Below are 72,089 nucleotides of genomic sequence, written 5' to 3' on the forward strand. Positions count from 1 at the left end.
GTCTTTCATGTACCTTTCATGAATCATTTTTCTTTCAATGCACTGATATTGGGCCCATGTTGATTCTCTTCTTTCTCTCTCCTAAGTTTTTATTCTAGTCCAAAATTTGACAAAATCATCATGAGAAGAATAACATATTCCACATATTATTTCTTCAGACCCTGTAAATAATTTTCGTAGTGTTTGCTCTTTACATATAAGTGTTTTAACACATTCATGTAGGACAGAATATACCTATATATTAAACAGAATGACCTATTAGTCATTGGAACTCATTAATTTGGAGTTTGAATTGATTAAGCCGTAAAGAAATACTTGATAATTAGGAATCCACCTTTAAATGTGTTTTAAGTATATTTAAAGCCTCTGTAAAAGTTTTGTCTCTTGAGCATGAAACATTTAAGACTTCCTTTCTTTTTCCATTTTTACCAAGAATTTCTAAGATATCATGAGCAATTCAGATTTGTAATCCACATTTTTCAGACTGTGATATCAAAAATTTAGCACCTTGATCCAATGTCACTGTTCAGAATGCAATCTGATTTTCAGTCATTCGGCATTTCACTTCCGAAAATGTCTTTAATTTGTCTGTCTCTCAGCCAGCTAATTTCCCCCTGATTCAGTAGGAAGCAGACTGAAACTAACAGTGGTTTCGTGTAGCCTACTGAACAGCCAGCAGAGACTAGTTACATCTTTGCACCATGAACAACCTAGGCCAGACATTTTATGTGTAACTTAGCAGTGAAAGGCTCCATATTTCATTAGTAATCTCCAGCACCATTCAATGTTCCCTGTGCCTTTAGCAAAATGCAAGAAATTACAAGGATGACATGCAGTGCAGGAGAGAGGAACACTATAAAAGGCAATATTTAGAAAGTGAGAAGTGGCAGTGCTAAGTATTTGTATAAAAACTCTCGAACACGAGAGGAATAGAAGCATTCATTATTTTTTTCAAATGCATTGGTGTGTTGAACATTCTAATTGAAACTTGTGGAGCGGAAAGCTGATCTTGCACTAAGGTTTGTGGATACAATTATGGAAATCCTTTGAGCATGATTAAATTATACAGTGTCTGGATATGGAAGTCATTTTGATACTTATGTCTGCAGTAGAGTCAGTGGCAATGCATGAGGTGGCACCTTCCTGATTAATCTGTTTAGGAAGGATGGAATGTGTAGAAGTTTGTTAAGTAGCACGTTTTTCCACTGGTAAATACTACCCATGAAAGAGTAACTTCTGCATGGTCTATTGGACAAATTTGAACATGTATGATGTGAGGCAACCCTTGAAAGATTGCTCAGAAGCAATGATCAATATAAAACGCGTAAAGCAACAGAAGAAATGGCATGTTTTCATATTAATCGGAATTTGAAGAGTTTTTAGTCAATCATTCATTGCTAATTCCAGATCTTTTAGTGCCTTTTGTGCATACAGCTTTTGGATCCTGGTACAGTTATTTGTTTGAGATACTGTAATTTATTCACAAATATGTAGGTTGATTTTGTTCTTGTTGTTCATCCCAAAGAGGTTGTCGATTTCTTTTGGTAGGTAACGAATGTTTTAATTTATTATCTGTTGTGAACACCTGGGCAAGTGTCCAAAGGTCCAGAAATTGTTGTTAATAAACAGAACTTCAGTATAGAGGAAGAATGTTTTTTGCATAGAAAAAATGAAAGTTGTAACCAACATAATGGCTCCTAAAATATATCACAAATCTTCAGACTAAATTCTATTTTCCCATAGCACAAATACATTCTAACTGCCTCCTCACTAGTAGAGACATGATTTTTTAAGGCCATTATCAATTTGACGATCTCCATAACTTAGGGCTAGATTTTACCCAAAAAGTGCTGCAGTCACCCTGACAACTTTCAGTTTGTTGCAAAGTCATTTGCTTCTCATTTTGAAAAGGAATCACCCATGGTTTAAAGACTCTGAATGAAGGAGTATATTCTATATCTATTAGTAAACAGTTCAAATGGTTAAGTATGCTCCTGCTGAAAAATTGCATCTCATTTCCAGTTTGAAGTTTTGGCTCTCAGCCACTGGGTCTTGTTATTGTAGATGAAAGAGCCCTCTGATATTAGGCACTGCTCCCTGCGTAGGTGGAATGTTCCCCATGTTGTCCATATTAATCTGATTCATTGCTGTTACTGCCTTATCTTTCATCAGTTTTCCTAACTGTCAATTTTCAAAATATGTGCTAGTTTCAATATGCTGGCTGTTTTTGTAGCTGAGATGCCATGAAGTAGCTGGAGAGGACTTGAAAGAGATCTTCATCTGGATGAATTATTACTGATGGAAAAATATATATCTACATCTTTGAAGGATGTCTTATACTTTGGACTAGAATTTTCTGGCAACTTCCACCACAAAGGACTCATGTTTGCTTTAATAAATGACTGAAGTACCTAGAAATTTATTCCTCTATGCCTGGCTCCTAAAAGAGAAACTGAAACTCCTGAGGTAGGCACCTTGGCTCAAGTTTTTCTGGCCTAATTTCCAACAACGTCCACATGATTTCTACTAGCTACATGCCCTGGCAGTGTAAAGCCAGCCAAGAGGAAACCCAAGGCGGAAGGATTTACATGGAATTTAGGAAATTTCCCAGTGCCTGCGAAGCATTAGCCACTTCAGAGTACTTCATGCAGTATAGCAGATAGCCCTGAGAACTGACTATAAAACTGCTTAATATAGGAGTGTGTCTGAAATTCCTCCCCTCCTTTGCAGCTTAGACATAGGGCTCAGAGCTGATGGAAAATGGAAACATGTATTCAATATCCAGCATCCAGAACCTTCTGCTGGAAAGAAGTCTACAGAAACTCTTTCCAAGAACTCAGAAAAGATTGCAAAAGAAACCCTATTTCCTCTTTTCTCTAAAATGTTCCAGTGGTTTCATGCATTTGTCTAGAAGTGAGAAAAGAAGAGGCCAGTCTCATCAAATTCACATGTGCCACCTTGTTGCGAATCCTGAGTTAGGATCTTGCTGGCTATGCCAATTTGTTGCGAATGGGTGATTTAGATCACTTAAAGAATCACTGACAAAGGTTAGCAAAAGTGATTTTAATATGATGTTGTAAAAGTGTGACTTAACAAAGTTCAATGGCAAGGTTCACTCTATTAATTACTGCATGGAGGAATCATACAAAGGAAAATTGAGTTACACTCGAGTTAGAATTATTCACAGAGAGACCATGGACACAAAAGGATAAGAAGAACCCTTCTGTGGAGTTGCGAGGTTCAGAGTAGAGCCCCTTGCTTTCTAAACTCCTGATGGAGCTTGGGTGTGGCTAGGTCCAATCTTAGTCTCAGACTTGGACAACGGTTTATGTCTAAGGGATTGTACACTCAAAATTTATATAATATTTCATTAGCATCAATTCAGCATGCAATCAAAGTTACAAAGACAAAGTCAAAGTTACCATACTACAAGGTTATGCGCGCTATCAGTCACTTAGCAAAGATCTGTTATTGATAAAAGGTCTCTCTGCCTCAAGGAGCAACCTTGAGAGATGTCCCAGCTCAAGGGGAGATCACCACCATGCAGCCACACTGCTTAGCAGGGAGAGCTCAGAGAAGGCTCACTTAGGCTGTCATATTTATAGGATAAAGTGGTTGGCTGGTAGTCAAATTGCATGCAATAGAAAAGGTATGCAGGAGACTCCTTGTACCCACAACTTTCTTTGTTCCTTGATAAATGAGTCTTGGAAAAGCCACTTGTTATTCATGTGTTATTCGCATGATTGGTGTTCCAAGCTTGTATGCATCTATGCTCACTGTGTTGCTCTGCTCCTTTGTGGGTTTCTAGAGAACAGATTGAAACTAGAGGAGTTCATGGCCTGGCTATGGCTCGGGCCTTTACCTCCTCCGGAGCCTGCACCAAACCACCGCCAGTCTGTTCAAGGGGTCAAGCACATCCATCATACACCTCCAGAAGGCTCTGTAAGCACCAGGAGGTAAGCACAGGGATGGGGTTCTTTTTGTCAAAGGTCTGCAACAGCATTCAAGAATATCTCTCACAGACCTCTCAGACTCCAGTTCATCTCTTTTTCCTAAAAATCCATCAAATTTTTGTGTACTGGGAAATTGCACAGTCACATTTACTTCCCTTTTCTTTGCTTTTTTTTTTTTTTTTTTGTTGACTATCTGGGCCATGACAAGTATTTATTTTTTCAAAATGTAAGACTTTGTTGGCTTATGCAGAAGGAGAGTTTCCTAACAACTGATAAATCAAAATAAAAGGCAAAATTACTGTCATACTTGTATTCAAACTGGTCAAATACATGCTGTCTTTATTTTTGTGATACACCTTTCTGTTTTTGGAAAAGCTTGTTTTAGAGCATAACGGAGAGAAGAGTGAAAAGAGTGGAGTGGCAGAAGCTGTGCCTCCAAGATGTTTGGAAAGGGGAGAAAGATTTGGGTGGTTGGTTACCCTGAAATTTTTCAAGGAGGTTTTTGCTCAGATGAAACAGCAAATAAAACCTCAATTTGAATGCACTGCTGCTTGGTTGAACTTAGATTGCCTATTGGAAAATAGGCCTCCCCAGAGACTGCAGTGTGATTTCGTTCCTTATGTTGGAATGTAGGAAAATTGTTATTTACACTTGAAAGATGATATTGAAGAATCAAATAGTGTCTCATTAGCTCCACCCAGTTAAACTTTTTCCCAGATTCTTTCCCTACCCTTATCCCTGTCACTGACCATACTGCATATCCTTCTAACTGAGAGAGGATTAAGATGGGGAATGTGGCTCAGATAACACACCTGTACCTCATCTAGAGCTGGTGGATGACAGGACTCTTCAGGGAAGACTAAAGTCTGGATTTGCACCTCCATAGTGACTTCAGGGTAATGCAGGGAGGAAAAAAACCCAAACCCACAAGATTTGAATGCCCTCCAATATTTGATGATTTGATGATTTTATACACATCTCTGTTTACAGACTTTGAAGCTGCTCACTGAGGTAGTGAGAAACAGAAAACTTTACAAGCTAAATAATTGAAAGAGTTAAGAGTGAAAGAAGAGACCCTCTTTGACTGGCAGGATGCTAAGGCCCATAAAAAATTAAAACACAGTCCTCTAAGTAATCGTGAAAACACGCGACAATGACCAGAGAACTAAGTTCCTCTTTAGGAATCAAAATAAGTAGCAACATTATCAGAACAACACAGCATTCAGAGTCTGGCCTCGGACATCATGTTAATTGACAGCCCTTTCTGAGGATTTTTGAGAATTTGGCTCTAGCTGCAGTTGCTTCATACTTCCAAATTTGGCTCTGAAGGCCAGCAAGAGGCATTTAACAGAACCAAATATTGGATCCAATTTTCTGAATGAATATCGATAGGATCATCCTTCTTCCCAGACTGAGACATTTTACTAATAAAGGACACACTGAAGACATCCTTGGACAACTTGGTTCAGAGTCTGCATCTATTATCCTGTTGTCACAAAGAAGGGAAGAAAAATATCAGAGTAAAATAAAAGAAAAATATCAAACCTGCTTGCTAAAATAAACAGATAGAAAAGGCAAATTATTAGTGAACACTTGTTTTCCAGCAAAGCGATTGGGGGAAATAGATGGAATATGAACAAGTAAATATGCTCAGCATTCCTGAAGGAGAAATGAATAGAGATCCTATTATATTATTGCTTATGCACAGCTTGGAAACTTCACTATAAAAACTGCAGGGAATAGAAATACACTGCATGCATGCAGAACGTCCTTGGACTGTTTATGACACTACATGCATGAAATACCCTGAGGTTCCTGTAAAATACTTATAATTTGCCAGATCAAGCTGTTTGACTTAGCTGTGATTTCTGTAACATTTCCTTCCATTAGAAAAAGTGCTATACTGTTGGTATAGGCTGGAGTGCTAGAGCAGCACATCCTAATCTTTTTCAGATTACTGATATGTTCACAGACCACTGTTACAGTTCCCAGGTACCTGGAAATTTTGCCCGTCTCAGAACTTTTCCTGTAACAGCTTGGATTAGACAAGGATCCATAATCACTAGTTTTGAAACATTTATCTAGATGGTGGAAAACTATTAACATTCTGTGCAAACAAAAGACAGTGCAGCCAAGAACTGCTTTGTAAGTTCCCTATCTAGGAGACTTGATGCATTTAAATTTTAAAAGTTATGCTTAGATACTTGCATCTCCCCCTTGTTCCAGCTAGTAATTCTGAGAAAGATAAAAAACAAATAATATTTAAGTCAAATACCAAATCTCATTCATGCTATGACACGATATAATTCAAAGGACATGATATGTCTATGATCCAACAAAGAGTTTAATGTATTTTTGGTGCCATCCCAAAGCTGCATCCCAGATTGACACTCAAAACAGGAAGCAATGAAAATCAGTCACCCTTTCTGAGAAGGCTGAGGCTGGTTACTTGTACAGGGAGCATGATGCATACAGTCAGTAAACTTTCTTATTCAACCCTAAAAGATATTCTTTGACTGTGAAGTAAGACAACAATTTTTTATTAAAAAAATGGTGTAAAAGGATGTGTCTATGTCTTCCCTCAAGTACTTCTTTCTAGATCCCGATTCAAATATAGGAAATAAAAGAGTACCTGTGGGTGAGGTAGTAGCTCTATTTAAACCTTAAACATCAAAAATATTGAAAGCTGGTGTATTATCCTTAGCCAATCCTTATTCTAAGCTGCAGGTGATTCTGCCTGACATGTGGATCAATTCTTTAGGTAGAGCAGGGAACATACACCAAAATTTCAGCTTCATTTGCTATTCCATTTCCATGGCTATCTGTCTCATGTCACAGCTTTTAAATGCATTCATTTACCTGGGTTCTGACATGACAGAAGTTCAGGGGGATCTCTGGTAGTTGCAGGGCAGAATATGACACTGAGTAAACTCACAGGCTTTCACTAAACAAAAAGCAAGTTTTTTCTTGGTTTTGTTTTTGGTTTTGCTTTACAGGATTTTCAATCTCAACTACTTCAATCAGGGAAAATTGTTTAAAAGGACCAAGTAGGAAAGGCAAAACAATGACAAAATTTGAACTCTTTGACAGAAGACAGGGAAGTTTTTGATTAGGGGATAGACAATTTGAGAATAATTTCCTTTCCTGAGGCTACACCTACAATCGAAGGAGGATACTAACTCTTGCAAAACCGTGAGTACAGAAAACACAGGCGCTCTTGGTGAATGGACTAGGAGGGAAGAAATTCCTCAGGGCATATCAGTAAAAGCTTCAAGGACATAAAGTCTACAGCAAGCAGGGCATCCAGAGAAGCTCAGTCTCAAGGACAAATCGTACCAGCACTGGAGCTGGAAGGGAGTATTGGAGAGACCTACTGCAGTGTGTGCCCCTGCCTCTTCTGTTAAACCATGCCTTACTGCACTGCTTTGGCAAGTCATATTTTCTTTTGCAGGACTGATTTCTCTGACACCATTACTCCTTGTGGAGCAGACTTTGGCACATGCAGAGCCCACTGAACCTTCTGCAAGTCTCAGTGGCCATGAAGCAGCCTGAAGGCATAGTCAGGGAAGGGCTGGGTTGGAGGGTTTCACCTTAGAGTGGCCAGGCCATGAGGTTTTTACCTTTAAGGATGTGTTCAAGGGATTCAACAGATTAACTGCCCATAGAAGCAGAGCTCATGGGGAATTTTACTCCAAAGGAAGTCAGTGATCAGGGTTCTTCTCTCTTTTTCCTGGGATATTAAATGTTCTCTCAGAGTAAACAATATATTTGATGAATTTCCGCTGACTGATACTTAGCTCTGGGAAAGGACAGGCTCATTTTGCCCAAATTGCTTCTGGATTAGGATGTTGCATACCCCATTGCTGGGGACATGGCCTACTGCAGAAAACATTAAAATTTAATGATATTGGTGGCTGCAATATTATTTGTGAAATAAAATTGCCTTATTAAGATATTTAGCCTTCTTGGATCTTTAGAGAATCATTAAACAAAGTAATTCCCTGTTACCTCAGTGAAAAGGAACTAATGAAAAAGCAAAGTTATCAGAAAGGTCTAAAAGCAAATGATTATGAGTTAATAATGTTTCAGGAATTAAAATGTACAACCCTGCTAACAATCAGAAGAAATAGCTATGCAGGATCAAACTATCATGCAGAGACTCCCGCAATGATTTATTCATTAAAGATGAGGAAAATTATTTTACATTACTCCAAAGACTAACCTCACAGTGAAAAATAAATTGGCATTTATAGTACTTCATCTCTAGCAAGGAACAGGAAAGATATCTGTGACTTGCAAACAAAAGATTTATTTTTATTAAAAATAAAAAAAGAGAGTAGTTCAATTTACTTTCCTGAATGCTCTTTCCTAACATTTTCATACGATTATCCAGCTGTGTGATAGCAAAATGATAATCTAATCATTTAGAATCATCTAAAATGCTCTAATAGAAAACTTTGTAATTATTTCAGTGTTTTGAATGGTCATTCTCAGCTGCATGCAAATTTTCCTTTCCTATTTGACAGAAAGGTACTAGTAGATAACTTTGGGTTTAAACCTTCATTTTTGGCAGTGCCTGGTAGTCTCAGATAACTGATACAGCTGAAGGTAAAAGTATGTCCATTTTTCCTCTAGAAGCTCTTGGAAATTCTTGGAAGAATCACTTCACAGTCTGATGTCTGAGGTCCCTTCACACCAGAATTATCCTATGATCTCATGATCCTTGGATACTGTAGAACACCTAAAACAACACTAAATACTGACCTTCTGGAACCTATATTGAGATTTTGAACTTCTCTGACTATAGGTGGAGCTTATACACCCAGATCACATGTAGGCATTTATAATTTGACATCTGAATTTGGATCCTAATCAGGAAATGATAAACCCCACTTCTCACATGACAGTTATGTATATGTAAAGAAAGGCAGGATTCATTGGACGGTGTGTACTTTTTCTACCTACTTCACAGTGTGTTTATGCATGTGAACTCATGTCTATGAGTGTGGGAAGGAGTATGCAGAGATACTAGAAAATACTATGCCTGGTTTTTTTCTGTCTTTTGAAAAAAATATTCTTTAATTGTCTTCTGTGCAATCAGTTTTCTGCTATTTGAGTTTCGAGTAGATTAGAACATGGTACTTGTAATTTTTTTTAAAAATCAGAGAGTGTGTAAACTGCTTTGGTTAAAACAACATCAAGGAGTGCTTTGTAGTGAGGATTTAAGGCGCTCAAGTTCTGAATCTTATTGAAGAAAAGATGTAAAAATGCTGAATATTGTAATTCCCGTGTAATTTACTCTAATTATTAAGGAAAGGAGGAAAAATCTCTCCTTCTAAAGAGATTTCCTTCAAAAAAGCTGTGATTGTTCTTCATATCAAGTTTTTAATTTGGAAAATAAAGAAGAGAGGTGATTTTAGAAGCTTTCATTTTGAATCAGTTCTCTAGTATGGACAGAAAAGAATCAGAGTGCTTTTCAGGCAGTTAGTCTGACTCAAACCCAAGAGCTCTGAATGACAGTGCTGATGTTGGACTCTACTAGTGCCCTTCCAGAGCTGAACTGCAACTTAAGGCAAATTCAGAAATTACACGGTCTGTGCAGCCATGTCTTTCTTTTCTTTTGGTTGATCAATTCTGTGACTGGGTTACTGAGCTGCAATTAATATAACTAAATAACTAATATAACTAAAATAGTAAAAATTTCTGTAGTTAAAATTCTGCCAACTCTGAGGGATATAAAGGAAGCACGAGAAGAGAAATATGCCTTAGAAGCTGCCTTTACAACACTCCTGTAAGGCAGCCAAAACTTTTCCCTGTTGTGCAGATAAAAACCAAAAGTGCATAGGTTCTCTCTTCTGCCAACATATGAGCAAGTCATCTAGGGCTTCACTCAGGTGCTTAAATGCAGGCATGTAGTATCATTTGGCATGCCCTCATGAATGCCTTTTGTTTCTAGCTGCCACTCCAGAAAAGCAAAACATTCCTCTAGTTTCTGTGTCATGTGTCAGTCCTACACAAATGTCTTGGATCCTCCAGTGTACCTAGCATGTCACTAGACACACCTGTGTAGGCAACTGAATTGAACATTTAATCATAGAATCATAGAATGCTTTGGGATGGAAGGGACCTTTAAAGGTCATCTAGTCCATCCCCCCTGCAACTGGCAGGGACATCTTCAACTAGATCACGTTGCTCAGAGCCCCATCCAGCCTGGCCTTGAATGTTTCCAAGGATGGGGCATCTAGCACCTCTCTGGGCAACCCATTCCAGTGTTTCACTACCCTCATTGTAAAAAATTTCTTCCTTATATCTAGTCTGAATCTACCCTCTTGTAGTTTAAAGCCATTACCCCTTGTCCTATTGCAACAGGCCCTGCTAAAAAGTCTGTCCCCATCTTATAAGCCCCCTTTAAGTACTGAAAGGCTGCAATAAGGTCTCCCCGCAGCCTTTTCTGCTCCAGGCTGAACAACCCCACCTCTTTCAGCCTTTCCTCATAAGAGAGCTGTTCCATCCCTCTGAACATTTTTGTGGCCCTCCTCTGGACCCACTCCAACAGGTCCATGTCCTTCCTGTGCTGAGGACCCCAGAGCTGGATGCAGGGCTCCAGGTGGGGTCTCACCAGAGCAGAGTAGAGGGGCAGAATCACCTCCCTTGACCTGCTGGCCACACTAATCTCCGCTTATACTCAAAAGAAAGTAGTAGATAACTCCAGGGTGCAGTTCATGACCTTGTGTGGACATTTAAACTGTTCTGATGTATTACAGAGGTACCAGTTTCTCTCATCATTATAATGGGAGTTTTCATTTCCCATGTTCAAAGTTCCTGTGTTCCCATATGCACGAGGTTTTTCCATCCCCAGAGTCCTGACCCCTGTTACAACTGCATTTTGACTCCATTTGGGGATCAGACCTGGGCATGTACCACATCTTCTTTTTTAAGGATCTTGAGGCACCCACACTAGATGAAAGCTTCTGTGTTTTCTGAAGGGTCTCATATTGCTGACCATAGGGAGAATACTGAGATCCTGACATTGAATGAACCTGCTATAAAGCACAGACATTTGCCCATAACTGCGTGCATCTGTGGTAGCTGCAGGAATTAAACCCAAATATTTTCAATTCTCTGCCTTTATTACATATTCCCATAAATAATGTTTGTTGTCAGTTTTGAAACTTTTGAGCTTATCAAGATCAAAATCTCTCTCTCCTTCGTTACCAGCTGTTTCTAAATTAACTCAATGTTCCTTTGGAATGAAATACATGAAATAGTTTTATTGATTATTTTCTTAATAGAGAAGGTTTCAATGATAGAATATCGCATCAAATATTCCTAACACTGACTAGGAAGTGAAAAAAAAGTTACTAATGGAGAACATGCTCTTTATTGTCAAGAGAGTGGAGTATCATCTTAAGTAGATTAATTTTAATCTTTAAATTCTGTGAACTGCAAGACAGCTAATTTAGAATTTGATATGGATGAAATTATGAGAGGTTTTGAAAGAAACAACCAGTAATTTTCATTTTAATGTTCACTGGTGAAACTAAAAATGACATACCCTAATTTAGTTTCATCAAAAACAAATGTTGTTTTGATCCATGACAGAGTTATATTTATAGACTTTTAAAAAATGGGGAATGAACGAATGTTTAAAAATATCCTTTTGAATTAAAAATACCATTTTGAAAATAGTGTCCACATCCCAATCAGATATGGGTTTTATGGTTTACTGCATGATGTTTTTACAGCAGAGTTGTCACTGCTACCTACATAAAAGCTTCTCAGGCACATTAATAGTGTTTCCTCTGGGGCTAACTCACTTTAATAGGTGTGTAAACTGTCACATAGCTACATAGATTTATGCACTGTGGAAGAAAAATAACTCTTACTAATGCATATCACTCTCCTCTTTCATGCTCTGGACAAGAGTGTGGCTGTACGATTCACTGATCAAGTATTACGGTGTTGCCTAATGTAAAGCAATGCAAAGGACTGGGGGATATTTCCGCTTGAAGTTCTGCAGGAACACGTACTAACGGCAGCTTCAGGACTGGCACTGCAATAACAAAGCGAAGCCTTAGCAATGCAGCCAATCAATTCAGCGCAGATGTTCAGATATCATTCACCATAATTAATTCTTCACCAGAGACCTACTTTAAAGTGGAGTCATTCCAGAGTTCATTTGAGAGCTTTTGGGAGTTTATGCCTTGCATCCAGTCTACGAATTTTGTGGAAGATGGTTGCTTGGGAAGAAAATTAATGGAAACATCAATATTAAAATTCAACTCCATTTATATAGATGTATACCAGCAGGAGAACATGAAATCACCTTGGTCTTAACATTAAAGCTAATCCAGCAGGAAAAATGATTGTGGAAAAGATATGATAGATGTAAAGCAGAATGTCTACAGCTGGTAGGATAGACAGCTACAATGACTGAATACAGAGCAGTCAGTCCCTTACGCAGTTTCATATGTTTTGAGAATTATCACCCACCAGGATATTTAGATTGAGGAAATCTTCGGTTAAATCTTGATCAGCTTCAATATCCACCAAATGTTATTCCAAGATCTGCATATTGAATATGACACATGCATTTTTCATGGGGAATAAAAAACCCAACCAAACAAAACACCCCACCACAATTAACTTCTCTGCTGTTAATTGCTGCTTTTGAAAAATACACAAAAATTTTCCTTTTTGTCAAGCATAGAGGAAACAGCAACCTTTGCAAGCCACTGCCCAACAAACCAAGGAAGGAATTGGGAGCAAAAAGAAGAGCTCTATAGGCACCCTTAGAACTGTGATGTTTCTAGAGTGTAATTTTTTATAGAGGTTGTTATGATTGTCATTATAGAAAAACATGTATTGCACACTTATGCGTATCTTTTTATTTTGCTATTGTGCATAGTAAATACTATAAGCAGTAGTTACCTACCATAATAATAGTAATTACTATGCAGCTTTGATACTGTGGAGATGGTCAAGAATATTTGTCAATATCAAGGCTGTCCTACTCTTCTCACTGTAAACATAGCAGTGTGTTTCTGTCCAAACACTGCAGAAAGAGACAATCTTTGTCCAGCTGCACTCCCATGGGATTCAGCGATTTAGGTCAGATCCCAAACAAACACGATGCACAAAAATGCGAGAATGCTGATGAATCCTAAAGCCTTTACAGACTGGAGTTATAATGAGATATCGGTCCAAAAGCTAGAGACAAAGAAGATAAATTTTATTATTTAGTTAGTATTAAAATGCATTTTAGTGTAATATATATAAGCCTGTGGGGATACATATATACATATGTATATATATGAATCCACATGTGCGTGCACCCACATCCACAGACAAGCAAAAATGCATGCATGTGTAGACACTGATAAAACATCTTGCATTGCAGACATTTTGAATTTTCCATTTAAGAATACTAAGCCTGAATGAAAAATGGCAGAATAAATTCTTGTTTCTGAGTGTACCGCAGTAACCGTTATCTTTTCACTGTAGGCCTCCCCTGTCAAATTGTTTTGACACAGATAGGATTACTGCAAACTTGGTTAAGAAAGTAAAGTAGTCTTTTATTCCTACCCCAAGTGTTAGTGTCTTCATATATGAAATGGCAGTGCTAATTCTGTAGGTAAATATGTGTTTGTTGGCTACACTGTAGCTTCAAAAGATCAGCATCCTGACAGAAGAGCCAGTAAAGCCTTGATGCTAATCTTTATTTCTATAGACAGATGCTAAGTATAAACACACTCTACCAGCTATGCAGCTCTAATCTAAAGCTGTTTATTGCCACACCAAAATAAGAAGCGGACTAGAAAGAGTTTGAAAGCAAACCTAAACTTCACAGGATAGGTCAATGATTGGTGTCATTTTCTTGGTCTGTTGCTTATTTGTATGAATAGATAGCACATGATATTTTGAAAAAAAAAAAAAAAGGAAGAATCTTTAAAAATGCATAGAAGTAGTTGAAAGAGGAATATTCAGGCATTGCAGGGTCATACATGGTAAAAGAGATGGGATAAGCAGATCATATTTTGTCAGCAAACGGAATGTCAAGACTGTCAGTAGAGCAGTAGGAAGGGTCCAGTATAATTCTGCTTTCAAAGACTAAATAACGCTACTGCATGGGCTGGCTCAGGTGGAAGTATCCCAGGATGACTTCTGTGAGACTGAGCTACAATTTAAAATACTTTTTTGGAGAAGATTTCAAAACTTTTTTAGAAGTTTTAATACTTCTCTAAGCTGCTACTTTGTCTCACTGACAGCATTTGATGACACTCAGCAGCTTCATGTTCCCATGGCAAAAGCTTCAGTGTTGTAGCACGTATGTTACAGGAAGGATCCCTTAACAACCGGGTGACCACACTTCTGTTGTACTGACTCTAAATTCTGTATCTGATCTAATATAAGTGTAAAATAACTGTAGCTGAATATAAATGGAATATTAATCAATCTTTCATAGCTTTATTAAAGACATGTCAGGTTGTCTTAAGTTCTTTGGAAAAATTTTGAAGCCATTTGAAAGAAGAAAAAATATGTTTCCTTTCCTTCTCCTGTTGCATAGTTGTCCAGTTATGCAGACTGGACCTTTTCCTATTCAGGCATGAGATCTGGATAGGCTAAATAGCTGCGCAGTCACCAACTGTATGAAATTTAACAAGAGCAAGTGTTGGATTCTTCACCTGGGATGTGGTAATCCTTGTTATACACACAAACTGGGGGACAAGAGGCTGGAGAGCAGCCCCGTGGAAAGAGAACTGGGGGTTTGGGCAGACGGCAAGTTGAATATGAGTCAACAGTGTGCCCTGGCAGCCAAAAGGGCCAACCACATCCTGGGGTGCATCCAGCACAGCATAGCTAGCCAGTCGAGGGAGGTGATTGTCCCACTCTACACTGCACTGGTATGACCCCACCTCGAGTACTCTGTGCAGTTTTGGGTGCCTCAATATAAGAAGGACATCAAACTATTGGAGTGTGTCCAGAGGAGGGTGACCAAGATGGTGAAAGGCCTCGAGGGAAAGACTTACAAGGAGTGGCTGAGGTCACCTGGTTTGTTCAGCTTGGAGAAAAGAAGGCTGAGGGGTACCCTCATTACAGTCTACACCTTCCTCAAGGGAGGCAGTGGAGGGGGAGGTGCTGATCTCCTCTCTCTGGTGACCAGCGACAGGACACAAGGAAATGGAATGAAGGTGCATCAGAGGAAGTTGAGATTGGACATTAGGAAAAGGTTCTTCACTGAGAGGGTGGTTGGTCACTGGAACAGGCTGCCCAGGGAAGTGGTCATAGCACCAAGTCTGTCAGAGTTCAAGGAGCGTCAGGATGGTTCTCTTAATCACATGGTTTAGTTTTAAGTAGCCCTGCAAGGAGCAAGGAGTTGGACTCGATGATCTTTATGGGTCCCTTCCAACTTGAGATATTCTGTGATTCTAAATCAGATGCTACAATCACTACATTCTTGTTGGGAGGTTTCACTACTACTCTGCCAAGGTTTGTTCTTGCTTATGCACCCAGCATGGTTGTGTTCAGCATCTGCTGGGGAGGAAGGCAAAGTTTCTTTCAACTTCAGTGGTAAAAGGCCTTTGGGGTATCGAGACAGATTCAGTTTCAGAACCTACTGGGCTGTTTCAATACTTGGCTCCCTAAATATTCACAAGATAAACACGTGCATGCATGCTAAGTTCCCCATAGAACACAATCTTGGTCTCGGAGAACATGTTTCACATTTTCTTCCTTACTATTTATGTTCTGCTCTGAAAGTAAATGAACACTAAATTGAATCAGCAATTCAGGCTTGCTACATTTCATTGATCTATGACAGATCAGAGCTTGATGCTGAGCTAATGTGGCCCCAGGCATCAACCTTTACCACTAATATGATTTTAAAATTCACTACTCAAGTCTATTTATTATGAATGTAATCTGTTTTAGGAAAGCACCTAAGTCTCTGCTAATGATTCATTCAGATGCATGCAGTGTCCTCATTTAAAATGTCCAGGTCAACCCAGATTTCTCTGATTATTTTGATAGTGCACATTGTTCTGTCTTACTGGTTTGCTACCAGTCTCACCCTGCTTCAGATATATTTTGCCTGACTCCCACTGATGATAGACTGGGCTGATTTATTTCCTTATGCAACACTCTTTGTATTCTATAGTTATTTTTTGCCACAGTAACACTTTATTATCTTCCTCTCCCAGCAACTCACTCTCTCAGCCACAAGTAAAAATTAGGGAAGTTTTCTGAAATTTCTTATGATCTGTCTAGTCAAAATTTTATCTGGGATTCTAGATCTCAGATGACACCCCTTTCTTAGCTCAAAAAGAATTATCTCTGTTCCTTGGTGCTCCTCCAATGATTGTCATCCATCAATACTAATAGAGAAGAGTGTGGATTCAGCCTCCTGATGTCAGCAGATAGAGTTCAAAAACATTTACATTTGTCATCTGGCTTGTCACCTTTGATAAGTCCCTTTCTTCACTCCCTCTCCTTTTCTTATTTGATCTACTGCATCCCTTTCAATTTCTCCTTACCTTCCTTGCATGTGTTTATTCCTCCCAAGCACAGAGCAGGAGAATGGATGTTTCTGGCTATTTATTAAACTGAAAAATAAAACTCTGTGTTCAACTGGAATAATAACACTTTGTTTTTTCATCTTAAAGGGCTAACACCACCCCCCCCCCCCCGCCCCAAAATCTCCAAGACAGTTTTGGTCTTGTCACTAATTGTTGATAAATTGCACATGATATCTCTTGACTTGGGGTTATCTATTTTTTTTAAATTGCTTTTTTTTCCCTAAAAAGTAGGTAATTTTTCAAATCAAACCCCAGAACTCTGAAACGTAAAAGAATATTTCCTTTTAAAATTACTATATAATATATTTCAATATTTTGTAATGGAACACTTTGTTGAATCATATTGGTCATACTTGGGCTGAAACTGCCTCTCAGTATAACTTGAATTCATGAAACTGAATTTTTCAGTGAATTTACTGTCCACAGAAAATTTGTGGCCAACTCTACATACAAATAATGAGTAACTATATACTGTTATTAGCATTATTGTTGTATGCTTTGGCTTAGATTTCATATATTCTTGTTAAAATAATTTCAAAATATGTTCTGATTTCTGTAAATGCCCATAGTGCTTCTGATGAACAGTACATTATATGCAATCAACTTTGAAATTTGAGGGCTTTGGGTTTAATAGGGATATCCAAATTAATTCCATGTTAGATTTATCTATATATCTCATGGAAATTATCTTCAGTCTCTTGCAATTTCTTATCCAAAGGTTATAAAATAAAGAAGTAGATAATCTTGCAAACTTTCTGCCATCTTGAATAGTAGAAATACTTCCAGCCTGCTTGCTCTCTTGAGGGTTTGTTACATGACAGATTTCAGGCTCAGCTCAAATTCATCCTTGAATATATACGCTATTCACCATTTGGATGTACACCTAGGTTTTATTTATCTGTCTGAGGTATGGTTCTGGTAGGGCAGTTCATTGTTTCAGAGGAGTTAAAAAAGCACCTGAAAAGTCATGTGCATCACAGCTGTGCATTTCTTCTGGTTGCCAAGGAAACTGCCCTAGGATTCTTGGCAACAGACTTCATCCCAATCGGTAATGGAAACACCACAGGTATTAGCCAGTCAGTCACCTCCCACTGGGTGCTATTTTCAGAACAAGTCAATAGATCAGATTCTCCTCTTCAAGCAGCTCTGAAGCAATGTGAGGGTTTGTCATATGCCTTTGTCTCCATGGGGCTCGGCTCTCCAGGCTGTGCACACGGGCAGTTTCTCCAGGCAGTGAGCCATATTATAGCTGAGGCTGGTAAGAATGCTTGCTGTTAAACACTGCTCTCGAGGTAAAGAAAAGCCTTCAAAACACTGTATTAAAGCTGTCTCTACTTTCTTAAAATCTGGAGTGAGGACTAAAAATTGTCAGGGGGAAGAGGGTGGCCTTTGTTTCAGATTGATGTTGTTTCTCTTAATGTACAAATGCTGTAGAAAAATGTTTACATTTACAGCTTTAAAGAAATAATCATGTTTTGCATATTTGTAGTGGGTACCTATATTCAGTCATTAAATGTCCTGAGAATGTTGATGGAGATCTCCAGTCCTGGGACAGGCAGAACACTATGGTTGCAGTTCTGGGCTCTTCTGCAAGTGCTATGTGTAGGCACCCAGACTGAGAGCTAGGGAGTGCCCCTGTTACCAGCTTGTTTCCAAACTGTGTTGGTCCAGGGAGCATCTGGAAGAGTAAAAAGCTTTATTTTCATGAAGAGGAAAGTATAGCTATATGTGTGATTGGGGGTGTTCATAGGAAATTGGACCTGATGATATTAAGGGTCTTTTCCAACCTAAATGATTCTATGTTTCTATGATTCTACGAAATGATAGAGCAAGTTGGAAGAAGGTTACTTGAATGATAAGGGCACAAAATAGGACAAGATGAGGGGAAAGACTGATAGGAGGAGGAGAGGGAAGACTGTGTTGCGTGCCTGAAACAGGTAGGTAAAATGGGGGTTAGAATCCTGTGGGGTGGGGATGAAAGAAAGCTAAGAGATGTAACACTGGGGGGAAATGGTTGTGGAAGGATGAAAAATCAAGGACAGAGAATTTACGGTGAAGAATAGTTGGACCAGGACTGAAGTAAGGGGAAAGGACTCAAGGCAGGGGGAATTGGAATAAAAAGAGAAAGGGAAATATGTCTGGGATGGGAATATTAAAGTTGAGAGTCCAGTGGTGTGATATTAGGACTAGCTGGACAGAAAAATTGCAAATGGAATGACCACATTTGAACAGTGGAGATCCATGAAAAGAAAAGTTTCAAATAATGATCCACATAATCGTGTGGACATTGGGAGTGGATCCTTTGGGAGGAAACCCAAGACTTCATGTGAGGAAAAGAGAGACAGAAGGAAGCTGAGCTAGTCAGGGAAAATTGAGATAAGGTGTGAGAATTGGGACATAACAGAATTGAAGGATGATGATTGGATAACAAGACTAGAGAAAATGCATAAAAATACCTGAGTCATCTGAATAACTGATAGAAATGGGGATGCAACTAATGTTTTACTGGCTAACTTTAACATGTAGGTGTCTATATCTGAACTAGTTGCTTATTCTCCCCTTATAACAATGGAGAGTTAGTCAGTAAGTCATTCACTTGACCAGCCCCAGGTACCTATGTTAGGGTGAGATTATTGACCTCCTAACTCTAGTGACCGTGACAATTACCATTAACATTGTCTATTAAGGGGTCTTGGGCGACTTGTGTAGATGTAGACACCCAGACATAGGCACAGGAGTCCTATCACAAGAACCTTTGATTCATAGTCCAGGACCAAATGTTTTCCTTCTGGGAAACTATAGGAGAGTGTCCTGGGTCTCTGTTCATACCACCAAAGCCCACTGGAAAGGAAATTTTGAGGTTAGCAGTTCTTCTCCAAGAAGAATTAAGAGCAAAACCGAGTTTTGCCATAAAGTTTCTGGAGACAATTTAAATATCTTGGGTTTTTTCCTCTCACTGATGAGCGGTTTCTCTTGCAGATAATTATTCAGTGAAAATTTCTCACAGTCCATGGAAGAACATGTTCATGGTAGACTGGAAAACTTATGGTATGGATTTGAATTGTACAGCTACTTGTGCAGTAGCTGGCATGATTAATTTAATCACAAGCCAAAACAATGAGATTCTGAAAAGCCAGTATAGCCTCATGCTGATTTCAATGGGAATATAGCCTGGTGCCTATGTGCATTGACTTTGGACTTAGATGTTTACACAAGACTAATCAATGTGGAGCTGTGCAGAAAAGGGAAGAATGCAAATTATAGAATAAAGTTGGGACATCTGGTGAACTGCTGCAATCAAGTGACAAGAGCCTGAGGAAAGAAAATGGAAACTCTGACATGGCTAGCAGCAATACCAAGGAAAAGCAGGTTAGCAACTGGGAAATGAGAAATAACTATGATATTGGTACTATGAGCTTTTTCCTGTGGGATGAATGGTTGAGAATGCACCACTTCAGTATCAATTTGCAGTTTAAAATACTCATGTGTTACGCAAGAAGGACCTATCTATATATTAGGTCGCTTGAATATCTTAGTTCTCTAATTCACTCACCAAAGGCTTTTCTCTAGGGAGGAGTTCAATCAAAGGTCTGCTTAGGTTGTGGTGCTGGTCAGCATTCCTCCTCCCTGGGGACTATGCCAGAGAGGAGGAACTCAGTCTGAGAGCTGGGAGAATCATCTCTCAGCTTCTTCCAATGCTGCCTTCCTGGGAAAGCCTGGGCAGGAGCCAAATGCTCCCAAGCCTGTGTACCTGGAAGATCTCAGGGAGGCTACTGCAAGTGCCAAGGTTTCTTTGTGGCTCCAAAGGAATCCATTTGTAAACAAGCCCTCTTCCCTCTTCCAGTAGCCTAGGAGAAGCTCTCTGTAGACATATCCAGTGTAGCATCCAGTGATACTCACATCATGCATTCTTTGGTCCTCCTACTGTACATTTTGCCTTGCACTCTGGAAAAGCAGAAAAGTGTGGTAGCGGTGGGGTACTTAGATCAAAGGTGATTATAGAAGGAAACAAAGTTAACGAGAGAACTGTGATTAGTTATGGTACTACTTGCAAATCGCTGCAAGCAGCTCCACAACCTGGTCAGTTCAATGTTTGGAGGAAATCAATTTCTGGAAGGAAGAGTGAGACAAATAATCATGTTCACGTGAAAGACAGTCATCAAAAGATTAACAACTATACACTGAATAAGAATAAATAATACGAAATTAAACCTAATTTCCTTGATTATAGAATAAGAGGACATGTGGAAAATATCCTACATCCCATACCTCAATTTCAAGAGTAAGCACCTTGATAGTCTTCTGCAGTAATTCATAAAAATAGAGGGAAAAAAAATGGAAGAGAGTAATTTAGTGCACAGTAGATGCAAACTTGTTTGGAAAATTATATATTTTAATGGTTCAGTGTTGAAACTGAAGGATGAATTTAATGGTGTTCCCGAAGGACTTGAATTGAGTCTGTTGCTATTCAGTATTGTCATTAATGAGCTGTTATGAGCTTTGTAATTCTGCAGGTGGCATTGAGTTGAGATGGCCTGAAGAAATGGAGAACAGGAATCCGAATGATGCTGTGAAACTGGGAGTGAGAATTGAAAAAAATGCTGAATTCTGCGTGACTGGGATACAGATACAGTTCTCAGGCAAAAACGGTCTGCTGTCCTAATATAAGATAGTGAAGAAATGTTTGGGTTGCAGGTCTGTAGAAAAAGACTAAGAAGTTTTTGTTGCTCACAGGTGACCATGAAACATAATGACAGGCTGTGGTAGAAAAAACAAATTCCAGCCAAATCAGTATAAGCAAGAGTGAGCCACATAACACAATCCATCTCTCCATTCAGAACTGGGGAGACCTCAGCTGGAGAGCTGGGTCCAGTTTTCTTGAGCAGCCACAAGCACACTGAACCAACAACCAAACTGGAATGAGGAAAATGTGGTTCCAACTCAAACTTAAGGTACCACAAGCACATTGAACAAGGTGAAAAGGATGAAAGGGAAGAGAAAAAACCAAATTGTGCAAAGAGAAATGCACCATGGGGCAGAAGAACTGGACATTCTTACTGTTGAAATTTAAGAGAAGCATCACACAAAAACCTAATGGGCCTTTTGGATTGAAAAGTTAAAATTAGGTGGGACTTTCTGCTTAAGAAGGATAGAATTGTCATAAGAAGAGAGAAGATGTTTCTTTCTATTAAAACCAGTATTCCTTGTTTTGGAGTTCTTAGAAATTCAATACCACATGATCTTGAATGCTGGTAGATCTGTTTCCTAACTGACAAAACCCAGGAGGAGACGTGTTTCAAAGACACTAAGCCAAATTCCTCTGTAAGAAAGTGACTAAACTGCAGGAAACTTCAGTGTGGGAGACACACAGAGGATTCTTCATACATACCTCTGAAGAAAAATTATATTGAAGCCTTTTAATTTTTTTTTTGTCACTACTCACACAGAGCAAAAATCTGTTCTATTGAATACAGATGAATTGGGTTCCTGATTGGCACTTAGTAGTTACATGTGAAGCAGTGAGCATGACGTGGTTGTGTATGTTATGCCAACTGTAATGTTTCACTGTGGTGTTTCAAAAGGTTAATTAAAAAATGCCTTGAAAATACTGATTGAAGTAATAATTGATAGTGACAAGAAGTAAAAAAAATACAGTTAACATAGTGAAAGAAAACAAGACAAGTTTAGAAAGCTTAGTAAAAGAATGAAAGGAATTTTCAGTATACAAGTAAGAGTCCCTTCTGGTCAAAAAAGGAAGAGAACAATAATTGAGCAACTACTGTAATTAACAACATTAGGGAAAAGCACTACAAAATCATGAATAGAGAAACCAGTCCTGCCTTAATGCAACTGAAGACAAATTTTCCTGTATATCACTGTCTATTCACCTGTAATTTCAAGAATTTCATATGTATAATCTTCTTTTATAAACCAAAGAGATGAATTCACGCTCTTTTTTATTTACCCCTCCATCAACTGGTTATTGGCATTTGTAACCTGAAATAACCTCACAGTTTGCTTATTTTCCCCTGCAGATCTGTGTGTTCAGACCCTCTGTTTATAGCCCCCTCATTATTATTCCCTCCATCTGTATCTTCCTACGTGTCTCTCTTTCGAGAAGGGTTATGGGAATTTTTGCCAAACAGTGGGTTTCAGGCTAAGAGATGGAGATTTGTTCTTTTAAAAGCTAAACATAATTTCATGGTTATTAACATGCTGTTTTTCTCAATGCAACTTCCCTGTGTACTTATTCTAGGCAGGGCTGCAGGCATCAGCTTTTAAGCTTATTCAAAACTTTTCATTGTAGGATGAGTTTCCTTACAGATTTGAGAAAGCTTTGGTTATTTCAACCCAAATTTGTCATGTGCAGTTTGAAGCTGTGATTTTATTTTTTTTTACTTGAAACACTGTCAAATATTACACAGACATAAGAAGAAATATGGGCAAAATAATAGCAGACAGAGAAAACATTTTCATGTGTATGACCCTCAGCTGTGCGCTCCAATAGGCAAAAAAGTGTGGTTTAAATTTTTTGTAGGGTAAGGGGATCTTTTTGAATCTTAAAAAAACAGGAGAATGGCTTGCCAGTCTCACTCAAGGCAGGGAGGAATGATGCAGAGGGTCCTAAGCATCCTGAGGCTTGGTCTTTGAGAAGCTGGAGGAGAGCAGTCTTTGGTTACTCTCACTCAAGAGAGGTTAGGGTTCCTGAGACACCTCCAGGAGTCCCTCTCAGCTATACCGCTGGAGACATTTGCTAGGCTCTGAAGAGTAACTTCACATATGTTTCCCTGACACAGAACTTCAAGACTGTGGGCAAAGCATTTAAATTGAATTTTCCATAATTCACTAATAAGACAATTAATGAGAAGAACAGGGAACAAAAAGGACATAGAGGGGGAAGAAGATATGTTTTATGTTGCATGCTATAACTATTAATATAATGTTGTTCAGAAGTTTATAGATATTTGTGTCACTGATTAATAGAAAAGCTGAAAACTCATTAAATTCTTGGCAATCTAAAACTAAACTCATTGAAAAAGAAAAACAGGCTAGATGATGCAGTCAAAATGATCACAAGGATAAAACAGAGCACAGCAGGAATATATTCACCCAGGTTAACATAAGTTAAACACCGCAATAATGCCAGATGAGCCGGATGGCACAAAGGCACGCAAGAACTTCCATATTAAGGTAGAGAGGTTTAAGCTAATCTGATGTGCCCAGCATGGACAGCATCAGTGATATGAGGATTTTCGTATATTATACAATCTGTCTGATAAAAGGATGAGTTTTTTATATTCACAGAAATACCTGATCTTTTTTAAATCCTTCCGTAAGACTTAGCTCCATTATACCTTGTGACAATGACTTGCACAGATTAATTACTTGACTAATAAACCACTTTCTTCTTCTCACTGTAAAACTTGCCTTAAAACTGTATGACACATCCCACATTCCCCTCTTCACTATCCATCATGATAACTTTTATTTGCCTTCTATTGAAATGTGAATAGCCACAAATTACACTGCTTTTAACAGATCATTTTTCCATGACTCTAAAAATCATAGCTGCCATTTTCTTATTTTCTTTTTTTTTTGTTTGTTTTATTTTTCTATTTTTGCCATATCCTAGGGGCACTTGTATTTACTTTTCTAGAAGAGTAAAAATGGAAACAAATAAGATCCTTAAAAACTCCAGTGAAACTTAGTGAATCATTACCTATATAAAGGTCTTCTCCAAACCACAGTCAGTTTTTCTACAGATTGTACAGTTTGAGCAGCTAAAATGTTGCCTGTGATTTTATTTTTTGTCTCTCTTAAAGCTGACTTGCCTTTGCTTGCAGTAATGCTTTGCTTGCACACTAATGTAATGATAGCTTTATTTTCAGATTTGACTTTTTAAAGTTTTTGGTGAAGACGTTGCTTTTTTATCTCCTCTTCTTCACATTCATATTCATATTCATATTCATATTCATATTCATATTCATATTCATATTCATATTCATAATTAAAACACCTGTGTCACGTCTCAACAAGAATAGTCAAAGTTCATGGTCAAGCTCAGTTCTTAATTCTTTAAATAACTGACAGAGATAGTGATGGACATTTGTGTTTAGTAGAAAAGTAGTGATCAAAAATCTGCCCTTCCAATAGAGGTTATAATATAATCAGCTAGTTTAAAAGTGATTTACAGCTGGTGGGTCCCAGTGCCAGCTGGATAGACTTTATAGTAAATAAGGACTTCAGAGAAATTATCTTGCATTTTCCCTAGAAAGAAACAAGGGAGCAAGAGCAGAAACCTCCATTAATAATTAAAAACTGATTCTATGTCCAATAGTCCAGTCTTACCTCTCATGTATCACATGCCAAAACATTTTGTCCAGTAATTTAGTAGGATACAGTAGATCATTCAGACTTATTTGAATGAACTATCTATATATTTTAACCCCAGCAATGGGATTGTATTTGACTAGACCAACATAAAAAATGTTTAGTCTCTATTCTCATCTGATCGAGGAAATAAAGTGCAGAGCAGTAGGAAGAATTTTCTTGAAGGTCTGATAGAAAAAATACAAAGATTTCTAATATATATAAGAATCTTTTATAAATCCAGAGTATTAAGCACCATCACTCAGAACTTTATTAGATATTAAGGTAAAAAAGTAAGAAACTTTGCTGAACAAAGCAATACCCTTCAAGTTTTCTAATTCTCCTTCATAGTTTACTGACATGAAGGTAAAGTCATTATTTTAATACCTCCTTTTCCAATTAACCTTATTGTCCATGAAAAATCTCATAAAGATGTAGCACTTCATTAGTTTCAAGATGCATTGCTATACAGAGTACAAGGGGACGAGACCTGCCCCAAACTATTATAGTCTCCACATGACTCAGTCCTACAACTTCATTACGTTTTGTATTAATGCCTTAACTAGTGAACTAGTTAAACATGCATCCTATTTCTAACCTTCAGTGCTTTCTGGATTAATAAATTCACTAGCATCACCTACTTTCTTTGCTGTCTCCTCAGTGATTAATTGATATTGAACAAAATTTTTAAGTGCTTTTCCCCTTCAATGCAAGTGGAAGACACCACATGATTGACACAAACTCTCAAGTACTGTCTGCATCAGGTAAGTTCAATCAGGAATGGTAGCAATGCACCATAGTAAGGCTAGGTGGTAAGTCAGATGTATAATAGCAGGGCACAATTTTATCCCTGTTTCTGAGATGCTATACGAATGAGCAACGCGTTACAGATGGAATAACAGAGGCCCAAAACTAGAAAGTAGGATTTCTCTCACTTAACTTTTGGTATTGAAGAGCTAAATACCTAAGTATGAGTGAGTTATGCTTTAAAGTCAGTGGCAAGTAGTAGGCAGTTTGAATGAGCAACTGATCTGAATCATCTTAGATGTTTATTTTGAAGCAATAGGAATTGCATTGGGTGTCTAGGTTATTAAGAGTCTAGATAAGTTGCTTAAATATGTGCACCCAGTGGCAGCTGCACTAATGTATTGGAAACATGTGCAAAGAGCTGGCAGATACAGCAGAGGAGCTGCGGTAGGTGTGTCTATATAGTAGACATCTAAATTTAGGTATCTATCTTGATCCATGAGCTGAATCTCACCCCTAAGTTAGATGAAGCACTCGCAAAGTGACAACCTCATGTCAATTAGTAGCACAGTTCTGTTTTACCTAATACCTACATAAAAGTTAGGTATTTAGTCCAAAGTCAGTGGAAGAAGAGGGTGCCACAGAGAGAGGTTTATCTCCTTTTCTAAAATAGGTAGCCAGGACAAGTGAGATGACCCATAGCTAAGTGGCTGATTCTCTCTCTCCATTACTTATAGCTGGAACTTGAGTCACATAGTGTTTGCAAGTACTTAGCTGAAAAAAAAGACAACTGAGAGGAATCTGGGCTAAGACTGAAACAGCAGGAGCCTGGTAGATGTACAATCCACACCAGTCCTGCTTAACCCTTATTTGCAGCAGCCTTTGCATAGAACTTCTGTTTAGACAGCCAGGAGCAGGTTAATAACTAACATAATCCCTCAAGTTTGTGTTATAACACTGCCTAGTTTTTTAGTGGTAAACCCATGTTGTTTTATCTGCTCTGTACTCCAGAAAGGGATCTGAGTTTTGCAGACTATGAATACATGATATACTATTGAACAACAAAATCAGTCAAACTAATAGCATCAGTAAAGCCTGCCAAATGATAGGGAGCCAATATTCAAAAGTCATGTAAATGTAAATGGTCAGACATGATTTTTTTCCCATTTAGCTTATAGCTAATGAGGTGCTTCCATTAGAAACCTAGAGAAGGTAGGATAATTCCAGCCTTAGTGGAGGTTTCTTCAGATCTTGGAGGGGCTGATTACTCTGTAGAAGTTCTTAGCTTTTCACCTAGACTTCTACACAGAGGCTTCTAATTTAAATGCCTTAAATTAGGTGGGATGAATGTAGGAGCATTTGTTAAGATGGTCCATGGTGTTATAGTACAAAAATCAAAAAAAGCACAGCTATTACACATAGAGGCAACACTAGCAGATTTCTCCTATTTACTAAGAAGAATGTAGGGAATTTCACTGACATGTTGCAGGTACTTCTCTGGATTAATTCAAGAGAAAATGAACTGTTCCAGCCACCAGCTATAGAAGCTTGGCTCTTTATCTTAAGCTATAGCATTTTGCATTTCTTATTTAATATGGACAGCCATAAACTTGACATTATTAAGATTTCTTCACAAGGGGAAGAAGAAAGTAGATCTCACTACAGTGTCCCATGTTTCTTTAATTTCACAGCTGAATTACCAGAGACTTACTTAAAGAGGGAAGGCTACAAGAAAATTCAGAGCTACTAGAAACATGTATATGTACATATAAATATGTTCAGCCGTTTGGGTGTTATTAGAGTGGAAGTAACATCTAGTATATGCTAAAGCTCTGTGTAATGAAGAAAGGGGGTCATACATTTTTTAATAGCAAATGACAGAGGGTATTTCATCGCTGCAGAACCATGTATTTTTACCTAAGTTAGCTTTAAAATAGTTAACTTAGCTGGTGGTAGAGGAGAGCTCAGAATGCTGAGAAAACTGTGAGCATTTACCTTTTTTCTTAAAGTGCAGTGGGAGGTGTTGCAGCCCACAATAAACTCCCTGTGACTGACATCTGAGCCAGCTAAAGCAGGTAGATCTACTTAAGACAGAAAACGCAATACAGACATATTGAGAATTTGCAGGCCAAGCAAAACTGTAGGTGCTTGAAGGCTTAAACCATTTGATCCTTTGACTACTAGTCTGAAACTCATTACTTGCATTTTTTTGACAGACAGATAGTGTCTTAACAGGTGGGACTGGAAATCTTACGTATGTGAAAGCAAGTAGTGGACAATGTTTGGGTGCCAGACAGCTCATCCAATACATTTGAAGACACAGTAATGCTAAAGACAGCATTTAGCTTCTTCAAAGTTCTGGAAACTATAGACAGGAGTGATTGCAATGAAAGAAATTAGCTTAAAGCATTAAAGAATAAGTTGATTCATATCTGTGCTGTTTTCAAATTCACCACTAATCCGAGATGATTATCTTCTATCAGCTTCAAAGGATGTATTTGCCACGGTTCCTGAGGCTGAGCATTTTTCTGAGGTAATTTGTCCATATATGCAATGCAAACTGGTGACGAGAGTCATCATTCAATTAGCACACATGGGGGCTTATTTCAGTGTAACAGGCAGGATAAAATCCATACCCATGACACAGTGACAAGACGGGTGACAGGGGATCTGTCAAGGGCATTACACTGGTTATTGCAGCTAGGCAACACGCAGGGTCCTACCAACCTCCCAAAGACACTTGCCTTGCTCTCCTTGTATGTTCATCATTCCTGGGTTGTGGGTGGAGTTTTTTTCGGCAAATGTATCATGTATTGTAATCATACAGCTATGGTAGTTTGAGAGGTTATACTGGGAAAAAATCAGTAATTGTCTCTCAAGGTTGATTTTTAGTGTGCTATATGCTTCATACAACATTTGTGATTGCACTGCAATGAATGGTGATCCAAGAGTGTACTAGTAAAAGCCGGACTCCAACATGGTTCCTGCAGAAGAAGAAAAGGGTATGTCTCCATGAGAGAGATTTGTCAAGTCCTGAATCACTCATTTGATGCTCCTGAGCTGGCAAACATGGTCTGAAAATTGCCTGACCGCATCACTGTGGCTCTGAGCCCAAGCCAGTACATCAGGCTTGCTTGTGGTGCTTGCTGCACCCATAGGGCTTATGTTGGTCTGGCCATGCTGCTTTTCTGTCTGTCTGTGGTAATACTGTGTGGTCTGTGGTAATACTGTGTGATCTACACTTCTTTTCCTGTTTAATGTGTTCATGTCTGATTAGGTCCTGGTTCTGCCCTTCCTGCTTGCTCTTCAAGTATCGTTACTCCTTAACTGAATCTAGATGACTAGAGTAAAAGGTTCTCATCCTGCCAGTGATGATATTATTTTACTCAGGGGGTAGCTTTCAATCGGTATCTGGGTCAGCATTAAGCTTAGCTTCCAGTGTTAATTTTCATGCTAAATATTCTTAATTTGTTCCTCCTTTATAAGCAGTTCCTTGATCCAGTAAATCTTCTTGTCCCTCCTACAGTGTCTCTAGTTCTGAATTGTCATGATTCAGTGAATCTGCAGAGAAACTACTTTAATTATCCTCCCTTCCTTTCCTTCTGTCTTTAGCTAGGATGTCCAAGCCTCCCGCGGAGGGAACATTCCTATCCTCCTTCAGCTCCCCTGAGGCAATCAGATATTTTTCATGTCAGGTTATCTTTTCGTCTCCCAAATCACACTGGATCAGCACTTCTCAGTGCTGTGAGGTTGATTTCTGCAGGGAGACTCCAGCTGCAGGGGAAGGAAGACACAAGCTCAGGGGAGACTGCCAGAGAAAAGGGATATGTAGCCTCATTTATGTAAGACTTGTCAAAGTCAGAGAGGCCTGATCTGCTGCACCTCTCTCTGGACTTCAAGCACCACAGATTTCAGCTTGATCCAGTGCAAGAAGAAAAATCACGTTTGCAAAATTTGTAGCTGGTAGCTGGTTTTTTGGATTCTGAACCTCACCACACTTTTGGGGTGAGTGGTGGGCACAAGGAGTGGGATGGAGAATCTCCAGATCCCAGACATGTATTGAATTCAGCCCAAAAAGCACAACTGTCTTTGTTCAATTTCCAAGAGCCCTGAAAACAGGTTTCTGGGCATCCTGAGACCTGGGAAGAAAACATCACAAACTTTGCAAACATTAGGACTTTGCTTCATGCTCTTACTAACAAGGCAATTACTTAGACGGCAGCTCAAGTATTAGTGCAGTTAGCTGAAAAAAATTACAAAAGCCTGGATAAAGTGCTTCCCTCTCAGGCTCAGCACTGTCAGTCATCCATTCAGGCTTCAAAAGTTCCCCGATGCTCTTTGTTCAGCAAGAGGCTTACTGGAACCACCACATACTGTGTCAAACTACCAGGAAATCCTTTATCAGTACATCCTTTTGAAACTGTCATTGAACTGTATGGACCTAAAGAGTGATAAGCATTAGTAATACCATGTTCTTTTTATCCATGTGTCTCTCAGTTTAGTCTCAATTGGCTTTATCTTGAACTTAGGATTTTCAGTTTGAGCTAGTCTGGTGCAATTCCCCCCACTCCTTGCCCTTTAAAAAGTGGTGCTTAACCCATCACATATGGATATGTATGGCAGAAAAATATTAAACAAGTTCTTATCTAAGTCAGAGGACTATGCTGTTTGTTCATAACTTCATTGGACTTCTTTTGGCAAGTGCATGAGCAGCCTGTATACCACAGTCCACTTGCATAAGCCCCACAAGGAGCATAGCCAGTCAGAGTGGTCAGTTTTCTGTGTTTTGGTGTTGTTTTTTTGGGTGGTGTCTTTTAGCTTTAAATTCATAATACAGAGGTAGAAGCAAGGATCTGTTCTGTTTCTATATCCATGGGCAATTCTGATCTTAGCATCATCTGCCATTAAGAGCATGGATACAGCCACACCTAGCCATCCAAGCAGAACAGGATCCAGAAGGATCTGCTGAACATCTTAGTACAAAACCCACTGCTCACTGTCCAGTCCAGTTTTGCTTCCCAATGGGTTTATCTTCTCTTTTTGCAGGAAGCCCAAGGAATTGAACCAGCATCCAAATATGCTCGTGTGGAAACCATCTTGTAAAAAGAATTGAATCTGCAGACCAAAGGCTTGTCTTTACATGGTGCAAAGAATTTGGGTGTGTTTCAGCTATACGTTCCCTGCCATCCATTGGGGATGGCTTTGGGGCAACTGCCAAGTGATGACACAGAAAGGGAGATGTAGTTCCTGGTCCTGAGGCTAATAATAGATGATGTATCGACTAATGTGAAATATGAGTGTAGACCTAGCCAGGATATACTACTGAAGTGAAATCACTTTGCCAATGATCTTACAATTTTCAGCAAGGCAGCTTGGTTAAATCAGCAAAAGAACAAAAGGGTGTAAGTGCAACATTGGGCAACTAAATCCCAACTCTTCAGAATTTCTCCTCATCTGTCTTCTATATAGAGAAACAACTGAAATCTATAGAGCATAAAAATGCCCTGAAATTCTGTGGATACCTTGACAGTCTGGAGCAGCTAAGCACGCAGTTCACAATAAGTCCTGCCTGGTGTTGGGCTACCTCTAACTGTCCTTCACAAAAGTCTTTCTCCAAATATACGTGATAGAGGCTCCTGCAGAAGACACAGAGGCTGCAAAAAAAGCAAATAAAGCTGTTGGCATGACCATGACTCTTTGGACTAGACTAGACTAGACTAGACAAGACTAGAGTAGAATAGTTCCAGTTGGAAGAGACTTAAAACAATCATCTAGTCCAACTGCTTGACCACTTCAGGGCTGACCAAAAGTTAAAGCATGTTATTAAGAGCATTGCCCAAATGCCTCTTAAACACTGACAGGCATGGTACATCAACAACCTCTCTAGGAAGCCTGTTCCAGTGTTTGACCACCCTCTCTGTAAGGAAATGTTTCCTAATGTCAAGTCTGAACTTCCCCTGACGCAGCTTTGAACCATTCCCACGAGTCCTATCACTGAATAACGGAGAAGAGCTCAGCACCTCCCTCTCTACTTCCCATCCTCAGGAAGCCGTAGAGAGCAATGAGGTTGTCCCTCAATCTCCTTTTCTCCAAACTAGTGATTTCAGCACTTCAGTGCTTCGAACACTCATCTAGCATAGCCCGTGAACATTCATCTCAACCTACTCATGCCCGTCTCGTAGGACTCAAAGCCACATCTTTAAAAAGATTGAGCTGACTCTGAGACCAGTCTGGATGGAAGATAGTACTCTCAATCCCTTGTGCTAGAACACTGGCATCATTACAGTAATTGTTTAGAGATTGAGATGAAAAGCAGGCAAACTGAGTCTAAAGCCTATGGGTTATAGCACTTGCAGGAGAAGAACTGCGGTCCAGTTCCTTGTCCATTAAACATACCCCATGGATTACAGTAAAGAAATAGACAGTGTCTTGGAATGAGTGAAAAAAATGATTTTTTAAAAAAAATATTTTATTTTTTTAAAGTTGTTGGCATAACTGAGGGCATTGGGAACTCTGCAGTGATTTCACTGCTTAATTTTTCCTTTTAGGGATAGATTTTCCAGGAGGTGGAATTTAAGAACAGAACGACCACTGCATGGGTCAGCTGAGGGCAAAATATCTGACAGCACAGCCACATAGCCTCCCCCGGCATGTGCTGACATACTTATAAAGGCTGGCATGCCTAAAGGTTTCTTATAATTTATTCTGTCTTTCCTACAGTCCCTGAAGCACAAATAATCAGAAACCTATGAGGCTTTGCTATGCTCCACCTCTTTTGCTCCCCTATACTATATTCCCTAGCATAAGCATAGGAGCAAAGCACAACTTCTATAGCTCACAGTAGCATAGGAAATCATTTGTATAAGACTTATTATTGGAGATATATATTATTATCTGTCCCCTTTAAGGATCCTGGATACTAAGCAACAGAATATATATCAAGTTCAATGAACTAGTGGTATAAGTTTTCTCTCCATGACCAAAAAAAACCCCAACGAACAGTTCTCCTTTTATGCTAAAGATTTGTAAAGTTATTATCTATCTGGCAAGATTTTATATTGTTAATAAAAGCTGCTAATAAAATATTTGCTTTAGCCATGACCCAGTTTTGGAAAAAGTAAGTCTTCAGTTTTAGCTACAGTAAAGGTGCTGTCCTGGAACAGCACAAATATGCATGGTAATATTTCAAAGAGAGGTCAAGAATTAATCTAAATGGAGGGCTTGTCTTTAACCCACAGTTATGATAATATTGAATCTTTTGTCCATCTATAAAAAGGGCTTTAAAAGAAGCCACCAAGGTTTTAAAAGAGAGTCTTAATTCTGAAAAACCCTAATTTCTGGGTCTTGATTTTGAAACAGAAACAATAACCCTGTAGTGCTTATGTCTGTGTGTAAAGATTTACTTACACTAACACTAGACAAACCAACAGTTACTCCACAGTTTGGTATGATGTTGATTTGCCACAAGTCTATCACAAAAAGGACACCTTTGGCTCTTCCATTTGGAAAGATAATTAATAGCAATAGTGCATTATCTTCTCCCACGCTGCTCAGCACCAGAAGAAGCTGAGTAGCATCAAGGAATGGATGGGTCTTCCTCAGTCATGAACTCTCTGTTTGTGCCCTCAGAGTGAACCACATTCTCTCCCCATTCATTCTGCTCTGGCTGATAACACTGAGAGTCTCGTCTGAGTCAGATATCTCTTCAGTCAGCTGCTGCTCCTTTTCCCTTGATGGATTTCCTGCCCGAGTCCCCCCTACCTCTCTCCTTATCTGCTCACACTGTCCTTACCCTGCCCCTCTCTGTTCATCCCACCCAATCTCCTTCCAGATACTTCATCCAAGCTCTTTCACATTTCCCCTTGGTACTTATACCCAGTTTCTGTCCTTCATCTAGGGTTCCCCTTTCCAGCTCTTTAGTCCTGCTTTTGACAGGGAGGTCCCAGTTAATCAGAATAATTTCTCAGTACCCACCTCCTCCTGTTTTCATGCTTACACAGATTGTTCTGATCTTGCCACCTCATTGATTCCCAGTCCAGCTCATCCCTATATCATTCCCCCATACTCTTTCCCAGTCAGCTCTGGACTATAACTATCTTTCACCAACTCTTTGTCACAGTTATTTTGCCTCCTGCAGCTCCTGTTACTGCCCATCTCTTCACAGTCTCCTTGCTTACTATTATCCTCCTCTTCAGCTCTGCTCCATCCTTGCATTCACATACATGCAGGGAACCATATTGGTGGGTTGAGAGAGATGGACTTCATGCTCTCAAAAATTGCATAGAAAAACCAGCTTCTTCCTTCCAGCTCTTCCTCTGAATAGACAGAATATAGAGGAGCTGGATGTGAACCACCACCAAGGATTTGCTGACTAATATTATTCCTTAGCAAGGTGATCATGAGGACAGTAAAAGGGCTGATATAATAGCCTACTTGCTTGCCAAGTCTCTAATTCCTGCTCCACAGTGTAAAGACACTGGATCTTCTGAAAGGTTAGGGGAGTTTTAGTATGGATAAAAACAACATTTTTTTTTCCTAGTTTCATTGTTGGAAACAGCTGAATAAAGTTGGTTATAATTATAAAAAGCAGCCAGAAGCAGATACCAGCACAGAAAATGTCATCTTGTACAGTCAAATTTAAAAACATTTCTATTAGTAACTGAAAACATGGGAAATGTTCTTACAAGAGGAGGTGTCATCGAAACCTAATTATAGATTATGTTTCCATTCCCGATGTAATATAATTTAAATTCATTATCCATCTGTAGTGAGAGAAGGGATGTATTTTAATTCATATGTCACATCTAGCATTGCTGAGTCCAAAAGCTGTGACAGACGACGGATTAGAGGAGGTCAGTGTCATGTCACAAGGAGGAGTTATTGATTATTAATTTGGTGAAAAAAAACCTTCAAAATCTTCAGAGAACTCTCTTTTGTAGGAAAATCTTCAAATAATGTCATTAATTCTTGAAATAGACCCTAATTTGGTAAATACTCCTTTACTTCCTCAACTTTTTGCAAATTGGTAGAGCTGTGTGTGGTTGCAATATGACTATCTAAAGAAATAATGTAAATAGATTCTTAAGTTCCTGCACGGTGATGGTCAGATATATTTTTTAAGTGTAAGAAAGGTGACTCTGTCAGCCAAACTGTGTGGTTTAGATAACATGGATGTTCAGTGCAAGCATCAAGACTTTGCTGAGGTATATAAATAGTGTTACATTATTTCTCACTCTCACACACACATTCTTTTGAACTGAATAATTTAGTCCAGCTGTTGAAGCCTATTACTCTTTCCATTACAAATTATTTTACAGAGCATAACATTCAGGTACTTTTAAAACTGGAGGAATGCACTAAAAGAGACACTACATTTGCATAAGCTCAAACTATTTTTTGTTGGGTTTTTTTAGCTATTTCAGCTAAGAAGCCTTTGTTCTTTTCTTTTCTTGTCTCCCTAGCCCTTTTCTTAGCTCTCTCTCAGTATTGGTTTCATGAGCTGATTCAAAGCATTAACATGAAAACCAGACTGGACTATAGCAATGTGCAGACACCTCTTGGAGATTTTGCGACTTTTCTAATGCATTTGAGTATCAGAATGTGTTATATATAGTCCTGCATCACAAATTTAACTTTTTTTTTCTTTACAAAAGTCTTTTTTATACAGGTGCACAATATTATGCAGTGAAAATACACACATGAGCACAAACACACACATACACTCAGAGTTTCATTGCTTTTACACAACACTGTACTAGTGCTCTTCATGAAAATCTGTAGGACAGACAGGACATAGGAATTGCCATAAATTCTGTTGTAGCTACACTTACATCAGTAGTACAATGATGATTTACACTAATTAGTCATCTGACTCAATACACCGAAGAAAACAGGAATACCCATCTGGAAAAACACCACCACCACCACCAAAAAAACCCAGTGGCTGCTAACATCCTTCTTAATATCTTAGTATTTATCTATTTCTGTAAAATAATGTCTTTGGATCTGAGCCTTCATTACCTAGTGCAAATAAAATCTCAGAATCAGTGTAAAATAATGTCTTTGGATCTGAGCCTTCATTACCTAGTGCAAATAAAATCTCAGAATCAGTAGCTGTCCAGTAAGGATCTAGATAAAAACATACAATTAGTTTGACACAGGTTTCCATCAGAAACAATTGCCAGGCCTCAAATGATACTGGACAAGTAAGGACTTGACAAAATAAAGGGGGAATGCAGCCAGTCCTTGTCAATTTAATCAAGTACAACATGAGGTGAAAGACGCAATATGAGCTAGTTGCTGCTCAATTACTTTTGAAGTTTTATTAAATGAGTTGACTGCTATCTTATTTACATAAGAAAATCTTCACTTATGCTTCACTGAGCCTCAGCCAGGCCTTAATTGAGAATTTATGGTTGAGTTCTCAGTGGAGGCGAAGAACTTGAACATTAATTCGAAGTGCAGAGGTTGGCCTGAATTCAATCATATTCATGACACTGATGAGCAGTGTCCATTCATGTCAAATTCCTGTAACAAGCAAAGACTTGAACTGAAATTAAACAAGGAGTTGCCAGAAGTTTGAAGTCAGGCTTGAATGCACCTGGATTTCCCTGTATGTATGTATAAAACAAAATTACATTTTCCCTGGCTTTTCTCTGGCTCATGTGTGGATGCTTGTAATGTACAGAAAGTTTCTTCAAATTAAGTCAATCCTTCTTTCTGGAAATGGTGAAGTCAGCCACACTTGCCAAAGAAAGAGGAGGTTGTTTGCTACTTTCTGAAGCGCCACACAGATTTCCCTTCTCTGATTCTGTGTTTCATATATATGTAGGGTTTTTTTCAAGGAATAGTAGAAAGAGGGCTATTTATCTCAGAGTGGACTGTGATATGCTCAGGAAGTTCTGTAATCATGTTGATAGCTAAAGCATGGGTCGTTTGGTTTCAGTTCTCTCTGGGACAACCTTTTCTGGGTGGTCTTTGGTAAAATATTTAAGACCCAGCACCCCACTTCCCTCCCCAAAGTAGATAACATTGAGTCCCAGGCAAAATGCAGAACAGAGTTGTAATGTAGAAGAAATACTTTGGAAGCTCTGGTTGATTCCCATTGTTTTTTACTCTGTGACAGGGTACCCAACACTCACTAGGAAGCTAAGGTGAAGAACACATGTGTAAATGTGACACAGATGCCTTTTTTTGGAAATTACTGGAGTTAACGAGATCAAAATGGCAAAGCAGAGAACATAACAGGGAGGAAAACAGGTTCTTTCTAGACAGGGTTAAGCTATTGGACTTCCTGAATATTCTAATTTTTTCTCTCAGAGATACCATTTTCTTAGCAAACCTACCATATATAGTCATAGATTTTAGTGTTCCTTACCAACTGAGACTAACACTGAATCTACAAACTTTTCCTAGTAAGCCTGGTGGCTTGTTCACTAGAATTCAATTCTTTGATCAGCAGCTTGTTACAGCCCTAAGAAAAACATGTCTTACTCCATCTACTCCCCATATCATCTCGCCCCATGCAGCAGTCCATGTTTCTGTGTCAATTACTGGGGCAATCTGTTCTGAGCATACTGGTAGAGATGCTATGGCCCCTCAAAGGCTTAGGTGCCATAGGGAAGCTCCAGGCACCTGCTGAGCACAGGTGTTCTGTATTAAAGACAGGCTTTCTGTATTAAATGTCTTGGTCCTGGCTATTGAGAGAGGCAATGTCAGAGTTGAGGTTTTGACACTCAGAGCACCTGGCACAGCATCCCACCTGGCACAGCTCATGCCACTCACACTGGCACTGTTGTGAATCTCACAGCAGCGCTGCATTAAGAGCACAGAACAGAAATCCCAGTACTATCACAGCCTCTATGGTGAGCTTCACTGAATCACTCTGATAGCTCAGCTTGCATCCAGAAATGGTACTTCTGCTTTTGTGGGGCATTGCATCCACATGATTAAGATTATTTGCTTAGGTTTTGTAATCAGCTCACCCACCTCTGCACCCATGATGTAGACTTTCCTTCCAGCAGCTGAATTTCATACAGAGTTTTCAGAGCCAGTTGCTGTAGGTCTAAATGCAGCTGGTCCCTTCAGGAACACAAAGAATTATGCCTGACCATCAAGGGGATACCAAACTCAAACCACTCAGCCAACTACTGTGTGCCAGAGCATGAGGACCTCCTCTAGAGCTCTGTTTCTTCAAAGCTTCATCAACATCTACTGATGAAAGCAGAAATTTCACATTTCAGCTACAAGGTTATAAAAGACAAGCCGCACCTGGGAATTGTTTCACAGTATGTGGTATGTCAGGAGAAAGACACACACACCAAAAAATCCCTGCCCCTGTATCTTTCTTTTAATTCTAAGATTTGTACTCCAGTAAGACTTAGTTCTGCAGTATCAGCTTGGCACTCACCTAGGTATAGCCTATGAATCTAACACCATGCAACTAACACCCTCCATCTTCAATCTTCAAAGGGGTGAAAAATGCTAATACTTTATACCACATTGTTTAGGGGCTTCCTAGAATTCAATATATTAACACAGTTCACCCTATTCAGCAGTGAATACCTTTCCTCTTTAGGAAGGTTATATTCAGCTGTGTGGGAGAGAATGTGAGAAATAATCCCAGGCCTGTCAGGCAATTAAAGCAGTATTATTCCTTGCAATTTTAGGTTTTAATTTACTGTATGAATACCTACGCTGTTAAGTCAAATATTTTTATGGAAAAAATCAGTGAGGCACCACACAATAATGTTAAAACCTTCCACCTCCTACATCTTTTTCAGTATGAGAGCATTATGGTCTGGCATGCAAACAATATACTTCAATATCTAAACTGAAATTTAGGAAATGAGATGTATTGTTCTTAATCTTACAGATGAATTAATCATTTAATGAGCATTATTTTAATGATAGAATTTATAAAAGGTACAGTTAAAGTTAAAATGTGATTTTTGTTCTCAGTTTCTCTGCTTTCTATGCCTTCATTTCCAGTCAGTCATTTGTAACATTTTGAAAATTGAATTGTGAGCTGTAATTTTCCGGTCTTATTTACAGCTCAGCAGCAATTCTAGGGAGGAGTGAAGATCTGAGTAAAATTGGTTTAGATGCTTATAGCTTCAGACCAAAACCAAACTACATTCTTCAGCCTGGCTACTGATCAGAAATCTTTCATGGGAATAATTTAAAAACAGCTGAATATGTTTTGTTCTAACTTGGCTTATGATTTCTTGAGTAGGTTCCTTTAATGACTTGGTAGTTTTATGGTTATAACCATGAAAAACATTTTTTTCATAGAGGCACATTATAATTTTCTACAAGGATTATTTTTAAAAATTGATTTTAAGCTCTGCTTCAACAATGTGCAGAAGTAAATGCAACTGGTATTTTCTCATTACATGATCGTACATCAAAAATACACATTTGTCAAACCAAAGTTTTCAGTGAGAACATATCAATTATGACAAATTTTATTCTGTCAGACAAGCGTCCTCTCATGCTGGTGAGAGTTTCCAGTTTAGGGAAGACAGACAGGCTGTGATTAGGCTCATTGCGCAGTATCTTTCCCCAGTGTCTATATCTGAATGTGTGAGCCTCAACTTTCTCTAACCAGTAGAGAGAAACGCTACTCCTAAGGCATGAGTCAGATAGATAATACAAAAAGAGATAGGTAAAACCACCAATTTCTCATCATCAGTTAAAAAGGGGGGTCAAGTGCTACTAGCTGAGATGGAGGTGTTTAAATGGTATGTGTCTGTGTTGGGTCAGATACATCTTCCAAAGATATTTTCTGTCATTGAAAATTTATTTGAAAAACAGAGCAGCAAGAGTTCAAGTGCCTGTTTCAATAAATGTTTTATTTATAAAGAGGAACAGACAGACTAACCCCAAAACAGTTGGATATGAATAATGGCTATGTGGGTTAGGGAAGGATGAGGTTCAAACAGAACATGCATGGGGAGCAGTCTTCAGTGCTTTGAAGGATGGTGAACTCCTCTGCTTCCCTTGGCCATGCAGCACATTGGGTTTGCATGAGAAGTGGTGGAAATCCTCTGTGATCCTTGAAAGAGAGAAGAGGGAAGAACAGGATTGATATAATATAAATAAACTCAGGTGAGATGATATGAACATGATTTCCGACTGCTAGTGATGTATTGCAAGACACTGGAAAATGATGCGGAGATGGCTTTTCAAGTGCTGGCTTTCCTTTGCGACATTTATAATGAAATTCTATATAACAGTGTGGTTTCCTGCTGTGTTTAGTTATTTTGAAAATGTGGCTACTTCTCTAATAGGCTAAATAAAGTGTGAATAAAGTGTGAATTTACTGAAAATGTCGTACCTACTCTCACACATAAAGAAGGAAGACCTTACAAAATTGATATGCCTGTCATTTTTTTAACTTTGATAGCTGGGAAGATACTAGAAGAGATTACTAAATAATCAGTAGATAAGAAAGTAGAGCAAAATACAATACCTACTTAAAAATGTCCGGTGTGGATCTAGCAAAAGAAAATCATGTCAAACCTATCTAATTTCCTTCTCTGATGAATGATCTTGCTTAGCAGATGGAGGAGAAGCAGAAAAACGTGAAGTATTCTGACTTTATTACGCTTTTTTGACATTCTATGCCAGCAAAATAAGGAATTATAGTCACTGTGCGTGGATGTGTAACTGGCTGAAAAATGTCACTTAGGGAGTGATTTTCAATCCTTTTTCTGTCAAACAAGGAGGGTATTTTAGGTAGGGAACCCTCGAGGTCTGCCTTGGTCCCAGTTCTGGTTAATCTTTTTATTTGTGGCTTGGATGAAGGAATGAAGCACACATACGCCCCTGAGAAGGGTTGTGTGTACTTTGGAGGAAAGGATCAGAATTCATAACCATCCTGCTAAACTGTAGCAAGTGCTTGAATCATGAGGATGAAATTCAATAAAGACGAGTGCCATGAATAGTAATGTTTGTGGAGGAAACCTGAAGTGCACAAATACAAATGGGAGAATAACTGGAGGAACAGCAGTACAGTAGGAGATGTCCAAGGTCATCATGGCTCACAAACTGTGTATGAGTCGACAGGATAATGCAGTTGCATAAAAGGCAAATCTCATTCTGGGCTATATTAACAGCATGAAAAGGAAAGTAATTATTTTGCTGTACTAAGCAGTGGTGAGACCTGAGCTGGTGTACTGTCCCTAGTCTGAAAACAAACATTAAGAGAGATGTAAATAAATCAGACAATCTCTAAAGGAGAGAAAAAAGACAAGGCATAGAAAGCACAGCTTATGTCAAAAGGCTGGGAGAATTCTATTTATCCAGTAAAAAGAAGATCAAGTAGAAGCATAATGATATATGAAATGGATTTAATTAGTTTAAAGAAGATCATGGCCATTTTTTCTCCACATCCTGTGTGTGTTTTCTAAGAGATGCTATCTTAATTCAAAACAAAATATTTCAGGCAGAATTTTCAATACAAAGTTGTAGGATAGAGATGAGGAAAGATGTCTAATTATCAGATTAATAAAGCCCTGGAACAGATGCTTGGGTAAACTACTGGATCTCCTGTGCTGAAAGTTTACAATATATATAAATATGGGCAACATCTCTCAAATATTGTCTAGATTTATATTTTTGTGGTTCGTAGAGAACAGACAAGTGATCACTCAACATTCTGTCATTCTTATGTTCTATGAAAATATTACTTAAACCAAAATTATTACAATATGATATTTAATAAGGCCATATGCTTCAGTTTCCCACCTGAAAGAGAGCATGGAGAATTTGTCATAGCACAAAGGTTATTTGAAAATGCTGTAAAATTTGTAATTTAGGATGTCAGAATAGGATTATGTTTTAGAAAATGTCAGTGAAAACAAACAAACAAAACCTCTGAAGAATAAATTGTCTTTTCAAGTAGAAATGTCACATTTCCCAAAGAAATTTTTAAATATTTTTTTTTTAAGTGAAGGCTTCTGTATTAACAGAAGCTTTCCTGAAATGTTCAGTGGAGCTGAAAGTACATTTTTGAAGAGTTTAATCTGAAACTATTTTGAACAGTTCTATTAGTAGTTGTGAAGTCACTGGTATTTGCAACCATGATCCTGTGGGGCAATGATTTTGTCCTTTTTCCAACCTTGCTGCTTTTGAATTAACAGGGCTTTTTGTTCATTGCTCTGTTCTTTACTCAAACTCTTTTTCTTAGATTGTTTTTGCTTTTGCCTCATACTACCCTAAATAATTCTCCCTCTAAATGGCAAAGGGAAATTAAAGAAGTTCAGACAAGCAGATACAAGAAATCAGGGAACACTTCCACAATGGTGTCTTTGTGAAAGCGCTCAGAAATCTGTCCTTCACTTCACAAAACAATCCATTGTTGTTGGCAGAAATGATAGCGTTGAGGCAAATAGTCTTGTGGCGTAATGTATTGTTCAGATACTGTAACACTTGCTCACTACTACAGCTGCTATCGTTATCCCTGTGTTGGCATTTCCATTATACTCCTCCTCATGCATGAGTTAGAAACTATTTTACATTGAACTTGAATCTTGTTTGCAATGCATATTCTTTCTGGGTTGAATTTAGCAAGGATGTTTCCAAACTAAGTCTGGTTACAAAATTGACTCTCTTGCTCATTCAGATTCAGGCTACTTGTCTGAAAGCCAGAGGTTATGGGGCACTTCACTAGCATACCTGCACCACACTGAGAGCATCTGAAACCATCTGAGCACCTTCCCTTCTTCTCCTCCCAATCACTCACACCTCTTCTGCTGAGACTGTGACATTCTCTCAGGAGTTAGGTTAATACATTAAGGATTAAAGTCACAGAAAATCAATGAAAGTAAGCTTCGGACAGGTAGTCGCTAACCAAAGAAACTCAATTCTTTCTATGCTTGAGAGTAGTTCAGAAACAAGAGAATGGTTAAGGGTGGCAAAAAAAATGCCAAGGAAAGGATCAGCGATGCTGTGCCTTGAGTCACAGAGTAATGGAGCCAGAAGACATGAGTTATAGTCTTACTTATACTGTTAGGATAATTAGCTAGCTTTTACATCTTTTACAATCTCACTACTGTCTTTATAATCTCAAACAAATTGCTTCCCTCTTCCACGGTACTTCCACAGTAAATTATTTGTGGTAGAGACCATTTTTCCAATATTTTATCACAGTCCCTGCTATAATGGCTCCAGGGTTATTAAGAGATCTTTTGGTGCTCCTGTAATATGAATAAGTATTTTTGAATATATGAATATATTTTAATGTTCATATAAATATATGAATAAACCTTTATCCCATCAGAGTTACACTGGCTTGAAGTGGAGTAATGCATGAGTGACTCAATCAGAGACTCATCGCTAGCTCGTCTTAACAGCCTCTAATTTGTGCGAGCCCTATGAGAGGCAGTGTTATTGTTCCCATTTTTCCTGCGTCTCTTGTTACGCTTGGAAATCCAAGGGGTAGATAGATACTAAGGGAAATCTCCAGGTTCACTAAAGTTATTCAGGCAGAAAAAGCACTGAGCTCTTAATGCTGTTAGTGTTTACCCACTGAGCCCGCTTCTTCTCTGACATTAAATCTTCAATGGGAGGACGACAGCAGATGTGACCAGGGAATTATTCCCCAAACAGGAAATAAGCAAAAATATGCTCGTTCAATTCTTCATCTGGATTCATACTCTGACACTGTAGGGATTGAGTTTCTTGTGTGTGAGCAACCACTAGCACACTATAAGTACCAATGAAAAGTAAATAATAATAGTATGATACAGAAAGGCCTCCTGAAGCCATCAGCAGCTTTCAACTATGTTTCAGCTATTGTCCAACTAGAAAAAAAATAATAAAGTTAGCCCAGATGCTGGTACTATTTATTTGTGTAATTATATTCCTCTTTGACCAGCTCACAAAATGCATGAGTATATGTCCCAGTGGCTCAGCACCTTGAGAGGATTACTTCAGCTTTGAGAGTCTACCCTAAAGGACAATCAAATATTTATGCACAGCTCCTATTTAGGTTGTATCCAAATATGAAACCTATCTGGAAAAATACTCACTTAAGTCCATTATTATTCAGGTAATCTTTTAAAACTTGTTCTTCACTTTAAATAGGTGCTTATGTCTTCTTGATCTCAAAGGAATTTGTAAAGATACTTAAATGAAACATGGTGCAAAAGGTGCATTCTTGAATAAAGGGAGCTATTTTGTAAAATGGGCCTGGCTCAATTGTTATGCTGAGCCTCTAAAGGCAGATTTTGGCAACAGGTAAATAACGCCGATGTTTCAGCTGAAAGGTCTTGTTCAAGTTTAATTATCTCTCAGCAGATTAAGGTTCTGTGAAAGTTGTTTCCTGATTTTTAAAAAGGTAATTTGCCATTTGTTTTCATGGTAATGCTGTCCTGACAATCTGCACATATTTTATGTTTCTACCACGTTTGCATTTTCACATATCTGATATAGATGAAAATATTCATTCTATTGGTTGAGTGATTAGGAATTTTAAAGCATAGACCTTTCCATGAAAAATCATTTCTAACCTCTATTCATTTTGAGAGACAACAATTCAGTTTTAAAGCCAAGGCTGATACTAGCTGAGAGCATAGATTCTTGTTATTACTGATTTTAATACATTCATGAAAACTGCAGCTACTCAACAATATTGCAAAAAATGATTCAAAATTTAAATCTACTGAAAAACAAAGAGTTTTATCTAGCTGCAAAAGAGCCATCTGATGGCATTCATTCTGTTTAAATGGCAGTTATTAGGCTTTTAACAGTTTGATGCTTTAAAGAATGACACAAATCCTAATAAATTAGTTCTCCTGAACCAGTTTTAATATCAGCTAATCATGTATGATTAAGATGATAGATAGCATTTATCACCATCGTAGCTGGTGACAGTAGCTCTTACTGTATTCTGCATTTCCAGTATATATCAAATACTTAAAAAATATGATGAGCTAAATAATGTATTAGAACTTTAGAAAGGTGCTTAACAAAGTTATATTTCTCATGTCTCCAACACATGTGACATTCCCATGACTCACATTTGATTTTTTCTGAAAGTCTGAGTTTTTAGAGACTTGGAGTCTAAGACACTGTCATTTTTTTATGCCAGAAAGCAAACAAGCAGAAGTGTAAAGAAAACCTTAGAAACATGAACTTCATTATAAAAAAGCAAAATTAATTATTTTTTATTATGAATGAATACTAATAAAATATATCATTTTCCTACAAATTAATGCTTTTGTAGCTTTAATAAAGACATTAATATCCTTGATTTTTGCAATAACATGCAAAAAATAACAACAAAAAAGTGCCACTTATTTTTTCACGTCTAGCATCCCATGTAGTTTCCAGGCAAGCGCAGGTTAGCCAGTGTGTCTATGCTGGAAGGTGACTGAAGACACACTGTTCTGGTAAGTGCATATCTATCATCTGTTCAATTTTGGCCAGGTCTTGGGTAAATGCTGCATTGCAGTACACTACCAGGGCTCAAAATCTATAGAATGAAAGGATTGCTTTTAGTATTTCAGTCTGTGCGGCTATTTTGGAAGAGGGAAAGATGTTAAAATACTTTAGAGACAGAGAACAGTCTTGAAGGTGATTGATTTTTCTACTGATATTAAAAATCAAAAGTAACTTTTCGTAACTGCATCAAAGCTGTTAACAGCCACTGTTAATTTTCTGTCTCAAATCCACTGGACTTTTCCTCCAGAGTTTAATTGCAATTATCCACTTGATTAAGGAAACCCCAGTACATGGCTCATGACACTCAACAGAATCCTTGCATCTTTGTGATTGATGGGAAAGGTCTAGACGATGGCCATTTATTGTCATATATTTCTACACAGGGCACTGAAATGAATTCTTCCAGAGCTGGGCTGGGCTGATACATGCATATTCCACAACTGGTCTCTGGGGCAGACACACTGGTGTAGATAACTCCATGCCAGTTTTAATCTAGCTAGCTCTTTTGAAAGCAAGCATGATAACCAGAGCAGCACAGATATCAGTGCAACCAGCAAAAATGGTTCACAAGGAGTAATGAACATGCTCATGAGGCTATTCTGTATGCACCTCCACGTTGACACAGCTGGCTTGCCAAAGACTTGTGTTTGGAGTTTTTTGCCATGTGTGGCTCCTGCAGTATGGATAAATAAAAACTGAGGCACACATTTGTGCTATGATAACAACTGGGTTATCCTACAACTAGTGCCTGACTGTGAAATCTGACAAGCATCCCAGAGACATCATTATAGTTTAAAGTTTAAAACAACAACAACAAAAAAGACCCCAGATCCTCTTCATTGCATACTGCAGAGGATGGTGTAGGGACACCCAAGCCAGAGAACAGCAAGTTAGATCCATGACCAGGAGCAGAATAACCAGTTAGTCACAAAACTATGACCATGCTAATGAGCTCTGATGAGTGGCAGAGGCTTAGGTTCAGGATCCTACTTGCATGACATACTGCTTTCAAGTCTGAGTTGGCTTCTGCTCATGTGGAGGCACTAGCTGAGGCTGATGCTGGGTTTGGGAGCTCTGCAGTGTGCTCTGCTGCTTGGGTTCATGCTTTCTGAGCACACTCCATCAACCTTTAAGTTTTGCTCCTTCTGCATCTCTGGGAGGGGAATATGATTCTCCCTATCCTGAACTGAAATCAGGGCTTAGTTTCCAGTTTCAGTTAGATACGGATACATGGGGCTGCAGTTCTCTGGAAAAAAGAAATCAACAGCTTTCATTGACAAGCACCTGTAACAGAGTATTCACTGAGATTTAAAAAAACTTGTAAGAACCACGGAATTCCTTCTTGGTTAAGCAAACTGCATATTCAGTTCACCAGTAAGCTCTGGATTCCCAGTCTCGGTTTCCCTTTATCTAATTTCCATCAACTTGAGAGGTTACCTCTGAGTTGCCTCCCATGCATTTCCAAGAAACCTAATTCCTTTCTTCTTCCTGAAATACTTTATATGATACCTTTTCTTCCTGCACCCACATTTCAGGGGACTCAAAAAAACACATCAAAGACTGAACTAAGGTCTTGTGGTAGATAGCTCACTACTTGGATATGCCATACCCTTTTCTGGTATACACATTTTAACAAGTCTACACAGAAATATTTCAACATGCATATTCAAACACAATTACAATTCTCAGTACAAGCACACAAAGCATGCCACTTGTTAAAGTTGTTGCATATGTCCAAGGATATTAAAGTACTTTTATTGCTTTTGAGTCACAATTCAGTCTAGAATTTAATCTGGTGTAACAGGAGAGCGAGCAGTTAAGTTTATTAAGGTGGAAGAAGTAACCTGCTGTTTTAAGGTAAGTCACTGTGTCAAAGCGCCGCTGCTCAGAGCAGGATAGCGACAGAGCCTGTCTGTCTGCCAAGCAGCCCTGGCTGCTAATGGCAGCATATGTTCATGGCGACTGTGCTAACGCTGTGACATATGGGGGTCTTGGGAAGAGGCGACTGCCGTTAACGTCCTGCCCACTCCCTTCCATGGATCAAGGACAAAACGTACATGAATCTAGTGGCTATTGTATCTACCGGCTAGTTTCAGCATCCTTGAAAGAGAGTTTCACCTGCCACCCCCATTCAGACATATAACATTGGCTATGTGTCCCTTACAACTAAGTTTTCTTAATGTTAATATAAGTGGCAATCAGATTTTTTCATTACATTAGTCATATGCACTTCATCACTTCCTGTTCCATTATTCCTTAGGGCAGTGATCCTTCACCTTTACCAGACCATGGAAACAAAACAGTTTCTGTTCTTTGTTTCACTATATAGCAGAAGCAAGTTTTTACAACTACAAACAAGTTGGTGAAACTAGAAACATTGACTAGTGTACTACCTAGGCTTTCAAAAAAATCAATATTTCATAACTTGTCCAGCTGTTACATGAGCATGTGCAAGTATCAACTTTTTAAAAATAGAGGTATCTTAGCTCTAATGAAGGTTACAGCAAAATTTCAGTGTTATCATGATTCAGTACCAGTTTCCCCACTGTGTTTTTAAAATTTGTATTTTATTCATTCAAATAAAAACAACATATAATTTGCCTTTCATGACAGCCTCCTCTGTTGTCATAATCCTGCCACATCTTCAATTGTCCATATGACATCAAAGACTGACTTCACAATTTCTAGTGTGAAAAACATCCTGAACAAAACAATAACACCTCCCCCCCACACACATCCAAGAAAATATTTCAAGAAGTGACCAATGCCCTCTTCAAATAACAGAGTAGGCAAAACCCTCTTTTATTCCCCATTGGGCGTTGCCTTTGAAATAAAACCTCAGTGTTTTTGGAGAGACTGGGAAACCTCTTCCTTGTGGCCTGTTCTAGTATTACAATTCACTCCAGCTTACTTGAATGCATCACCAACACATATGCACCTCGTAACAGATAAGGTTTCTCTACATTCAGTACTAGATTAGAAGTTGTCCAAAGTATGATAAAGATGACTCTTAGAGCAGAAATATACTGCAGTAATTGCTCTGAATGTAGCTGGCATATCTACTGTACTCAAAACGGGTCAGTGGGGGTATAGAAAGATGTCAGGAATGTCAGATGAAAGTCAAGCATGCTGCCTTTCTGGTCTACCAGAGAAGCAAAATATTCACCTTTATGCAGCACGGTAGATATCAAAGTCAGGTGGTGAAAGGGAGGGGAGGAGTGCGTGTGGATCTCCCCTTTAACAGAGCTGAATGTGCTTTATAAATAAGTAGGAAAAGCTCCTGAAAACATCTGTCCTGATTTGACCTCTTTCCTCTCCACTTTCTCCTCCTCTTTCTCTGGCAGTTGTGTACTATAGGCCAGTTGGGATGGGAATAAAGGAAGGGTAATGGACTGCAAAGGTTTCTTTTGGTGGGAGAGAGGATGGGTAGGCAGGACTAGCTGCCTTGAGTGGAGTATAAATGGGTTCTGGGGTAGGCATTCTGAAGAAGCCAAAAAGGGAGTGGAGAGGAGGACTGGAGCACAGGTGGGGCTAGGACAGTTAATGGTACAGGCACTAACTACTAGAGAAAAGAAGGGTGACCAAATTGAAAATGTTTGAGATTATTTAAAAACAGTATATATATTTTGCCTTTCTTTCTGTCTTGCACAGTTGCAGCATACACATTAAGCCAGGTTTTCTAAAAGAATAGGGCTTATTTAATTATTCTTTCTTTGTTTGTGTGTCTGTCGACACTGACATTTTTTGAACTTTTTGGCTAATTTCCACTGTAGTTGAGAGAAAGGAAGAGGTCCCAAAAATAACCATTGTGAAGGTGTATGAGAGGTGATTTTCAGAAGAGACAGAAATCTTCATAGTGTCCTGGAGAGCTGCAGGCTGACTTCACACACTATTAGACCTCGGAGAAACTGCACTGGGCACAACTCAACAAGCAAAGCTTGAACTAATGCTTGTAATCAGCCTCATCCAACTTATTGAGTTCTGCTGCTCTTGGTATTATTTGTTTCCTAGTGGGATAGATTTCCCAACCTAATTTGTCTTATCAGGATTTGGTTTTCCTCCTATTACCTTCCCATTCTTTCCCTCCACAAGGTCCCTTTTCTTTGACAACAAATGATTCTAATTAATCATTTTGTGCTGCTTTTGAATTGTGCAGTTCTGATTAATTTGGGGAACTGAAATACTGGCTATAGGCTTGAGCTGAAACAATAGTGAGCTGTGAACTCAGGCTCTATTGTCTGCAACAGCACAAAATTCTTGTGCATAGTGGTTTGGAAATTTAAGTATTTCTTTTGTCTGTAATATGCTATGCTTGCTTAAAACTTTCAAAACAATGTTCCTATTATGTACAATGAGAGGTTACCCAAAAGTTAAGCAAGTGATTACTCAGGCATTGTAACACATTATAAGTCAGAGGCTATTCTGTAAGTTACTTTAGTCTTGTTGAAGATTGGCATTACTGTTGCTATTATTACTTATAAATAAAATAAATTTAAGAATTGTATCATATTCAGGGACTGAGTATGATTTAATAGCTATAATGTTGGGGCCTCTGACTTCCTAGAAAGTTCCTGCTGTTCCAGTCCAGCAAAAATTGTTTTCCCTTTATATAGACCCACCAGGATAACATATTAACATATGAACTCACACAAGTCACCTAACTCATCTACTGCTAAAAGCTGACCATCAAAATAAGAGATGTGAGTACTAGTAGGAGTAAGAATTATCAGTACGTAAGTTTTTTACACCTTGATTCAAGTATGCTTACTTAATTCTGCCTATGTATCTAAGTGTGTATACACATATATACAACTATGTAAATACACATGTAGAGAAATAACTACAGATATAAGACTGTTTCTCAAAATGGATATAAACCTGAATGTGGAACCGTACAGCTGTGTGACTGCTACTGTGGAAAATGGCAATGAATAAATCCTCTCTCCCAGTGTTCCACGGCTCCCAGCTGTACAAGTAAGGATAAAAGGGAAGGTTTTCCCTGGTAAACCTCCATCTCTTCAGGCTCTGATTTCTGTGTGGAAGGAGCCTTCGTAAGTTTTTGCTTAGAAATGTCTGTGTTTGTGCAGTTTATTCCGGTGCATAACCGGAACTTCTAGGGATTAGTGAAGTACAAATACTAATGAATAATGAACCATGAAAAACAAACAAGACAGCCTCAAAGATTCAAGAAATCTCTCCACGTTCCCCTGAAGGAGTCTTGCACACCTATGGCAGTATGGAAAACCTCTTTTACTATTCAGAACACATGTGGAGTTTAGCTTTAGCTGCTGTCATGAACATTAACTTTATATGTTTTCAATTAAAACATAAAAATTATCAATAGACATATTTTTCTCCTGGAAAAGTTTTGTTCACTCAGGTGAGCAGCTGAGGTGAAGGCAAAGTGTCAGGCGGACTAGGAAGCTAAGGGAACTATGTCATGGCTATGAGTCTGATACCAACATAAAAACTTCTGGGATTTTGCTGTCTTGTCAGTTCATGGTACTTTCCTGACAGAAGGTCAGCAGGCTGGGAGTTTGTTTGGAGACCATGGGGCAGAACTGTTGAAAAGCAAAAGGCAACTCTGAAGTCTCACTTTCTTATACCTCTTTTGAAATTATAATTCAATCTGCAAAGAAACAACTTAAAAAAACCCAAAACCACAAAAAAAACAGATAGATAGATAGATAGATAGACACATAGCAAGGGATCAGAAATACAAATCCTTGTTTCTTCTTTAAAGCCATTAAGCACAAAATCACACAGAGAAACATTTTCTGAATATCTAAAACATTGTTTATTTGCTATAAATAATCTGCTGTGCACTGTTAGTGTAAGCAGACTTGGCTACATTAGGAAATATCTGGAATGATTTTGTTGGCTTCAAGTTTATTACAGGGCTTTACTGCTGAAGCAAGAATAGGGTGCTGAGGAATTTGCAGGGTTACTATTGCACAGTGGTAATATAATATTATTAATCTAAGAAATATATCAACAAATTAAGTACTTTACAACAAAGAAAGAGCAACAACAAAAAGCAATGGTGTACAGGGAATAATAGGATAATGTAGGTTGGAAGGAACCTTTGGAGGTCACCTGGTCCAACCCTTAGCTCAAAACAAGATTAATTTTGATCACATTAGAATTGGAACATAAGTGAAATGTTTAGAGTTGCAAAGCATGCCTGTAGTGATGGTACAGGAAAAGACAAGATGACAATGCCATTGCTGTGTGTGACACTAAGCTCCCTTTGTGCATGTGGTCTTGAAGCCATCCTGTGTGACTGTCCCATATGCTTCCAGGCAAAGTGGACCCTTGTCAGAAGTAAAAAACCATAGTTGACTGAGTATTTTTCAATGAAACATTTTTGCTCTTTAAAATTCCATTTTTTAAACTGTTTCAGGACCAGGATAGAATTTCTAGTAGAAGTCTGGTTGAATCATCTAGCCTACTTCAACAACATTAGGGGATAAGAGGAACAAAGAACAATTATCACTCCTTGTGTTACTTAAGTAATTGAAATGAGTAGACACAGCAAATATTCAAGGAACAAGATCTGTTGAGTAATAATATTCTGACCTCTTGTAAGTCAAAGGAAATTTTGCCATTGAATTCTCTAGGATAGGACTTTGCTTCTCCCTCCATTTTATTTGAATAAATACCCATTTCATCCTTAATAAGACTTTAAATTAAATAGTGAATTTGGCAAGAATGCATAAGGTGCAAAATATAGACTCATCTGTTCTGTATTGATGTTATATGCTTGCCCAAGCAGCAGAGCTATTTTAAAACTACATTTTTCCATCTGTGAAGAGATTATTAGGGATCTCTAAAAATATGCAAAGACTGCTCATATTTTCTGGTTCAGTGGTGTTAATTCAGTCCTAGTTTCATTGAATGTTTGACCAGGATTCATCTAAAGATAATTTTATTAGTGTCTTATGTTTAATGTACATATAAGATGACAATTTCCAGGTTATTTAAAAGATTTGGATGTCTAAATCTTGCTAAAATAGATATGAAGCGTGCCTCCAAACTAATTTGGGTGATTTTGATTATTTTTTACTGCAAAGCATCTTTAATTATGACTAGGGTGGAATGAAGCAATACAGTCTCTATTATCCAACAGAGCAGGCTGGGAGCCTGGTCAGTCACTTCCTGGGCAGCCCTATGCAAGCCCCCTCTCTGGTGAACATTCTCTGCAGAGTTGGTGGTATTGTTCTGCACGGTGTCCCTGAGCTTCTTTTTTGCAGACAGAGAGACACAGACCTCTCAATTCAAAGCACTAGAGCTCTGAATTACTCTTTGGAAATGCGTCCCGCTCTCCTCTCCTTGGACTATAGCAGTAATTTAGCATGATTACACTCCTAACTCAGGAACCTCACTTAGCTGTCTAAAGGACAGTGAACTTTTGAGACTACCCAGTGAATGGTTCCAGAAGATGATGGTGAATTTTCTTTCCTTTATAGAGTTGACAAATGGTAAAGACAGTTCTCCTGAAGTGGAAGTGTATAATCTCTGCAATCATGACAATATGCCTTTTTTTTGAAAGGTCAAAGAACTGAAATGTTGTTGTTAAAGAGCCATTATGCTGCTTGCTACAACACTGTGAGAATAACAGACTTTGACAGCAAAAGCATCATGTAGACTTTTGATAAATACTATCAAACAGCTTAAGTCTAAACAGTACAAACTAATAAAGATAAAGAAATATACTGGTTTCTGGTTGTCAAAAAGAAATCCTACAGAGATTATTTAAATTATTTTAGATATTGGCCTAAGCTGTGCTCAAAATATAGCACTGAAGTGCTGCAAGAAGAAAACCTCAGAAAGGTCATCTTGTATGGAATAAACCATTTAATTATTGCAGATAAGGGCTTGGGCTTGCTGCTCCCCAGTTTGACTTCCCAAACAAGCACAAACTTCTTTCCATGAAGAAAAGAAAACCAGCTACACAAAAATGAGATCTTCTATTGTGAGGCAGGACCTAGGTACCTTTAAATAATGGTTACTCCTTGTCAGAACATGAGATCAGACAGTCAGAAGGGAAGGGAGAAGGGTGAAAGCAATAGGTACATCATTGACCAGTTAGTTAGGTTTACAATAAGCAGCAGAGAATAATTTATATGGGATTTAAGGGTAGGGATACAGACTTAGCAAATGAGCTCAGAGAGACCAGATGAAGATCAGATGAGACATATGGGCCAGTAAGAAAGAACAGGGATATATGATCTCAGTATAAGAAGTGGACAATTAAGATTTGATCCTTCTACACCCAGATCTGAGACTTTATATAATTTTGGGGACAATTACAATTTGTTCCATGAAGAAGGGAAATGATTTTAGAAATGGGGTGTTTCCCTGCTGCATATTTAGCTATTCAGAGTAATTTTCCCATTCCCTGAGTTGTCTGAGGTTTCTGGTTTCTGTCTTGCCTCTGACATATAAATGCTCCAAAGCAGATGATCCAGAGATCAGCTCTGCCATTTACAATCAATCCTCAGGGAGAACACCTTTGGCTCACATGGTTTAGCTGCTGCTGAAGCACTGGCAACCTAACCAGTGCTTTAGGCAGTAACTCCTCATCTTTCACTGCAAAAGGAGACATCTGATTGTTCCTTCTTGTCTGCTGCATCAGTTGCCTGCAGTTGATGCCTACCTTTAACATTGTCTAAAATAACAATAACTAAGTGGATTCCAGCCTGTTACAGCAAAAAACTACATTAATTAAAGGTAATAAGATAAATTGCAAATGACCAAACCGTATGCCAGTTTGACATAAGGGTGATCTAAATTTCACATTCAGTGCAGCTGATTTGTATCACTGTTAATGGAGGCAGTTGCCCCATTTCCCCTGGGTCTCAGCCAAGCATTTGGTCACTCACTTTCCTAATATTAGCACATGTGTTTGGCCAGTCAGGCCAGGAAGCTGGAAGTATGGCTGAAAACAAATCAACTTTTGTAAGTGTGGTTTTTAATTGGATGGCCTTATAGGAAGCTTTGGAAACATACAGCTAAGACTGTGAGGAAAGGCAGAACCATCCCTTTTTCCAAGAGCCTATCCATAGACTGGGTTAAACTGGTCATGAAACTACATTTCAAAAGTGAAAAATCTATTATAAAGATTAGCTAGCAAACTACTGAGAACTTTATATTTAAAGAAGTCAGATTCTTAAGCCCTAATGAACTCCCATGGATTTTGATGAGAATTTAATCAAACTATGCATCTTGAATCTCTTAGTCAAATTCATTATACTATTTATCTTGCCTACAAGGCCTGTTCAAATAGATACATTTTATTAAGGAAAATTGGCTTTAATATATCAGTAAGACAGATTAAAAAATGCAGTGATTAAGTTATTTACAGCTCATACAAATAAATCTAAAACAGAGACTAGGACATTTCTAACCTGTGGGGCATGGGTTGCACGCTTGATGTAACAATGTTATTTCTCCTTGTGGATTTTCAAGCAGCTCCTATAAAAATATGATGTAGTCAAATGTAAACTTAAATTCATCAGACTGCACTCTGCAACAGCTGCAATACAACAGAGCAGGCAAATAGAAATAAGCCAGCATTTTTGTGTTGGTACCTTTGCTTTGGACTGGCACTTCCCAGCACCTTTAGTACAGAAATAACGCACAATCTGATGGTATTTTACTTCTTATACCTTCATTCCTGAATGTTGGCATATCATTCAGAAATCAAGACGTAAATTAAACTATTCTTTTTTCATCTTACATACTGAAGAGCGATTGAAAAGTAAAGCTCATAACATAGAAGTGCAATTACAAGAACTCTCTTTTGGCTTAAGTATAGATTCAGGGCACATGTGACATAATTCGAAAATAATTGAAACTGAACAAATACTCCAAGTAGTTGACACGTGTGAATAAGATGTGAGTGGAGAGCTGTTACTAGTTATACACCTCCAGGTTTGGTCTTGGAAACAGACCTGCTGAGTATACTCAACAGAGCATATTCTTATATCTTGATATAAGAATTAGGTATGAAATCTATTCATGATTGTAAGTTGGAAGCTATTGGAAATGGACCAGATCATCAAACAAGGAAAGATTTTTTCACCAGAAAAATACAAAGTATGTACAGTGCAAAGACCTTGATTTAGAGATTCATCAAATAACTTGTTCTGCAGTGGTTTGGTGGCAATAAAAGAAATTAGATATCCTTGGGTTCCCTGTTGCTCTTGAGACAAGTATGAATTATTAAGGTAGTGAGGCCATGAAACGGGATAATGGAACCACTGGATGTATCAAATTAGGTGGTTTTTTTGCTACAACAAGTAAGATTCTAAGACCACTGCATAAACCTTAAGAAGGCCTGATGTAGAACCTTATGGGTAGATTAGATATCAAACAGAGAGCAAAAAAGTCTCTTTGGATGATTGAGGAAATAGTAAACACACCTTAAGAGGTTAATCAGCAGAACTTGGTTTGTTTAATCTGGTGAGAGGGAACTGAATTACTTCATATCATATAAGTATACTTTGGCATGAGGAGAAAACATTTAACAGTAGCAATAGAGTAGAAATATTTATGTTAGAAGATAATTCTGGCAGAAAATCATATGGAGAAACTCATGATGGATATGTTTACACCAAAAATTAACTGGCATTGTAAGTGTTGAAATAGCTTACCAAATAAGACAGATAAGGTAAGACTACTGCATTGTTCCAACATGAATCTTAGTAAGTTTACAGGGAAAAATGCCAAGAGAGGGATGAACCCAGAATGAAAAATTTAAGTCTGTGAGAGGAAGTTATGGATTTTTAATCTATTGATATTCCCCAAAATGGAAGCAGGACCATAAGAAAGAACATGTAACTGCTATTTATTGTGATATATGTATACACAATAAATCCAAATTACTGTTGTTTGCCTCCCAGGGACAGGAATATCTTTTCTGACTTCTAAATAGCTTCACTGCTATTGTTTTTTTCCATTCTTCCTCTAGAAAAAAGATGAGTGGCATAGCTGAAGAGAAGACATTGAGTGAAGAGTCTTACTGCTTCTAGTGCTAACAAGAAGTGTCTCATGACCATGGTCAGTGAGATTTGCTCACAGTAACCCAGTCATTCAGTGTATTTTCCCACAATCAGATAGTCTTGAGGTTTTTTACAGTTATTTCAGTGTGGCTCTAGGTTCACCTTACAAATTGCCTGGTGTTTCAAAAGTCTAAAATGTTGGAGGTAACAACATAAGAGGTAAACCAAAAATCTCTCAATAATTTGCCTCTTATAGCACCAATGAATGCTTACAGAACAAGGTATGAAATCTTTCCCTAGCTATGTTCAGGAGTTTTCTGAGGAAGGATTTTTATTCTGCAATAGTTCTAAATGGTTACATCCTCCATGCCTTTAAATCAGGAACGCCCTAGATTTCACAGGCTATTTTCCAGTGTCAGGATAGGTTTTTGTATCATTTAATCTTTTGTATAAAGGTCTGGTGGCTTTGAAGGTAAGAGAGCCGAGAAGGACTTGGAGTAGATGTCTGAAAGGCCCATTGGACTAAAGATTGCAAGCATGAGGGCTAGCGCAGATGATCTATGAGCCATACTAATCTTTTATTCCTGCGTCATTTAAGTCAGTCAGCCTTCAAGTCACCCACATCTCTTTGCTTAATATGGGTTAGTAGAAGAAGTCAATAATTAACTTAAAGGAGATCAGTTAAAGAAAAATAGTGACACAGATTATCCCCATATACATGTGGCTCAGGAGTAAAACTTGCCCTGTAATCTTTTTTCTACCTGTCCAAAGACATGCTGTATACAAGAGGTATGATTACAAAACCATTAAGCCAGTAGCTGATGCTGTACATAATAAGAAGTGATGAAGTGTGACGGCAGCATATCTTGTACATTATCATAATAATTTCTAGACACACTGGCTAGAGAAACGTGTTGAGTTATAAGGCTGCCATCTCTGAGTAAAGAAAAGAGCTGTAAGAGTGTTTAAGGGTGATTAGGGCGTTTGGAAATCAGTGCTTTTGCATAGGCTGCACAATGTGCTCTTCAACAGCGTAATAGTGGATCTACACCAGTCTAAGCAAACTAGCGGCTGTCATAACTGTTAATTTTTCTTCTTTCTTTCTTGCTGAACAGAAATAAATGTGACTGAATATGTACTTAAAGATTAGCCTTTGCTTAAGGTGTTGTACTGCAGTTTACATGGTAAAAATTTAGAACAAAACAAAGTAAAAAATGATTTAATTATCTTAAAACCACAGTTCTTTATTTCACCTGCAAAACACCTTTTTCCCCCATGAACCTCAAAGTTCTGAGGAAAGGTAGGAATGTAATGTTAACGAACAATTCAGTATAAAAATGTTTTACTCTTTATTATTGCATGTTGAATGTCTGTGACTGAAACAAGCCTAATGGAAATGAATCCTTGGCCACTTGTCATTCCAAACACAGGCCAGATGTGGAAGAACCAGCGAGCAGTAAGGATGACATATTATCCAGCTCTGACCTTTGCTTACAGCTGTTTTTTTTCCTTCACATTTAATCTTACATTTTCAAAAATGGCTGAAGTATACTGTAGTCTCTTTATTGTGAATGAACCGGTTATTAAGCAGTGTTGCCTCAAGTTCTTTTCTCTATTATGGCTCTGCAACGTGATAGAATAAAGTCTTACCAAGAGTAAATTCAACCAGTTAAGGTTTAACAAACAGATTCTGATCTCATTTGTACCCAGGGAGGTCCATGTTGCACATCAGTTCTTAGTTCATTTGAAGTCAGCTCCAGGAGGAGAAGCATATGGCTTTTATACCATTGACGTCAGTGAAGTTGGTCTGTGTTTACACTCATGCCAATAAGATCAGAATTTGTTCTTAGTATTCCAGAAGTGAAAATCCCCAGACTTCCTAAATATCATTTCTATACAAGCCCCAGGTGCCTCAGAATGCTTCATCTCAATGAAACACAGGATGAATTTCAAGAAATGCCAGGTTATCACATATTATAAGTCTCTAAATAATCAGTTTAGGCCACAGCAGTGCTTGTCTCCTCAGTGGGAGTTTCTTTACTAAATTCAAGTGGATAGGTTTACCATAACTCCTGTTAACTGATTTAGTAACAACATAGGGATCAGATAATAAATCAGAGCCTTAATTCTTCCTCTGATCTCTCCCTTTAGAAGACTATTTGTGCTGCTGGACATACCAGAAGAAATTAGCAGAGACCTTTAACTGGTTCATATGAGTTGAAGAGCTGTCATTAAATATATTCACCCAGAAAGCCTATCAACTGGAATACATGCATGAATGAGGCAGACAGGTTCACAGAGAGGAAATTTTGTCTTTGCCAGTGCTACAAGGTTACTGTGTAATACAAGTCATATTTTAGATCACTTCATCTAACTTGATTTAAAGTCAAGCATCTTGCCTAAACTAGTTATCTGGGTTTCTCTATAGCCAACAGAGAAAAGTAGTATCTCCCGTAATGAATTATCTTACCTAGAAGAGGCATCCAAGATATAAAGAATCATGTGGGAGAGGTGCCTTTGTCCACTGTGTACTGTCATGAGGTTGCTCAGTTTGCTTAGACTGAACTCCTAACTTTAAGATGGATGAATTAAAGGAAGTGTATTTCAACCTTAATTGCATCTTTTTACATCTTTGCACATGTTTCTCACTTCACTGGTTCAGCTAGAGACTAGAGATATTTTTTAGTCTATTGTGGAAGAGATGAGCATTTACAGCTCACAGTAGCTGATGCTATAACTGAAGCTGATGAGGACTGCGCTTTGACCATTTAAACTTGCATGTATAGCTGGTGCTGTGGGAAAAAAAGTATTTCTGGGTCCTTGGTACCTTTAATTTAGATTTCCTCCAAGTTTGGAGACATATGTTATTTTAATGTCACCAATTCTGCTTCTGTTAATGAGTGAAAGTTTTCTGTATTGGAGGCTGAGCTGAGCCTACCAGGAGACAAGTGGCAGAAGCATGCTATTGTGACTGGCAGGGTGGGTCCATGTATCCTTGGCATAGGCTCCCTCAGAAGAGTATGCTTCCAGGACTCAAAGGGTACTGGTGGGCCTTTGTTGTAGCCACCAACCTTCAGTTGTGGGGTTGCTGCATGTCGAAGTACAGCAATTGCTGATTGCTACCATGATGGTGCACTAGCGATGGCCTGGCATCAACCAAGACTTCCTGGTCAGAGCATTCATTATCTGACTCCTGTAATAGCAGACCAGAAGTCCCTTAGATCTCCCTCTGAGGTTATTGTCACACTTTAACCTCCCAAGATGTTCTGCACGTGTATAAATTAATGTTTTTAAAGTATTCTGATATGATAGTGATGAATAGTTATTTTATAAAAAAGGGAAGGAATGAAGGAACGAAGGAAGGAAGGAAGCAAACAAGCAAGCAAGCAAGCAAGCAAGCATGGGAGGGAGGGGGGAAAGGGAGAAAAGAGGGAGGGAAGGAAGAAAGGAAAGAGAGAAAGTGGGACATAGGGAGGGAGGGAGGGTGAGAGGGAAAGAGATACAGAGAAAATTGACTTTATTTAAATCGTATAACTGAAGTTTCACTCCAGAAAAAACAGGAGGCTTGTGGTTTTGACCTCTGTAGATCTGAGGCATCAGTAGTTGTGCCTGAGCATTCAGTTGCAGTAAATACTTTGTCTAAATGCCTTAATCATACGACTGTTCAGAGACCTTATTCTGGACTTGAAATCCTCTTCTTTCCAAAGCAGGTGAACAGATTGTTTCTGACCATTGTTTCTACATTGCCTTTTCTTTACATTCAGGGTGTATTTGCTTTGTGTCTTTCCCATGTTCATGGTGATACCGTCTAGAGGAGGTATTTACATGTTGCTCTCAATTGCAACCACAGAATATGTCTTCATGATTATATTTGCCCCACATGTGCATGGCATAGAGTAGCTTATTACCATTCATTAAAGATGACAGACTGAGGCACAGAAAGGCTAAATGTTTCCTTCAGAGGAATTATGAACACTATGGAGAAAGAAACTCATGTCTTCCAAGTGCTTAGTCATTGCACCATCTCCCTCTTCTCATTGCATCCTACCTTTTTACAAGCTGGTTGTAGCCCTGTTGGACTGGTTTAGGGATTCATCCCTGCCTCAGTTTTGACCTAAGTTTACTGGCACAAGTGCCAGAAGGTGATAGATGTTGGATATTTCATAGGAGGGGCTGACAAACTAGGCACTTGAAGCACAGGTACTTTAAAAGATGCATTTGAGATACATAAAAGTTCCATGTTCAGACTGAAAATCTATCAGTACCCTTAAACACCAATTTTGGGAAAATAAGGTACAAGCTGTCATACTGCCCATACAAAATTGCAGACCTTTGAGCTTCTTAAGGTATCTTTCAGCCATAAGTTTCTATGAATCTTCAGTCAGGTCTGCACTGCTGTGTTGGATCTGTCCTGGAGTTCCTCTGCCCATGCTCTGAGATGACTGAAATTTAGCTCACTCTTGTCTGTAAACCATTTAACTGCATTATCATATCCATTTCATACAGAAAACTTAGTCTCTGCCTGTGGCAGTAAGAATGAAATGACGGTGCCTGTAAAGGAAACCAAGGATGCAAATTGCTCTTACACAGGGAATTATATCTCTGAATTTCCTCCATTTGTATGTTTACATTCTCAGTGAATATTCTCTGCCTTTCGCTTTATGTTTCTTTTTTTTTTTTCTTTTCTTCCTAGTAGTCTGAATTAAAGATAGTTTGTTCCAAAGATTTGGTGGGTTTCCGCTTGGTTTTTTTTGTTAATGTGCGTTGCCTGTGGCATCACCCGTTGCAGGCACAGATGAAGGCTAATACATCATTATCAGCATAGTGAATGAAGAGGCCATCTTGTGGAATTGTCTAAGTGACACACCTGCTTATTTGCATTGTAATAAGGCCTGATGACAAAAAAACCCTCCAGGTCACTTTGTCTGAGTCTTTGCAGAATGTTAATATGGCTGTAATGAATTGCAACTTGTACACGGTACAAATGCACTTGGATATAAACCATTCAATCACTTCAGCAACCTGTAGAAGCCAAATTCCATCTGTGTCCTTTCAGAGGCTTTCAGTGGCTTCACTGAGCTTTGAATCATACAGAGATATACAATCAGATAACTCAGTGCTGGAATTTTAAGACTATGTTCATTCAACAAATTGGAATTAATACCAATAAAATTCCTAATGCTGCAAATAACATGACACGGAGAAATACAGTGTTGGCATTAATCTCTCTTAATTTTTGGTACATAGGTTGTCCATAGACACACCTAAGAGAGCTGTCTCTTAGACAGAGAGCTGTCTCTTAGACAGAGACCATCCCTTTTTTGTCAATTAAAGGAGCATCACTCTTCTCATTTTCTCTTGACAGCTAAAATAGGTCCAACAAATTACACTTTAGATGTGTCTATGTGTGCCCACTGATTGTAAAGGAGTCCAGAAAACCAGCTCTGATTTAGACATATGCATTGAAAACATTTGGAGTGAGGTGGGATGAATCCCACTAACAGCTTTTGAAAGCCATGATGATACTGGCATCTAAATTTTTGCACTTATGCAGTTTATTACCCAGACCATTCACTCTCTACAATGGGATGGGACTCATTTCATCTAACTTTAGACAAGCCTGGTATAGACATCTATGTATAAGTGGATCAACCTAGGCTCCAATTATCATCTGTGGAAACATTTAGACACTTGCACTACAGACATTTGTATGCAGCCAGATGATTCACACCTATTTGCCTGTTCTTCTGTCTGCTGAGCTTAGGCATCCTGGAGAACAGAAAGCTCATGGACACATAATTGCAGTTTTCCACAACTTAAACAAGGTTCACAGAGAAGATGGAGCCATGCAGTGAGGTGTATGATGAAAAGATTGAGAGGCAGTTGTCAAAAGTGGCAGCAAGCAGAATCCTAGTTATAAGGAAAAAAAAAATCTTCACTGGTGACATTTATTCTAGTCCGCAAGGTTCACAGAAAATACTTTGTCACTGGTGGTCAGATGCTGAAACAAGGTGCCCAGAGAGGCTGAGAAGCCTGGCAAAGCCCTGCTTTGACTAGGAAGTGGGACTACCAACCTGACTTATTCTGTGACTTTGAGGTATAAACCACTATGAAAAGGGAGTGAAGGGGGGAAGAGTGAGCAGAGAGATGCTTTGGTACCTGAGACATCTCCTTGTGGAGTACTACATTGGAAACTTTCAGCTCTTCAGGACAGCTTCCACCTTGGCTTCTTTTGCCCACTTTTTATCAATGAGTTGTGGTGGGATCTGTCTGATCAACTGGGGCAAAAAAGTTAAAAAGCCTCTCTTTGCAGTCAGTGAATACAGTAATTCACTGCAAGGACTCTCTTTTCCTAAAGCAGACATTTCAAACAGGTTAGATGGGTGCACCTTCGATGCACTCTCTCAGTCTTCCTAAGATACATAAAGCTGATCACAGTCTGAATTCTCACTGGAAAAATGCAGAGGAGAAGCAATTTTGTTGTGCCTCAGTGAGTTACTGTGGTATCAATGATGCTCTGTACTGCTGCTGTTTTAATTGGCCTGTGGTTGATAGTATGAAAAAGAGGTGCTCTAAAGTGCAGTTATTTCCAGTTCATCCAGTACTTGTTAGATTTATTTTCTGTTTGCACTCTGCAGCTGAAACTAGAGTTGTTTGTTGCTGGCTGCTGCCTTGGGCAGCCCCTCTGAGTACAAAGGGTTACACAAAATGTGACCTGGGACATAAGGTTGCCCTTTGCTTTAAGGGCCACATGAACCTCCAGCCACTGAGGTTCAAAGCAGCATGAACTACTTACAGCACCAAGGGCTACTAGCAAGACAAGGGGAGGGTTGTGTGCAACACAAGGCTTTATTTTTATGACTTCCAGAGTCTGTTATTCATCAGTGGCCTAGTGGGTAGCAACCTCTCCTTTATCTTCTGTTCCTGGATGTTGCAGAGGAAGCAAAAATGGGGATTGGATTTACCTGGTGCAGAAAATCTGATTTGTTTATCAGCTGTGAGAAAGGGGACTGCACTTTGTACTCTTCATCTAAACATGCAGGTATGCAAAAGAGTTAACTAACAAATTTTCAGACTGCATTTTCAATCTCCTCTAAACTAAATATGTATGAACTTTTAAATTCAGATGATTTCTTCTTAAGGGTTACATCTATAATCAGCTGACAGATTATGATATCCCTAAATCACAAACAATGAAATGGGACCTATTTTTGGAGCAAATACTGTTCAGTGGGGCTATGTAGGAGAGTAAAAGCAGAATGGACTGGGAGGCTGAGATGCAGACATTGATGAAAATCTGGCATTTCTTAAATTTCAAAACAGCATTTTATTCATGGAGGGTTGATGACATTTTGATGGAGAGTGACAGCCTGTTAGCTTCCCTGGCAACACTTCCCTGTCCACCTCTGACCCATCGCGGGGAGAAGTCAGGGCCCTTGTTCCCCTGACTGATTTGTCTGAAACTCTAGAGCCTGAGGGAAGACATCTTTTGCCCTGCTCAGTGCTACATGAAATCCTTGTAGAAAACAGTGAGCAACCTATTATTTTTCACAGATGCCTCCCTCCTACATAAACCCCTCAATAATTAACCAGCAGCATCTTCAAAGCAGCAATGTGTGAGATAAATAAGAAGGAGCAAGAATGACAAAGTGATAATACCCATGTGTTTTGATGCAGAAATGACATGGCAGTAGTCTCAGAACAGTTCTTCATCCTTTATGATCTTGCTGGCATTTATGCCAGTCTTCAAGCTTCACAGAAGATACCTTGTCACACATGCATCATATTCACTACATCTTGCTGTTCCCACCACCAACTTCTCCTCTCCCACTGCCAGAATTCACCTGAGGGCATAGAGAGAGGACAGGAACCTATTTTCATTTTCGTGGCATCCCAATGGGAGAAAAAAAAAATTTCTTATTGCCTAGCTTGTGTTCTGGCTTCCTCACTGATATTAGGAATGTACCCAAGGAAACTGGTGCTCAGGACACATTTTTCCTCCAAATCTTTTTGCAAGTACAATTTTTTAAAGTTTTACAGAACAGAAGGTAATATCCAAGTATTTGTGTTCACTGCACAAAAAACACTGCTTCTGAAGCTGTATTTTATGTCAGATAACTTTGCCAAAATGTTCATAAGAGGATGGACCATGTAGAGCTTGTCTCAGTGGTGCAGGGAAAAAAAATACATCAATTCAGTAAAATAAAGCTGCTGAAAATGACTGTGTTTTCTGTGTCTGTTGCTTTTTACTTGTATGTCTCTGAAGAGACCATGCAGACATATCTAGGCCCATATAAACCACATTTATAAACTGTATACATACTCAACAAAAGTAGTTGCTTGGACCAGTTTTTGATAGCTTCTATATCAGAAAATGCAGAGGGCATGGGTCTCACTGAGTTTTTACGGGCATATTATCTCATTTTAATATGTAACAATATTCATAGGTTTTATCTTCCAAATTTAGCATATTTTCCTGAACTCCCTTATCACCAAAAAACATTGAATATTTGTACTCACAGATCATTGAAATATCTTTCTATATCTAACTGAGTTTACATATCGGGTTATATTTCTCCTCTCCAGCTCTCAGCCGGAGGGTTGGAAGTAAATCCATTCTGCACCCATTTAGGGGAGAGGGCAGCCAGATCAATAGTTATCTGTGGTAGCTTCTTGGCTGAAAAAAACAGAGACATTCACAAAATTATTGATTCTATTAACCCATGTTCCACTGAAAATTGGCAATAGGTCAGCTCAGTCACATTTCTCCTTTATTTTATTGAAAACAAATTTAGAATAAATTGCAAGGAGTAAGGACACTTATCTCATGGCACCTCAAGAACTTAAAAATCAAGATTTATGTTCCCCCAAATCACAAGACTACCTTAAAAAGACTGTGATATTTAGCACTTAGATAAAGGGCTCTGTGTGTGTGTGTGTGTCCTCACTGTTTTGAAACCTTCAGGTTTTGCATATGACACCTGTAGAAGCTTTTCACTGAAATAAACAGAACTAGAAAATATTAATGGCAGGTCTAAAACCACACATCAAATCTACACTGGAGTTAGTGTATGACTCTTTCTCTCCAGCAAAGTCTGATGCCTTAATCTCTCCTCTGGCTCTTGGAAAATGTTTTCTCCCAGATATATGTACTTCTGCCTTGTCCTTCTGCTTGCACCCTCTCACTTTCAAAGATAAGGTAAAAGAATGTTCTCATAAAGAAATACAGCGTATTGCCTTTTGCCATCACCACTTGCCAGCTTTCATTATTGCTCTGCCTGTTCTTTGCCTGGAGCAGTATTATTTTAATGTTCTGTTAAAAAACCCTTGATGTCCTCTAGGAAAATAAAGACTCTGAAAGACAACAAAGTGCATGTGTGCGTGAGCACGTGGAGCTTTCTTGGCAGCTTCTCTGCCTATTGCTTTATCCCTGATCGTATCAACATTATTTTCCCTTCAAGCAAACAAAATGCTTTGAAGTGATGTATCCCTTGACATAACGAGCCATTGAAAAGCTGTCAAGAGCAGACATTAGAGAAAAAGGGATGCATGTCATGTTTGAGGGAGCTGGGACAGTGATGTGCCACAACTTTGGCTATCAGCTGAAACTCACAGGGACCATCACATGTATGTGTGGGAAAGACATGGGTATAATATTAGTGGGAAGCACGAAACAGTCATTGGCTGTATTAAAAGATACTCAGTTTATATGTGGAGAAAGTGAATGGTCAGCAATCAAATACTTCATACTACCATGGTATATGAATCATGGCTTCTATCTCCTGTATGCAAAGGTGAAGCTGAAATACAGAGAAAGTGGGGATGGAGACAAGACCTCATGGCCTTCTGTGATAGAGTAACTACATCAGTGGACAAGGGAAGAGCTATGGATGTCATCTATTTGGACTTCTGCAAGGCCTTTGTCACTGTCCCCCACAACATCTTTCTCTCTAAACTGGAGAGATATGGATCTGATGGGTGGACTGATCAGTGGATGAGGAATTGGTTGGATGGTCGCATCCAGAGGGTAGTGGTCAACAGCTCAATGTCCAGATGGAGATCAGTGACAAGCGGTGTCCCTCAGGGGTCCGTACTGGGACCAATACTGTTTAATAGCTTTATCAATGACATTGACAGCGGGATCAAGTGCACTCTCAGCAAGTTTGCAGGTGACACCAAGCTGAGTGGTGCGGCTGACACACCTGAGGGATGGCATCCCATCCAGAGGGACCTGGACAAGCTCGAGAAGTGGGCCCGTGTGAACCTCGTGAGGTTCAACAAGGCCAAGTGCAAGGTCCTGCACATGAGTCAGGGCAACCCCTGGTATCAATACAGGCTGAGGGATGAAGGGATTGAGAGCAGCTGTGTGGAGGACTTGGGCGTACTGGTGGGTGAAAAACTGGACATGAGCTGGCAATGTGCCCTTGCAGCCCAGGAGGCCAGCCTTGTCCTGGGCTGCATCACCAGCAGCGTGGACAGTAGGGCGAGGGAGGTGATTCTGCCCCTCAACTCTGCTCTGGTGAGACCCCACCTGGAGTCCTGCATCCAGCTCCAGAGCCCTTAGCACAGGAAAGACATGGACCTGTTGGAGCAGGTCCAGAGGAGGGCCACAAAAATGTTCAGAGGGATGGAACAGCTCTCTTATGAGGAAAGGCTGAAAGAGGTGGGGTTGTTCAGCCTGGAGCAGAAAAGGCTGCGGGGAGACCTTATTGCAGCCTTTCAGTACTTTAAGGGGGCTTATGAGAAAGATGGGGACAAACTTTTTAGCAGGGCCTGTTGCGATAGGACAAGGGGTAACGGTTTTAAACTAAAAGAGGGTAGATTTAGACTAGATATAAGGAAGGCATTTTTTACAATGAGGGTGGTGAAACACTGGAACCGGTTGCCCGGAGAGGTGCTAGATGCCCCACCCCTGGCAACATTCAAGGCCAGGCTGGATGGGGCTCTGAGTATCCTGATCTACTTGAAGATGTCCCTGCTCGTTGCAGGGGAGGTTGGACTAGATGACCTTTAAATGTCCCTTCCAACCCAAACCATTCTATGATTTTGTGATTCTAAGAACAGCCTGCTCCAGCCACAGGATAGGGAAGGTGAGACAGAGAGGACACAAGAAGTCTGGACAGCCTGGCTTGCTGCTCCTGGTCAAAGTGATTGGAATTGTAATGCATATTGACGGAAATCATTATAAGAAGGAACCAACCCACTGACCTTCACCTTTCTTTTGAACAAGTCTAGCTATCCAGCGGTTTGGATAGCCACTGGGGCCAGGGCTACTTTACCACCCTCATTAATCTGCTTTCCTTGGTATCTGTCTACTTTCCTTCTGCCTAGAGCCAGCCTGGGCTCGAAGGTGAAGTGAAAAGGATCATCTAAATCTCACAGTAATGTCCTGTAGTAGAAAATAAGAACAAAATGTATCACTACCAACAAAGATGCTGTAGGTTTCTTCCAGGGAGGCTGTCTGAAGAAGCCCCACTCATGCTGGTGGTGCTGGCTTTTCCCTGGATACAGAAGCCAGTGTGAGGACATCAGCCTCTGGATCCTGGCAGATGACCACTAGTCATGCTAACCACAGTGGTTAAAAATATTATGGTTTTCTCTGCCAGAGGTTACTTCCCCTGTGCTGCAGTATCCAGTCTGTCATAGCAGCTTAAACAACTGATAAAGATGTGTTTATGCTAACATGGCTGTGCTGAGACATGGACACATCCCAGTCTGTAGCTTTGGCCTTAAAAGCAGTAATCACCAGTAAGAGGATAGGCAGATAATGAGTGGTAGTAAGGTCCTAAGCCCCTGCAGATGTTTGCTTCAGAGTAGATGAGTCAGAGCTCTTACTGTACACCACTTACTGAGCAGTCATTACATGACCAGTTTTTGCAGTGTGTCATAGCCTGCCTGAAAGTGTTTTTCTTTCTTTATGGAGGGTTTATTATATGCTGTTGTTATTCCCCCAGTTTTCTTTTGTAGCACTGCAATGAACAAACTTACCCAGAAGTATTAACATTAGAACATATCCATGCTGGATTTCTCTGAGTAAAACGCAGATGAAAGACTATCGTATTGCAGTCCTTTGTGTTCTGCAGTCTCCTTAGTAAATAGTTTTTGAGAAACATTAGTGGAATGAAATCTTCCTAACCATGTTGCAAAAACCTTTGATTCTGATTGGAAGAGATTATATGTTGTATATCATAATCTGTAGTGTGTATGGAGGTACCTTAAAATATGTGAAAGGATAGGAATGGCAGGAGGACATGCCAGGGGAGGTTTAGGTTGGACATTAGGAAAAGGTTCTTCGCCTAGAGGATGGTGGAGGACTGGAACAGGCTCCCCAGGGAGGGAGTCACAGTGCCAAGCCTGACAATATTCAAGAAGCGTTTGGACAATGCCCTCAGACATATGGTGTGAATTTTGGGGTTGTCCTATGCAGGTACAGGAGTTGGACTCAATGATCCTTGTGGGTCCTTCCCAACTCAGGACATTCTATGAATGAAGCTTCATGGCACTGATGGTTCTGGGTAGGAGTGATCAATGTTTGGCTACTCCATTTTTAACCCCTGTTCCAGACTGCTGGGAAAATATGTACCATGAACTAATAGTAAAACAATTGCTTTCCAGGAAACATCCAGGAGCTGTCAGACTGAACATGCTGAACAACAGAAAAACTCTTTTTTTTTTCATCCTTTGTCTGCAGCTCAGATACAAGAACTTCGAGCACCTGTGTCAGATTGATGTTGTCTCCTGCCCCATTTGACCTTCATTTTGGCCTCCAAGAGATGTGCATCTGCAGATTTGTCTCCCCAATACCAGACTTTCACAGATGTTTCAGCCTCTGTAGCCTAAAAGGTAGATGTTGGCCTTGGAGTTGAAATTCACAGTCAGTACTTTAATTCCCATGAATAGGGAATTGAGCACAGAAGTTTCAGATATGGAAAAAGCCAGGCAGCAGACAAAAGGCAAAGAGAAGGGCAGATAGGGAGAAACAGGGATTCAATATTTTCTCTTAAAACTTATCTGGTGGAGGAGCTGGTGATTCTTGCTTATTTCATAGATATGTTGTGATTGGAAAGCTTCCTCATAAACTCGGAAACCTGGATTTTGGGCCAACAATGACACTGGAGGAAATCACGAACAAATAGAATTTATCCCTTCATAATTTATCTTAAATAGAGATTCCTGTGTTTTCACTGCCTCATCTGAAATATTAGGCAACTGTCTTTACCAGTGGCTTCTGCACCTCTCAGAAAAGGAGGTTTGAAACCACCCAGCCATGCTGTAGAAGTCAGCTCCTCATGTCAAGGAATGGGGCAAAAGGGTACCATCCCCTCCTGTTGCTCCTATAGCAGCTGAGTTACTGCTCAGGTTACTGCACAGAAATTAACAGCTTCCAGGGGAAAGAGAAGAGCAAAAAGGAGAGACCCTCACACTGCAGTCCCATGTGTTTTATGACTGTATGAAAATAAAAAGATATAACATCAGATTTCATCTCTGAATATCCCCTAGTACCACCACTGGCTCTTCCCCTGGGCTCAGGGAGGTAAATGGGCTGAGGAGAAACTAATCCTGCTGGCCCCCAGGCACTAAGCAGCTTGGAAGTGTCACAGCTTTGAGGATTATTGCATACCCAGCAGCATAAATGTAGACACCTGAGACATTTCTGCATAGTCACGGAGGTCCCTTTGGGTTTGGCACCAGTGATTTTGAGGTTCTAAATTTTGTACTTTCACAGCCAAAGTGACAGGTAAGCATCAAAGCCTCCTCCGAGGCATTTGTGTCTGTGCACTCCAGTTACTTGTCTGCAGCCTTTTCTTCATCTTTTTACAGGAGATGATAGGATCTTTCTGCTAGGGAAGGTCCAGATGATGTATGTGTCTAACTCTTCACACAGAGAGGCATGTAAGTTCAGTTAATACAATAAAAATAGTAGAATTAATTATTTAGGTAAATTTCAATTACTTATGTATAGAAAGTTGCTTTCCTCCTAACAAGACAAATCCAATTAAAAAATCCTGTCACCTTTCTTTTTTCCAAGAGACATCCATAAATGGGCCTTTGCTGTTATCAGATGTGTGAAGCAACATTACTGTATATTTTCACACCTAGTTGATTACTTAACCATCTGTTCTCTCTGACAACGGAGGATACAAGACAGGAGGAAGGGAGAGGAAGAGAAACAAATGGAAACATTGCTGTGATTGTTTTCTAACCCATCTCTTAATTTTTCATTTGAACTATAAATCCCAGGGCAATTTTTGTTACAGCGGTACGTATGCTGAAACAAAGTCTATATACGAAACAAACTTCTTGCAACTCTTCTTTTTTTTCCTTCTCAGAATAATGGAAATGTATCACAACATTCTTCATATCGTCTCTGGATGACTATAAAATGGAGGTGGAGGGAGGAGAATTTTGTAGGTAGAACATTATGTGCATTAGATAAAAATCAGTTACTTAGTAGCTCATATTTAAAAATATTCACACTTAATTTAATTCTCTTCATTCTCTGGGAGGGTTGTGGGTGTGTTAATCTTTTGGGTTGATAAAATCATTCATCTGGATGGGCAGGTTAGAAACTGACTTCAAATTTTCAGCTAGCTTTGTTATAATTTGTCCTCTTTGGCTTAAATTTATTTTTCAGACATCATTTAAAAATAGAGGCTCGGATAGATTTAATTAAAATATATAGGCTCCAATTACACATTTTAAGTTATAGATTTTGCAGTTACTAAAAAACCAAAACCAACAACCTCACAATATTTTTCCCTTGACGTTTTCACTTAAACACAAAACCAAACCTCCTTCATGTTGATAGCTATGCTAAGAACAAGTATTTTGCCAATCCCTGCTATTTTATTTGTCCATTATAACTATTGACTCAGATGGCATATAGAATTTAAAAAAAAAAAAAAATCAAGATAAGAAATCTAGCAAATACACAAATGACTCTGTAAACACAGAATCTCTCAGATCACACTCAATACACAGGTGATACAGCATCCTTTGAAACAGGCATTGTGTATCTATATGGCCACTGCCAACTTCATGAATAGCCATTAGTGACCATCCAAACCAAAAGCAGAAGTTTGCCTCTCTCTTGTTTGGCCAGCTGAGGTAACAAATTTGTATGCAAGTGGGAATTAGTGAAGAAAACATGGAAGTAACATGCTAGTCAGAGGAATTTTAGGAAACCTTCCCTTACAGGAATAGAACTCCTAAAAGAGTGACACAAAGCTAGGGATTGCTGAGGTTAAGACTAACCTAATTTAACCCTTTTGTGAACTACAGTGGTCATGGAATCATAGAAACATAGAATCATAGAATCATTAAGGTTGGAAAAGACCCTTAAGATCATCGAGTCCAACTGTTAACCTATCACTGCCAAGTCCACCACTAAACCATGTCCTTGAGCACCACGTCTACCCTTCTTTTAAATCATAAAATGGTTTGGGTTGGAAGGAATTTTCGGTTGGTTTTAGGTTGCAATGACCAGGGACATCTTCAACTAGATCAAGTTGCTCAGACCCCCATCCAACCTGACCTTGAATGTTTCCAAAAATGGGGCATCTACGACCTCTTTGAGCAACCTGTTCTAGTGCTTTGCCACCCTCATTGTAAAAAATTTCTTCCTTATATCTAGTCTAAATCTACCCTCTTTTAGTTTAAAACCATTATCCCTTGCCCTGTCACAACAGGCCATACTAGGTCCTTACCTAGCTGATGACATGCCTAATTCCTGTAACTTTGGCACAGTAAGTCACCACCAGTCTAAGGGAGCAGCAAGGGTAGGTAATGCAGATGGTGTCTCTGACTTGAGTGACTGAGCAAGTAATAACAGAAAAAAATGCCCTGTGAGCTGCAGGTGGCTTTGGGATGTTCAAAGCTGTGTGGGTACAGTGAAGGTTACAGTGACAGAAAGTGCTTACTTTGGTACTTTTTTGTTCACAGTTGCTTTCTCTCCATGTAAGAAGATCACTTGGGTGGGAGGTTTCTTT

General features: G+C 39.0%; 1 long non-coding RNA gene across 1 annotated transcript; it reads left to right on the forward strand.

Moving 5' to 3' along the window:
• Positions 1 to 17,664: 17,664 nt before the first annotated feature.
• On the forward strand, positions 17,665 to 21,678 carry LOC148054497 (uncharacterized). The gene is made up of 3 exons (XR_015707013.1): positions 17,665 to 17,786; positions 19,508 to 19,897; positions 21,043 to 21,678. It is a non-coding gene; the product is annotated as an uncharacterized LOC148054497 (long non-coding RNA).
• The last annotated feature ends 50,411 nt before the right edge of the window (positions 21,679 to 72,089 follow it).

This window comes from Nipponia nippon, unplaced genomic scaffold (assembly GCF_047370975.1).
Source record: "Nipponia nippon isolate SJK-2023a ecotype South Korea unplaced genomic scaffold, ASM4737097v1 scaffold_3, whole genome shotgun sequence".
In the NCBI taxonomy this organism is placed as follows: domain Eukaryota; kingdom Metazoa; phylum Chordata; class Aves; order Pelecaniformes; family Threskiornithidae; genus Nipponia; species Nipponia nippon.